Source organism: Cantharellus anzutake, assembly GCF_015039405.1.
Source record: "Cantharellus anzutake strain C23 chromosome Unknown EI90scaffold_26, whole genome shotgun sequence".
Classification (NCBI taxonomy): Eukaryota; Fungi; Basidiomycota; class Agaricomycetes; order Cantharellales; family Hydnaceae; genus Cantharellus; species Cantharellus anzutake.
Window position 1 is genome coordinate 308,031 of NW_024066976.1, and position 69,749 is coordinate 377,779.

At 48.0% G+C, this 69,749-nt stretch overlaps 12 protein-coding genes across 12 annotated transcripts; 8 read left to right on the forward strand and 4 right to left on the reverse strand.

Annotated features, from left to right (window-relative positions):
• Positions 1-21,197: 21,197 nt before the first annotated feature.
• Positions 21,198-22,405, forward strand: EI90DRAFT_3124211 (uncharacterized protein; the record flags this gene model as incomplete). The annotated part of the gene is made up of 3 exons (XM_039063691.1): positions 21,198-21,368; positions 21,429-21,476; positions 22,124-22,405. The coding sequence occupies 3 exons, from the start codon at positions 21,198-21,200 to the stop codon at positions 22,403-22,405; spliced, it is 501 nt and encodes a 166-aa protein (XP_038915554.1).
• Positions 22,406-26,191: 3,786 nt separating this feature from the next.
• EI90DRAFT_3016726 (uncharacterized protein) lies at positions 26,192-27,537 on the reverse strand (the record flags this gene model as incomplete). The annotated part of the gene is made up of 5 exons (XM_039057029.1): positions 26,192-26,249; positions 26,302-26,510; positions 26,545-26,706; positions 26,758-26,943; positions 26,998-27,537. The coding sequence occupies 5 exons, from the start codon at positions 27,535-27,537 to the stop codon at positions 26,192-26,194; spliced, it is 1,155 nt and encodes a 384-aa protein (XP_038915555.1).
• Positions 27,538-28,781: 1,244 nt separating this feature from the next.
• EI90DRAFT_3124213 (uncharacterized protein) lies at positions 28,782-29,473 on the reverse strand (the record flags this gene model as incomplete). Its single annotated transcript, XM_039063692.1, has 5 exons — positions 28,782-28,877; positions 28,949-28,968; positions 29,019-29,025; positions 29,081-29,181; positions 29,242-29,473. 5 exons carry the CDS (start codon positions 29,471-29,473, stop codon positions 28,782-28,784), a joined length of 456 nt encoding a protein of 151 aa, XP_038915556.1.
• A 538-nt stretch (positions 29,474-30,011) lies between these two features.
• EI90DRAFT_2855390 (uncharacterized protein) lies at positions 30,012-30,410 on the forward strand (the record flags this gene model as incomplete). The annotated part of the gene is made up of 2 exons (XM_039053766.1): positions 30,012-30,131; positions 30,186-30,410. Coding segments are annotated over 2 exons (345 nt in total), but the record flags the coding sequence as incomplete, so codon positions are not given.
• Positions 30,411-32,618: 2,208 nt separating this feature from the next.
• EI90DRAFT_3202415 (uncharacterized protein) lies at positions 32,619-33,892 on the reverse strand (the record flags this gene model as incomplete). The annotated part of the gene is made up of 4 exons (XM_039066427.1): positions 33,694-33,892; positions 33,470-33,643; positions 33,085-33,409; positions 32,619-32,949 (listed from the first exon to the last, which is right to left on the reverse strand). Exons 1-4 carry the CDS (start codon positions 33,878-33,880, stop codon positions 32,619-32,621), a joined length of 1,017 nt encoding a protein of 338 aa, XP_038915558.1. The 5' UTR covers positions 33,881-33,892.
• Positions 33,893-34,034: 142 nt separating this feature from the next.
• Positions 34,035-34,469, forward strand: EI90DRAFT_2855647 (uncharacterized protein; the record flags this gene model as incomplete). The annotated part of the gene is made up of 1 exon (XM_039053768.1): positions 34,035-34,469. A coding segment is annotated over one exon (435 nt), but the record flags the coding sequence as incomplete, so codon positions are not given.
• A 147-nt stretch (positions 34,470-34,616) lies between these two features.
• EI90DRAFT_2848256 (uncharacterized protein) lies at positions 34,617-35,285 on the forward strand (the record flags this gene model as incomplete). Its single annotated transcript, XM_039053731.1, has 1 exon — positions 34,617-35,285. A coding segment is annotated over one exon (669 nt), but the record flags the coding sequence as incomplete, so codon positions are not given.
• Positions 35,286-42,971: 7,686 nt separating this feature from the next.
• On the forward strand, positions 42,972-44,006 carry EI90DRAFT_2921703 (kinase-like domain-containing protein; the record flags this gene model as incomplete). The annotated part of the gene is given in 6 exon segments (XM_039054780.1): positions 42,972-43,343; positions 43,391-43,536; positions 43,584-43,726; positions 43,745-43,752; positions 43,791-43,874; positions 43,929-44,006. The coding sequence occupies 6 exon segments, from the start codon at positions 42,972-42,974 to the stop codon at positions 44,004-44,006; spliced, it is 831 nt and encodes a 276-aa protein (XP_038915561.1).
• Positions 44,007-56,142: 12,136 nt separating this feature from the next.
• EI90DRAFT_3124220 (uncharacterized protein) lies at positions 56,143-58,101 on the forward strand (the record flags this gene model as incomplete). The annotated part of the gene is made up of 2 exons (XM_039063693.1): positions 56,143-56,668; positions 56,804-58,101. The coding sequence occupies 2 exons, from the start codon at positions 56,143-56,145 to the stop codon at positions 58,099-58,101; spliced, it is 1,824 nt and encodes a 607-aa protein (XP_038915562.1).
• Positions 58,102-58,980: 879 nt separating this feature from the next.
• EI90DRAFT_3059973 (uncharacterized protein) lies at positions 58,981-59,727 on the forward strand. Its single transcript, XM_039060462.1, has one exon. It carries the CDS (start codon positions 59,427-59,429, stop codon positions 59,613-59,615), a length of 189 nt encoding a protein of 62 aa, XP_038915563.1. The 5' UTR covers positions 58,981-59,426; the 3' UTR covers positions 59,616-59,727.
• A 2,367-nt stretch (positions 59,728-62,094) lies between these two features.
• On the reverse strand, positions 62,095-63,123 carry EI90DRAFT_3059983 (uncharacterized protein). The gene is made up of 4 exons (XM_039060463.1): positions 62,969-63,123; positions 62,468-62,916; positions 62,279-62,413; positions 62,095-62,196 (listed from the first exon to the last, which is right to left on the reverse strand). Exons 2-4 carry the CDS (start codon positions 62,765-62,767, stop codon positions 62,113-62,115), a joined length of 519 nt encoding a protein of 172 aa, XP_038915564.1. The 5' UTR covers positions 62,768-62,916; positions 62,969-63,123; the 3' UTR covers positions 62,095-62,112.
• A 404-nt stretch (positions 63,124-63,527) lies between these two features.
• EI90DRAFT_2921735 (uncharacterized protein) lies at positions 63,528-64,073 on the forward strand (the record flags this gene model as incomplete). Its single annotated transcript, XM_039054781.1, has 2 exons — positions 63,528-63,651; positions 63,709-64,073. 2 exons carry the CDS (start codon positions 63,528-63,530, stop codon positions 64,071-64,073), a joined length of 489 nt encoding a protein of 162 aa, XP_038915565.1.
• Positions 64,074-69,749: the final 5,676 nt, after the last annotated feature.

The window sequence follows — 69,749 nt, forward strand, 5'->3', positions numbered from 1 at the left end:
GTAGCCTTCTTCTCACATTTCCACTTCAGACTAAGTGGTCGGGGATGCTCACCCCATGATGGGATCGCCACTACGCATAGCCGCTATCCATCCCCCCAAGTCCCACACCCTGGGACCTCGCCGCTTTCGGAGCTGTCCCTGACAGTTTCTTTGGTTTCAGGCGAATTTGCCTGAAGTTGTATTTGTATTCTCTCATTGTTTTGAGAGGGTGTGAATGAGTTACCTCTCTGTTCGAGAGGTCCATCTGGATGTTTGGCCGAACCTTTGGTATGTGCCAATTCTCCTTCTAATCTCTGAACGATGCCTTCTTTCGGCATCGTCTTCTCCTATCCTTGGGAGAAGGATCTCCTTAGCGTCTCTGTCGAGTCGCTGATGATATTCCAGTGTGCTTTCACTGGTGGTTCTTTTCGTGAATTTTTCACGAGTTCTATTTATGTCCTGGACCGTGGTCCAGGGGTGTCTATTTGTTTCCTCACTTTTTTGTGAGAAGTTTATTTCCTTCAGCAAATCTGTTTGTTCACTGATTTTTTCAGTCAACACGTCGATTGCGTTGGCCATTCTTTCTAGAGTTATCTCTAGACAAGCCGTGCTATTATGGTTTGTTTCCTCGATCTTTTTTTGGATCGAGTTTATCGCGTTTATTATGCGCGATTCCTGGTTTTCCAGGAGGAAGTTTGGTTGGGCGAGCAATGACTCTCCCCAATTGACATTTCCGCTTCTGGGGGTTCCAGAATGGGTTCTTGGAGTGAACACTCCACGCTCGCTTTGTTTAGGCAAGGCCGTTGCGGAGGGTGCTTCCCTTTCATAGAGGAGTCTGTTTGCTGGTTTCTCCTTACTTTTATGTAAGGCTTCCTCAGCGAACTCCCTCATTTCAGTTCGCCTCCTCTTCATTATCTCGGAGACCTCCTCCGAAGTTGGCGACCTTGCCTTGTCTGGCATGGTGTGTGGGAGTGTAAACAGCGGAAGTTCTTTTGGAGCTTCTGCGCTCTGGGAGATCCTGCTCTCAGGGCGTATTTTTGCGCCTTCTCAGGCTTTCAGCCTGAGAAGAAGTTGATCTTCACTTTCCGTCCTCCATTCAGACGGAACCTGGAACAAGTCCAGTAGTTTTTCGGATAGCCGTCGCGGGGGCTCTTCCCTTTGTTTCCCTTTGTCTGCCTTTGGGGCTTGACTTGGGGACATGAGGGGGGACTCCAGGGGATAGTGGGGCCCTGGAGTTTCCTGCGACTCTATCTGATCAGCTTTTTGGGCTGATCGTTCGGCGCTTACACGTTTTTCGTGCAAGTCGATCACCTCATGAGGAGGTGATGGATCTTCCCCAGCTTGGGTTAGATCGGTATGTTGTGGAGTTCTGGGGGTATTTCGCCCTGCACTTACTCCACGTAAGTTTCTAAAGCCTTCAGGGACCAGCCCTGAGGTGGTTGCTATTGCCGGATCATGTTGATCCTCGTCATCGTCTGACAACGGCTTTTGGTTTGAATCTCCCTTGATGGGAGATTGCGGTTTCTTTATAAACCACTTGTTTCTTTTTAGTGTCGCTGCAGATGCGACCTTGCCCTTGCAGGCGTGTTTAGGCACCATAGGCGCTTCCGAGTCAGATGTTAAGATTGTGTAGTTGTGGGTTGTGTTGTAAAACACACCTCATGCACTTAAAAAAGTGTGAGGTCTTAGGGTGGCTCAGCACACAAGGCCGTAAGTGATACAAGATAGTGTATTTTACGGTGGTGTGTAAGCGGTTACCCGGAGGTTCCTGCTTGCCCACGTGACTATGTGTATCTAATTTACATGTGACTCGGGGTTCGGGGCTATTGCCCTGACACCTATAAAGTGTCAAACACGACCAGTAGGGACCCAGAGACCATGGCAGCACCCATGGCATCTCCACAGAAGACATGGGCCAACGTGGCAAAAACCCCCCAAACCAACACAGAGTTGAGCAACCAGTCAACCAGACAAAGGAATCAAAACCCAACACCCAGACATGCCTGGCGAAATGGACCACAGCTCCACAGCAAACCCCCACAGCCTGATCATCCATGTCAACCCCCCGGTTCTGCATGACCAACAACCAAACAGCATCGAAACCCGGAAGAAGATCAACAACATGCTGGAACGGAAGAACCTTCTGCATTACCTCAGGGTGATGGTGTTAGGATATTCCATGGCTGGCAACATTAAAATCACCACAGCACCAACCTGCAAAGCCTCTGACTTGATGGAATATGGCCAGGAGATAGTGGCCCTGATCACATCAAATGAAGTCCTATCTGTACTCCCCAACATGGAGCACTATCGCATCAAAATTAACAAAATCCCCACCCACTGTAGGAACAATGAACCAACGATGCTAAGCATGATCCAGAGTGAATTATGCATGTACATCTCCACATACAATGACATGAGAGTATGGTGCTCCCCAAAATGGGTGGGATCAGAAGATACTATATGCGCTAAGAACTTTGCTTCTATTGTCATCGACCTTGCTAACAAAGCAGACAGAGAGGCTATGCTTAGCCTGAAATCAGTATATTTGTTTAACTACAGATGCACAATCACACCATATGAGGACCGGCCCCAAATCTACACATGCAGTAAATGCAGAATGTTGTCACACCACACAGAAACCTGTCACCAACCCAGATGCCTCAAATGCGGTGCGAAAGACCACACCACAAATGACCATCCAGAGAACACATGTCTGAAATGCGTGAACTGCAAAGAGCAACATGCAAGCTCATTCAAGGAATGCAAGGCCAGACATAGCTGCATGGGCCTACCTGCAGCAACACCGACTCTCCAGCATCGCAATGCAGCAAACTCAGCCCCTGACAACCTGGAACAGACCAGGAACAAAAAGAAGCCAAGGAACAAATGGAACATGGCTCTGCCAACCCCTGAACCATCAGGCCCCCTAGAGCACATAGGCCTCTCGGCAAGTGACATATTGAACATCCTCGACAAGGAGAATCCAGAGGACCAGAGAACCACAACAGCAAGACTTATCCAGGAAAAAACCAGGATGAATGTTATAAAAATGGGGCCTAATTGGCCCATTTCTATAGCATCCGGGTGCAGGAGGGAGCCATGACATTGAGAAGATGTTACAATTAATGTAACAGATGTTGTAACAGTGGGGTTTACAATAACATGGACATCGGGTGTTTTGGGTGATATAATAGTTGGTTAGGTTGTTACTATTTACATGTCACGTGATATTATAGTACACGGGCCCATAAGAGGCTAGAAATGGGAAATTCCCATTTCCATAACAATGAAACCACTGCACCGCACCCCCACAATGCCAACTCAGGAACAAGCGCCTCTCACACTGTTCACTTCAGCATCCCAGATGGACATAGAGATGGGCCAACATCATTCCATTCCCAATGCCTAGACAACAAAACTAATGTCAACCCTATTGATCTGCAGCATCAACGTTAATAGATCCAATTCCACCACACAAGCAGCAATGCAGGTGGTGACCAGCAGACAGAATCCAGTGTTTGACATACTACTAATCCAGGAACCGTGGTGGGAGAAACCGAACAACTCCTTCATCTCAGTTGCCCTAAAGGGGTGGCAAGCTGTACTCCCCATGCTCCCGGTCCCCAAAGGCAATAGACCTAGGGTGATGGCATACTACCGCCTCAATGCCCAGATAGAACTCACCCTCAGAAATGACCTGGCAAAGGATCTGGATTTCATGATAATGGACGTCCGAAGGACAGGCTCCAGCCAACTGCCAACCAAACTGATTAATATATACAACCAGAAAGTACTAGGTGAGCCACAAAACAGGGAGTTCACCGTTGACAGACTCATGAACACCCACCTGGATGCTGACACCCCAACAGTCATAACTGGTGACTGGAACATACACCATCCGAATTGGGATGATCATGTCACTTCCCCATGCACTCGCACAGTAGAAACCCTACAATGGCTGGAAGGGAACACCTTCTCCCTAGTCAACGAACCCTTTATTGCCACAAGGGAAGACCATGTGGGCCACACATCAGTCATAGACCTAACCTTCACCAACGCAGCAGCTGAAGGCACAAGCATAGTGACAAATCACCTCATCGACACAAACATAGGTTGTCTATTGGACCACCATGCCCAAACCTTCCAACTCAGCCCCCCTCGGGAAACAGTTGAAAACCTGTGTGACACCAGACTCAACTGGAAACATGCAGATGCAGATAATTTTAAAGGTGCCTTAAGGGCTGGAATACAAGCCTCATGCACAGAAATAACTTCCCTAACCTGCGACACCTTGAATAGCATGATCCTAACAGCGACGCCTGGAGAATTAAACCACTGGGCAACCAATCTCATACAAGGCCTCCTGGAAAGAGCAGCCACCAAGTCGGTACCCACATGTAAGCCAAGTAAGGCCTCCAAACCATGGTGGAATGAGGACCTCTCCAAGGCTTGCCACGATCTACGCTCAACCTGTGAGACCCTGAGAGACTGGATGCGCAACTTCCACCGGACATCCATCTTCCTAGCAGATTGCATTAAAGAGATCAGTAAAGAGATGTGAGGTCTCAGTGGGTAGCTCAGCACACAGAGCCATAAGTGATACAAAGATGTGTATTTTACAGTGTGTGTAAGCAGTTCACCGGAGGTTACCGCTTACCCACATGACTATATGTATCTTGTAATTACATATGGCTCGGGGTTCAGGGCTATTGCCCTGACATTCTCCCCCCTTGCATTGCATTTGCAATGCATACAAGGTTAATGATGAAGAGAATAAAATTTAAAAAAATGAGTTACATTGAGTTTGAGATTATCAATGAGTGTTTTATTGTCACCACTTTAAAGTGGGTGATTTGTACATGTTGGTGAAAAAAATTGAGGGGATAAATGAGTGTGGGGCCATCACTTTGAAGTGAACAGCGATACATGGGTATCGCAGAGAGGAAAGTAATGAAGAGAAGGAGTTTTTCGAAAATGAATTTCGACCCAAAGATTGTATGTCTTTGGTGTTCCTCCTCACTTGTTCCATGAGGATTCGTGTGTAAATGGTGTTTACACATGAGCGGTGGTGCATGTGGGTTTTTTTTTGACGAAGTAGAGATTTCCGCAATTGTTACTTGCAGTTCCTCGCATACAATATTGTGTGCAGGGCCTTGAGTTGGGGGAAGGTGTTTTCACAGGCGCCTCAATGGTGTATTACCATGTCACTTTCCCTTTCCTCAAGGGTAGAGTTATTGCCCTGGAGGAGGGTTTTCCTCCAGGTTGTCATCTGGACATCCAATTGCTGCATCGGATGTGATGACATAGCCTGGGCTACATTGTCAAGCTGTGGGCTTGATGAAGTGGGCACTCCCTGGGTGGGAGCGGGTTGTTGCATTCTTGAGCTACTTGGCTCAGGTGTAGAGTACGGTAGGTATACTGTTCTTCCCATGGGGAAGGGTGGTCACTGGCCTGGTTGTCCAGCACAGAGACTTGCGTCTCTTTCCCGGTATTTGGAAGCTTTCGCTTCCCACTCCGCAGTTCTTGCAGCGCATTCCTCAGGAGTCCTGAGTGGTTTGAACTGGGACTTTATATAGGCAGCTTTGCCTAGACTTTTCCAGGAGATTTTTCCCTTGTTCTCTGGGGAATTGTACTCCTCTGTGAGTCTTGCAATACTCAGGAGTCCCAAGAAGTATTTCTCGGTTTCCTTCACTTTTTCGTGAAGGACTCTATATACCTTGCCATTTTTGAAGGTGGCTTTGGCCTGTTCGTACCAGTGTACGAATTCTTTTCCACTCATGCTTGTCCACCAAGTGTATGCAGCGTCATGTGCCGCTTCTGACCCCACTATTCTCCTCATGGGGAAGTTGGGGTTGATTGTTATGTCGACTGGAGCTTCGACTTTGCTGAACTCGTTGAGTTCGGCGGTCTCGTATAGCATGTGGACACTTCCCTGCAGGGTGGCTTGCCCATAGGGTGCTGAGGTACTCAGTGGCCCGCCGCCTCTGGCAGTGGTCCCCGTTTTAGGGTCTGCCGTCGGTTGCCTACCACTCTCCCTCTTCCCCTTGACATGGGTTTGCCCCTCTGAGGGCGGGCCTTTATGCAACCCGGACAGGGTCGCCTGCCCATGGGGTGGCAGGATAGTCGGTGCCCCACCCCTTGATGCGCTAGTCCCCATTTGGGGTCGCGTCTCATGAGGCCCGGAACCGTATCCCCTCCCCCTGACCTGGGAGGCCCCCGTCATGATGGGTTTGGCAGTGAGGTCTGCCAGTGCGCGTGCCTCTCTGAGCTCGCGTTTCAGTAATTCGATCTCCCTTTTTTGGAGATCGACTTCTCTCTCTGCATCTTTCAGAGAGTCAAAGATTGTTACGGGGATGGGGGAAATTCCCCATTCCTCGATCCGTTCTTATAGTGGGGTGACGAGGGTCATGTATAGTTTGTACCATAACTGGAAGTGTAATCGATGAGTCTTGCCCGGGAGTGGACGATCGAATTCCCATCGATCGTGATGGGTGATGTAGTGAGCTATTAAGGGGTTGATGATATGTAGTCGGAGATACCAGGACAGATGGGCCAGCCACGGGTACTTGGCGCTCCTCAATGGAGCGTACCGTGTGCGAGGTTACGACTTGCGGGATGGACGAGAACCTCGTGTAGTTGCCATCGGGTACTTGGCGTTCGCAGTGCGAACGTACCGGTGGCGGGTTGATATCATAGACATGCAATGAGGACTGACCATTAGGGCCTTCGGTGACTTGGCGTTCCCAAGGGGAACGTACCGTTGGCGGGGACACATGTTGACTGGCAAAGGAAGTAACAGACGGCGGATGGGCGGCTACTTGGCGTTCGCGTAGCGAACGTGCCGGCATCGCGGGTGAGGGGGCCTCATAGAGTTCGCGATCACTATGATCGTGATGGGATGTCGTATGTTGAGTACTGGGGGAAGAGCGTAGTGATGAAGAACCATAGGGTACAGATTCAATAGGACGATACACATGTCGAGAGTCTTCGACTCTCGACCTCGAGTTCTCGCGGCGAGGGCCGTTAGAGGACTCGATATACCCAGACTTATAAGACATATTGAGAGTTGTACAGTCACACGAGTTCAGTTGAGTCACAGGGAGGGTTGTTACAGAAGACGGTACACGAAGCAGTTGTAAAGCAGTTGTTAGTTAGCGGGAACTGCCTTCGGCGGTTTCCGTACATGACGCGTGACTATCTACAAATGGTAAGGTCGCGGGAAATCCCGCGAAACACAAATAACCTCGGCCAGCACCAAAACCCCAGTTGGGGAAAGCTTTGCACGAGGGGGGGGGAAAGGGGTAGAACGGGTAAGGAGGATAGAGTATCGGGATAGAGGATGAAAGGGAGAAAGAAAGGAGGAACGATAGTGAGGAGGGGTCTTTGACCATGTGACGGATATGGTCGTTGGAGACTCCGTATCCGTAACAAAGATGCCCTCAGCATCTCTTCGTGCTCTATTGTATTCGCGCCTCCAGTGGGCGCAATGGTCGCAGGCGTCTTCTGACGCCCTCGAGTTATTAGACCGTGCCCACTTGGACGGTCTGGACGAGGAGCCGCTGTCGCTCCCTCGTCTCCCTCCTACGAGGGACTTCATTTCTTTCAGCTCCTCACGGAGTTGACCTGTCTGAGCAGCTACCGCTGACGCGATGGCTGATTCCCAGCCTGCATTTGGCTGGGGCGTTGTTGGACCTGGGCCGAATTGGCTAAACCAGGGGTTGATCTGGCCAGGGAAGTTCCCTGGGGAGTATGCCTGGGGCTGCAGCAGCAAATGCTGCCCCTGGAATGGCGCTTGTTGCGCCATCGGTGCAGTTTGCACCGCGTATGGTTGGAAGCCTCTTTGGGGAGGCTGGGGGTGTGCGATGCCTGTTGGCAATGCGGATGGTTGATGGTTCGCAGCACTCATTTGTGCTGCGTGCGTCGTGTAATCCATGGCGCTTATCTGCGCCTGGTGTTGTTGTTGTTCCGGGGAGCCTTGCTCCCCGGGTTGTCGTATTTCGATATCCGGCGGTTTGTTTGGATCGAACCGAGGGTTGCCTCCCCCAGAGAACGACATCTCGTCGTTATGTTACTCGTGGCGGTGGGAGGGGTCTTCGTTCTTGTGTGCGTGGGATTCGCCGCGGTTGTGTGTTCTTTTGCACGTGAGCCTGTGGTTCATGTGGTCTAGGCGAGTTGCTTGCCTAGCCCATGTGATTTCTTGTACATGGTGTGGCTGTCCGGGCGAGTTACTCGCCCAGAACTTTCCCACGCTCTTGGCTGTGGGCCATCGTCCCTCGGCTTTACTTCTTCTGCCTACGTTTTTGGGGGCGTAATAATGCCGAGAGTTCCCTGTCTTCTTTGATAGGGAGTTTTTCTGGTTCCCTTACATTTTGTAAGGTGAGGTACTCGTCCAGGTGGACGAGGTCGTCGCAATTTCCTAGGGGTTCCCATGTGGTGTCCCCTAGTTCCCATTTAACCTTAAACCAGAGTTCGTTGTGAACCCACGCGTGGTTTAGGATTTCGCGAACTACTGCTTCGCGATCAGGGTCTTCCCCGAAATCGTAGAATATGTTTACTTCCCTATTTGGGAAGGTTTCCTGGTCATTCGGCTCGTGAGGTGCTAGCCGGGATACATGGAATCTTGGGTGGATTCCGCGTTGTTCAAGTTGTGGTGGCAACTTGAGGACGTAGTTGGACGTTTCTGGAAATGTTTCCAGGATTTCATAAGGCCCTATGTATAGGGGCTTTAGTTTTCCTGCCCTGCCTTTGGGTAGGTTCAGCTTATCTGTGGATAAGTATGCGAGCTCGCCTTTTTTCAAAGGCGGGTCCGGGCGTCTTTTCTTATTCGCCTGGATTGTTTGAGCAGCGCGATTATGTATTATCGCGTCGTGTGCTGCCATGAGGTTTTCCTTCGCTTTTTTGAGCAAAGTCGTTTATTCCCGGGTAGTCCGAGAGTGGTGCTGTTAGGCACATTTTTGGCATATGGCCGTAGATTAATTCGAACGGGGCAAATCCTGTCGATGTGTTCGAGCTCGCATTGATCGCGAATTCCGCCATCGACAGTTTCGCTGCCCAGTCGCGTTGGTCTGGTCTAACCATCGCGCGTAGTATTTGTACTACTTTTTGTATCATTCTTTCCGCTTGGCCGTCGCCTTGCGGGTGGAATGCAGTTGTGAATTTCAACTGTACACCGAGTATTCAGTGTAGTTCGCGCCAAAATTTTGACGTGAATTTCGAGTCTCGATCTGATATGATCAAGTGTGGTAGACCGTGGAGTCTTACAACTTCACGAAGAAATACGAATGCTAGTTCTAGTGCGTTCGTTGTTGTTTTTATTGGAATTAGGTGGACGTTGGACGTCAACCTACAGATGATTACCCAGAGGTAATCATATCCCAGGCTTGTTGGGAATGGACCTGTGAAGTCCATGGCTATTGATGACCATGGTGCCTCGGGGGTCGGGAGTGGGTGAAGCATTCCGGGATTTCTCCTGGTGCTTTTCTTGGTTGTTTGGCAAGTTCCGCAAGACCTGCAGAACTTGTGGGTGTCTTTTCTCATCGACTTCCACCAGAAGTGTCGACGGAGGGTTTCCACTGTTTTCTTGGATCCTAGATGTCCAAGTGTTTCGTGGATGCTCTCGAGGATTATTCCCCGAATGGACTTCCTTTCGTAGTTTCCTTTCGGGACTACTATCTGGGTCGTTCCTCCTTCTCCAAGTCGGATTATCAGTCCGTCTTTTACGGAGAAGTTTTTGAAATTCCCCGGGTTCTCTAGGATTTCCCGGTGGATCTGGCTTTTCAAGTATCCAGATTTTATTGCCTCAATGAGGTCTTTTTCTTCGAATTGTTTTCGAAGGTTCTTTTCTGGAGTTATGATTTCTTCCAGATTTTGGGCGCTCCCCCCTAGAGTTTCCTCTAGGTTATCGCTCCCCCCTAGAGCTTCCTCTAGGGTGTTTTTCGCGCGTATCGCTGCGAGTCTCTTTTTCTCTGAGTTTTTACTCAGGGTACTGCTTAGTAGCAGTTCTTCGTATTCCTCGATTCTGTTGGGAATGATATCTTCTGCATTTTTGTCCAGGTGGATGTCCGCCGACACATAATCGTCGAAATGCAGATCCTCGTCCGTTGACGAGTCGTAGTATCTTGAGAGTGCATCTGCCACTTTGTTTTTGTGGCCTTCCACGTATTTTATTTCGCAATTGAAGCTTGCGAAAAAGGCTTGCCATCTCAGGTGTCTTCCTGAGTTGTGGTTTTTCGCTTTGAAATATTCCAAAGCTTTGTGGTCCGTGATTACTGTGAATTCACGGCCTCCCATGAGGTCGTCTTGCCATCTCATGAGCGCTTCGAGGACACCCAGTGCCTCGAGCTCGTAGGCGAAGTACCTACGTTGTGTGTTGGTGAACTTTTTGGACATGAATGCGGCCGGGCGGCAAGTCTGCCACCTTTCGCCTTGTCCAATTAATGCACCCATGCCCGCTGGGCATGCGTCTGTTATGACCCAGACGTGGAGTTTGGTCCTCTCTTCTTCTGAGAGGCTTTCCGGTGGGTTCCACTGGACGGGCTTCAGGATCGGAGCCCTACATGCTAGACGTTTGATTTCGTCGAAGCATTTCTGGTGGAGTGGTGTCCACCTGAATGTCTGCTTGTTTGAGCAGATTGTTTGCAGTGGTCCTGTGTAACCGCTGACGTTTGGCATGAATATCGATAGACTACCATTCCCAGGAATCTTAGGACTCCTGTGTGGTCTGCTGGCTCTCGCCAGTTGCGGATTTTTTCCATTTTATCCGCTTGAGCGTGGATGCCCTGTTTGTCCACTCGGCTTCCTAGAACGTCTAGGATTGGGGCAAATGGCTGGAATTTTTTCCGGCTTATGTAGAATTTCGCCCCTTTTAGGCAAGTGAATAACCACAATAGTGCTTTATTGTGGTTTTCCACCGAGCTTGTGCTGGTGAATATGTCGTCGAACCAGACGTGTAGGCGTCTGCCTACTTCTCCTCGTAGTTCCCAGGTCAGTGCGTGCTGGAAGGTGCAGGGAGCGTTGCAGTCTCCTTGCTGCATCGTGTTCGAGTTGTACGTCCCGTGGGGTGTGGAGAATGTCGTCCTATGGACGTCATCTGGATCCACGCGTATTTGTTCGTACACGTCCGACATATCGATCTTTGATCGGTATGTTGCTCTGGCAACTGATTCCTGGATCAGTCGCATGTCTGGCATTGGTGTGACGTCGAGGATCGTGTTTGAGTTACGGTTCCTCGCGTCTATTACCGTGCGCAAAGATCCATCTGCTTTGCGGATGCACAGTAGCGGGCATGCTCGCTCGCTGTTCACAGGATACCACCATCCTGCTTTTACATAGCGATCTATTTTGGTCGCTAGTGCTTCCTGCAGTGCTGCGGGACATCTCGGGGTGTTTTCCCGAAATTTCTTGTTCGGATCCTTCAACGGGATTCGATGGTTCACTTCCCTCAGGGGAGGCATTTCTAATGGCGCTGGCACCATTACGGTTTCAAATTTTTCTCTCCACCACTCCCTGAGTATTTCGAACTCGGGGTTGTTCATGGAGAGACCTTCCAGGTGTGGTACGTCTGGAAGTTCTAGTCCTTCCGGACTAGGATTGGGCCAACCTTCAGGGTATTTTCTTGTGATTACCCTGAGGTGTGTTTCAGTCCCGCCTCCCTGTCAGGGGGGCTTCTTTTTTGGTTGTTCTCGGGCTCTTGCTCGAGTTTTCCCTCCGTGTGATCTCGTCACACGGTCTTCGCTTATTCCAAGGGTGTCTATGTTGCCCTTGTTCGCCGTTCTCACTTTGTGGGACCGGAAGTCTAAGCTTACCTGGTTTTTGTTTAACCAGGGGGCGCCGAAGATGGCGTCGTACCTGTCGATGTTAATTACATCGAAGTAGTGTTTTTCTACGTGGCCGTTGATCTCAACGTCCACGTTAGTTCCGAACAGGATCTGTGATCTTGTTCCTTTCGTCCCCATTTGGAGGACGACTGGGTTCTCCAGTTGAAGGATTGGGATGTGGACCGCACGGACAAAGTCCGGCAATAAAGCGTCCGTTTCGGCTCCACTATCGAATAGCGCATAGGCTTTTATGCCTGCTATTTTTATGTGAGCCGTTAGCGTTCTCTTTGTTGAGAGCGGTCTGTTTACGGGGTATTTTCCCGCGTCTTTTGAGATGCAGAATTTCGCATCAAATAAAGGGGACTGGGTTTCGATGGACTTTTGGTCCTTCTTCCCTTTGTCCTTGTTTTCCTTGGGTACTTTGGTGTATTTCCCCAAGGCATCTTTTCTTGGTGCTTCCACCAAGGCTTCGGCGACTTTTTCGTCTGCCGTGTTTTCTAACTGGTGTGCTACAGCCAGTTTGATTTTATAATTTATGTCATCGTGGTCGACGACTGACATTGGGCCCATTCTTATGGTCCCAACGTTGACTTCCTCACCCTCTGAGTCAGGTGAGTATTGAGGTCCTTCGTATGGGTCCTCCACTTCGAAGCTTGATGCTTCGGAGTTACCAGAGTTGTTCTCTGGTTTCTCATCTGATGAGCTTTTTGACTCTTCGTCTGTTGAGTTCGCGATTTCCATGGCAGCTATACGCCTTGGTTTTTCATCGCTCGTTATATTGTGTCTTGGGCAATCTTTCGTTTGCCCTATTTTGCCGCATTTGCCGCAAATTGGAACTGACTTTTGGTCAGTTTTCCTCGAGTTTTTCGAGGATGTATCCTCTTTCCATCTGGGTTTCAGCTCTTCCGCTTTCTTTCCTGACGGGAGGGCTTTGCTGCGGCTCGTTGTTGCCGTGGTGGTTGTTCGGGTATAGTACCCTGATTTGTAGGCTGAAGACATCTTCAGCCCGTCAATTATCTCGTCTACACGAGATATTGCTTTTAACATCTCCTCGTTTGAGGAGAAGTCTGCTCTGATTCTATCATGAGCAATCATTTCCCTCTTCCATTCGAGGGGAATGTAGTTTAAGAACCTGGCGTTAAAGGACGCCTGGTCTGGCGGCGTCACCATTTGGGACGCTGCTTTTGACAGTTCTAAGTAGAACTGTTTTAGGCCTTTTTCCGCTTCGTATTTGACGTTGCGGTATTTCTTTGTCGCGTTCAACGCGGCGGAGGCTTTGATGAAGGTTCTCATCAATATGTTGAGAACCTCGAGGAACATGCCCTCGTCTCCTCTGAGGAGAGTTTCGTCTCGGAGTCTAATTCCGAGGTCAAATGCGGGTCCCCCTAATCCGTGAATCAAGCAGTCCAGATTGACTTCGTCAAATTGGGGACCTTTGCATCCTCATGAGGTGAGGAATCCCAGTAGTTCTGTGAACCACTGCCAGAACGATTCCATGTCGTTCTCCCCTGACCATTTCTTGTCAGGGAAAGCTGGCCCATTTTTTAGAGCTTCAGGCTTCACTCCCTCTGGGTAGGGAGTGAGTATTCTCACTTCAGCCATTCTTATGGCCTTTTCGTACCATTTCTCCAGGTACTCCTCTTGCTCCCCTGCCTTCATGGGGTCACTATCCAATGGAGATCTCTCCTTTGGGGGGGTTTTCGCTGGGGGGAATTTTCCTTGCAGCATTTCTTTGGTTTCTGGCAAACTCACCTGAAGTTGTATTGGATTCTCTCATTGTTTTGAGAGAGTGTGGTTGTGTTACCCCTCTGTTCGAGAGGTTCATCGAAGGTGGATGTTTGGCCAAAGCTTTGGTACGTGCCGATTCTCCTCCTAATTTCTGAACAGTGCCTTCTTTCGGCATCATCTTCTCCTATCCTTGGGAGAAGGATCTCCTTAGCGTCTCTGTCAAGTCGCTGATGGTACTCCAGTGTACTTTCACTGGTTGTTCTTTCGTGAATTTTTCACGAGTTTCGGTCCCATCCCGGCCCATGGCCCAGGGGTATTTTTTTGTTTCCTCACTATTTTGTGAGAAGTTTATTTCCTTCAGCAAGTCTGTCTGCTCGCTGATTTTGTCAGTCAACATGTCGATTGTGTTGGCCATTCTTTCTAGAGTTATCTCTAGACGAGCTGTGCTATTGTGGCTCATTTCCTCGATCTTTTTTTGGATCGAGTTTGTTGTGTTTATTATGCATGATTCCTGGTTTTCCAGGAGGAAGTTTGGTTGGGCAAGCAGTGACTCTCCCCAGTTGACATTGCCGCTTCTGGGGGTTCCAGAAGGGGTTCTTGGAGTAAAAACTCCATGCTCACTTTGTTTAGGTGAGGCTGTTGTGGAGGGTGCTTCCCTTTCATAGAGGGGTCTGTTCGCTGGTTTTTCCTTACTTTTCCATAAGGCTCCCTCAGCGAACTCCCTCATTTTGGTTTGCCTCCTCTTCATTATCTTGGAGACCTCCTCCGAGGTTGGCAACCTTGCCTTGTCTGGCATGGCGTGGGGTAGTGTAAACAGCAGAAGTTCTTTTGGAGCTTCTGCACTCTGGGAGATCCTGCTCTCAGGGCATTTTTTTGCGCCTTCTCAGGCTGGAAGCCTGAGAAGAAGTTGGTCTTCTTTTTCTGTCATCCATTCAGATGGAACCTGGAACAAGTTTCAGATAGCCGACATGGAGGTTCTTCCCTCTGTTTCCCTTTGTCTGCCTTTGGGGCTTGACTTGGGGACATTGTCAGAGACCAGGTTGAGACAAAGGAGTGTCTCTGTGATGGAGGGCTTCAGCCTCAGTGACTTGTGCCAGGAGCGCTGTGCCAAGTAACACGTCCATGCCCTAACTTACTAAACTGGCAACCAGAACTGAAAGGGGTAAACTCTAGTCGATTTTATTACTGAGGTGTAACCTATGTACAAGTGGAGTATATATATGGTTACAATGAGAGCAGGCCCACAAATGGCGGAGCCAAGCGGAGCGGAGCTAACGGGGTTAGACATTAGCCGATTGAATATTACCAATGAGTCGGGTTATGGGGTTAGCGGAATGGTAGGCGGATAACCCAGAAATGGAAAGGAGGGATAGGCCCGAAGGTAGGCTTGCAGGGCAAGTGAGTGTATTGCCCAGCGGAGGCGGGAGTGCGCTAGCGGATGTCGGAGCTGTCCAGAAGCCTTCGGGGCTCCATACTTAGGGAGGCATAGGTAATAAATTGAAAAGAGGGGGTGGTGACCATCGAGAGGTACCGAGGTGATTTACGGAATACAGGAGCTCCGAGGTTAGTGAAGAAGGAGTGGAGGTAGACCGGAGGGATTGGAGGGAGTGGAGGTCAATGGCTGGGGATGGATATGACAGACATGGGGGAGGACTCCAGGGGATAGTGGGGCCCTGGAGTTTCCTGCAACTCTATCCGATCAGCTTTTCAGGCTGATTGTTTGGCACTTACACATTTGCCGTGCAAGTCGATCACCTCCTGAGGAGGTGAGAGATCTTCCCCAGCTTGGGTTAGATCAATGTGATGTGGAGTTCTAGGGGTATTGGGCCCCACACTTACTCCACATAGGTTTCTAAAACCTTCAGGGACCAGCCCTGAGGAGGTTGCTTTTTCTGGATCATGTTGATCCTCATCATCATCTGACAATGGCTGTTGATTCGAATCTCCCATGATGGGAGATTGCAGTTTCTTAATAAACTGCTCATTTTTTTTTATCATCGCTGCAGATGCGACCTTGCCCTTGTGGGTGTGTTTAGGCGCCATTGGCACTACCGAGTCAAATTGTTAAGATGTGATAAGTTTTGTGGGTTGTGTTGTAAAACACACCTCATGCACTTAAAAAAGTGTGAGGTCTCAGTGGGTAGCTCAGCACACAGAGCCATAAGTGATACAAAGAAGTGTATTTTACGGTGTGTGTAAGCAGTTAACCAGAGGTTACCGCTTACCCACATGACTATATGTATCTTGTAATTACATATGGCTTGGGGTTCAGGTGTTATGGAAATGGGAAATTCCCATTTTTAGCCTCTTATGGCCTCTGTACAGTATATTATCACGTGACATGTATATAATAACAACTGAACCAACTATTATCACCTAAAACACCTGATGTCCATGTTATTGTAAACACCACTGTTACAACATCTGTTACATTAATTGTAACATCTTCTCAATGTCACGGCCCCCTCCTGCACCCGAATGCTATAGAAATGGGCCAATTAGGCCCCATTTTTATAACATCGGGGCTATTGCCCTGACATCATGAGACCTAAAAGTTTGGACATTCTGGGAATTGAACCACAGAACTTGTCAGGGCCCAGCCTCGGACTCAGAGGCTCCCTGGCCTCAACCCCCATCTAACCTGTCTGTCAGAGGACAGGCAGAAGACAGACAGGTTTCTGTCTGAGTCAAGGCCGGAGGTGTTGGCAGAGGTCTGTTGGAGCATGCACATGTGGATGTGCGGGCAGAAATTAGTGGCGCATCTGGAAGTGCTGTTCAAGGTTAGCAGAGTGGGATCATGGCCTCAGCAACTCAAGTGGAGCGCTGTGCCCTGAGCTTGACATCTGGGGGAGATCCCGTATTTGCAGATTGGCACTTACAGTGGACTTCAAACAAGACTTGCAGGTGGAGCAGAACTGTAGGGGGAGTGTGGACTCTGCGAGCATGGACTCAGAGGGGGGGAAGCCCCCTTTGCAGAAGGAGGGACTCAGACCAGAACATGGTGGGTACTCTAGTTGATTTCAGACTGAAGTCCCCAAAAGTATTTACAGGATATAGATAGGCACGAGGAAAAACATAGAAGGGCCGGTGTAGGGGTGGTGGTCACAGACACCCAGAAAAGGCAATATATCGGGTCTCACATGCAGGATAAAATGTTAGAAAATCCTACAGTGGAAGGTTGGCTAGGAATTAGGTGACGAGATTATAGTATGAATGGTAGAGGATATCGAGGCGATTCCAACGCACGTTACGCGAGGAGAATCGGTGAGATATTGACAGAGATATGCAGATTTCAGTTGTGTATCGCAATGCATGTCACATGTTCATTGCGCACACGTGGGAAATGGGGTGCACAGATGGTCCCTGGCATCCCTCAGGCTTCATAAAAATGGGGATAAATATCCATTGTTCATGATATGACTGGTCGGGAGGATGTGCCAATTTTGGGACCATGGTGACATGTGGTTGGAAAGTTAGGAAAATGTGCCGGATATTCCCCACCTCAATGCTATCTCACTCAATTCTCCATCAAATTGGATGCGGTTTGTTGCGTTGGATAGCTGTAGTCTATGCGAGTTGGTTGACATAGAGGGAGAGCAGTTCTGTCGAGTGGTTTGGACTGGAGATGCAGGTTAGGTTTTCCATGGCCACTTTCTATTGTTTTATATTTTGTTGCTTGTGATATTGTGTATCCTATTCTATTTTCTCTTGCGACGTGACCAGACGAGTCATATGGAACATGCTGGAAGCTTGCAGATGCGTTTGCAGGGTCGTTTGTATATAATATTGGTTAGTTACATTTTGATACAGAGATTCCCCTCCACTATGTTTAGATCTGGTCATGAAGTGAAGTGTGCTGGAGGCGTGGTCGAGTGCAGTAGTCTTGAGGGAGGCAAGGAAGCCTCACAGTGTCCTCAGGGAGATCCACACTGAGTTATAGGACGCCGAGTCCCAGTTGAGTTTTGAGTTTAGTCTTGATTCTGTCCAAGGAAGCTGCTTGCTGGCCCCCTTTTTCGTTTCTCATCCTGCTGGGTGGGAGTAGGTGTGGTGCGAAGTAGTTGAGGTAGTGGTGATCATGGTGGTAGGTTGGTGTGCCGCTGTGCTGTGCATCCATTTCCTATCCAGTCCCCGATCCCCCTTGTGTGCTCCGCTACCCCGCTTGCAGAGCGAAATGCAAGCGGGGAGAATAACTAGACCACAGTCAAGGGTCGTGTTGCCACTCTTCCAGCTGCTCCCTCACCAAAGGGAAAGAAGAAGGGGGGGTGGAAAGGGCACCTAGGGTTTCGGACTCACTGTGACCCTGGTGCCAACTAACTCAGCCTAAAAATCTCAACACACTAGGTGGACCTCCCTGGAAGACAAGCTAGCAGTACTGCCTGCAAAGCACTGTCCCCAAGACTACAAGCACTCAGACACCACCCCAGGCACATGGACCTAGTACTTAGTGGAGCAGAGGGGAGAATCTCTGTATCATACTAGATACATCTTGTATATAAACCCAAGTTATACTGGGCTAATGTCCGAGCAATCCGATGGTGTTAGGGATGGATAGAAACGGACAGAACAACATAGAACAAAGGAAACAACAGAAAACATAAAAACATATAGGAACAGCCACACAATCGATAAACTCCGATGATCTCCACAACGGCTGCACCAAATCTCCCGATAGTGGACCTGTTCGACTCGTCTTGACAGTAGCTTTCCAACGATACCTAATGCGTCTGGATCGGAGAAGAGCTGGGGGAGTTATGGTGAAAATACTGTGAAAGGAGCCTGGTAACATGTCCAGGTGGGCCGTAACCTGGTCTGAAAAATTATCAAAAAATACAACGATGATAGGGGAGGTTCAATAGGCTTTGGGGGAGGTGGGGGATCGTGTGTCGGGTCCTAGGTATCGTCTGTAGGCCATGATATAGCAGTGTCTGGGTACTACCGGCTTTTCCCTCCTTCACCAGTCAGTCCAGCACGGAAATAAGTGGGGATTGTCAAACTGAATGAACGACAAGAGCCTGGGAAATGGGAGGCAAGAAATGAACTAAAGCAAAGCAGATCAAGTGCCAATATTGACAGGTTAAGTGAATGAATAAGAAGTGCATCAGCACACAGATCAAGTGCCAATATTGGCAAGTTAAACAAATGAATAGTGTCACAATGTCAGGGACGCGTCCGGGGTCGAGAGGGCCCGGGGGTAATGTCCGGCACTGAAGCCGTCGCGGGGTGTGGAGCGGGCGTGTGTACTGGCAGGCCCGATCCAGGACAGCGGTCCCTGGCCACTTAGTCTGAAGTGGAGAATGTGTTATTATTATTAAAGGGGGAAACTATACTACTTACCTGAAGTGGAGAATGTGAGAAGAAGGTTACTTCTTCAGTTCCCACTTCAGGTACATTTATGTACATGCGGCTTGAGTCACATGACAAGTGCCACGTCATCCTCAGAGGTAGCCGCAGGCATCCGGGTGTCCCTGTGGGGGATCCCGAGAGCGTCCACTGCATGCGCGTGTGCTGGGCACAGCAGGAAGCTGTCCGGGGTGTGTGGGCCGGATGGGTCAATAGTACATCGATACAAAGGAAGGTGGTCCATGTAGATAGAAAGAAATAAAGAAAGGGGAAGGAGAGGGAGGAAGGAGGGGGAGGGGGATAGACAGCGGGGAGCGGGTGTGGTGTGGCCGGGTGGGTCCGGGTGGACCCGGGTCAGGCGGGTGTGCCCTGACACACGACTGACAAATCCCAGGGCTCTGTCAGCGGCAAATCAATGCCGACAGGCGATTCAGCTGACCCGAACCCATCCTTACCAGCCCCAACCCGATGTCTGTTCTATCGACCATGCACCGCTTCCGCACCTTCCGTAACCTCTGTCCATTTCTGGTTGTCCTTGACACCTCTGGTCAGGTCAACACTCCCCTCCGTATCTTGCTGGCCATCATGCTGTCCTTTTGTGACAGCACTGACAGACCACCCTCTGTTGCGGACTCATCAGCACCATGCTGATTCCCGCATCCCTTTGCAGACTTGTGTCGGCATTGCACCGACCCTGCATCCTGATTTGTGGACTTGTATCGGTGCCACGCACTGACCTCCACTTTTCCTCTGGCCATTTGTCACTTGGCAGCTTATCATCCATTCCTTGCCAAGTGCCATTTATTGTTTGCTTCCCTGCCAATATCGGCATTTGATCCCCTCTTTATTGGCACTAGGTTATTGATCTCATTCAGTTATTCATCAATAACCCTTGCCACTTATTGTTTATTGATCTGTTCCTCGTTTCCAGTTCCTGGGCTCTTGTCCTTATTTAGTTGACAATCCCCGCTTATCTCCGTGCCGGACTGACCGGCCTTTCTATATTCCCTCTTGCCTATTTATATACCTTGTAAATACTTTTGGGGACCCCAGTCTGAAATCAACTAGAGTACCCCCCCTGTCTGGTCTGAGTCTCTCCTTCTGCAAAGGGGGCTTCCCCCCCCTCTGAGTCCATGCTTGCGGAGTCCATGCTCCTCCTATAGGTCCACTCCGCCTGCAAGTCTTGTTTGAAGTCCTGTCAGAGACCAGATTTAAGACGAAGGAATGTCTCCGTAACGGAGGGCTTTGGCCTCAGCGACTTCTGCCAGGAGCGCTGTGCCTAGTGACACGTCCGTGCCCTAACTTACTGACTGGCGCTTAGAACCTAGTGGGGGTAACTCTAGTTGATTTATCTGCTGGGGCGTAACCTATGTACAAGTAGTGTATATATATGGTTACAGCGGAGACGGTTCCGCAATTGGCGGAGCCGGACGGAGTGGAGCTAACGGGGTTAAGACAATAGCCGACTGAATATTACCGACGAGTCGGTTCGCGGGGTTAGCGGAAAGGCAGGCGTTAACCCAGAAACGGAAAGGAGGGATAAGCCCGAAGGTGGACTCTGCAGGGCAGGCGAGTGTATTGCCCAGCGGAGGCGGGAGTGCGCTAGCGGACGTCGGAGCTGTCCGGAAGTCTTCGGGGCTCCATACTTAGGGAGGCGTAGGTAATAAATTGAAATGAGGGGGTGGTGACCATCGAGGGGTACCGGGAGGTTTGCGGAATACGGGGGCTCCGAGGTTGGTGAGGGGGGAGCGGAGTTAGAACGGAGGGGTCGGAGAGCCCGGAAGTCGATGGCCGGGAATGGATATGACAAGTCCGCTGTGAGTGTCAATCCGTAAATACGGGATCTCCCCCAAACGTCAAGCTCAGGGCACAGCGCTCCACCTGAGTCGCTGAGGCCGCGATCCCACTCTGCTAACCTTGAACAGCACTTCCGGATGCGCTGCATATTTCCGCCTGCATATCCGCACACACGCTCCAACAGACCTCTGCATCAACTCCGACCTCAACTCAGACAGAACCCAATCCGTCTTCTATCCATCTTCTGACAGTCTGCCAGACTCTAACAATATTCCCAGTCTCTGACAGCATTCCAGATCTCTGACAGTATTCCGACTCCGACAATAATCCAGACTCTGACAAATAGATGAACAATATAGGCACTTGGCAAGGAATGAATGGTATGCTGCCGAGTGGCAAAAATGGCCAGAGGACAAAAGTGGAGGTCAGCATGCAGTGCTGATACAAGTCCGCAAATAAGTGGGGTTGGTGCAGTGCTGACATGAGTCCGCAAAGCAGAGGTGGATCCATCAGTACTGTCACAAGGACAGCATGATGACCAGCAGAGGTCCTGAGGGGAGTGGGAGTGTTGACCTGACCACAGGGTGTGGGGGGCAACCAGAAGCATCAGAGGTGCAGGGGTGGGTGGAGGTACAGATGTGGGCAGAAGTCCAGATGCAGGCAGAGGTCTGGATGCCAGGAGCACCAAGGGCTCGGGAACTGGAGGTAAGGTCAGAATGCTGGCAAGGTCCAGGGTTGGATTGTTGACCAAGTCTCATTCAATAGGACAGGGGGGCCAGACATCGGGTTGGGGGCTGTTTAGGAGGGTTTCAGGTCAGTGGATTCACCTGTCAGTGTTGGAGAACCATGTGCTATGGGAGCAGAGCAAGCATTCTGTACAGCCACATTCCCACAGCTGCTCATGATTCAGATTCTCCCAGATCCTACAGTCTGACCTACTCAGTTGGACCATGTGACTACTCAGTCACAAGACTTCCTTTTCTACTATTTCGGACTCATCTGTGCCAGGCCACTGATACATTCATTCATTGAATTATTTCCTTTTTCCTCAGTTCTTGCACATATAGCTTGAGACTGAGGTCAGTAATACTTCCTTTCATTTCTCATCCCTTTTACTCTGTAACTTAATATGTATATTGCCTTTAGCTAGCGCTTATAGGTAATACAATTTTAGTTCTCATGCATATAGCTTGAGACTGAGCTAGTGCTTATAGATCAATTACTGTGCATTTCCTCAGTCAGCACTGGTTCGCTGCTGACTGTCAGGGCACAGCCCCTGACCCCACACACCCTCAGGTGCCCTTCCCCCATTTTCTCCTATTTTTCCCTTCACTGTTCCACATTCCAGCATGCATGCAGACCCATGGGAACGTTCTGGGCGAGTCACTCGCCCATAAACCATCACAGCCACAACCATGGGAACTTTCTGGGTGAGCAGCTCACCCAGAATCTTCCCACAGGGGGGTGCCAATTATGGAAAGTCGGCAAAGAGCCGAAAACTGTATAGTTCCCAACTCCCATTTGTAGCGGCTTCACAGGAGGTTGAGAAGGTTACCCTTCTTCTCAACTCATTTCCTGTGAAGGCTGGGGCTAGCCCCCTCAGTGAGTTTGAGGATCTTGGACTGGGACTAGACACCCCAGCAACTAGGAGGATCTCCCTGGCCCTGTCATGGAACGAGGGCCAGACCCTGACACTGACAGAGCCCCAGGATTTGTTGGTCATGACACTGTCCTCACACTAGGCAGGGCATGAGATGAGAAGAAGGGTAAAGGTCTCATCTCCCCACATGGTTGCTATATAAAGGGATGGGTCACATGCCCACAACTATACAGCTCCTAGAGTTGTGTAGTGTGACCTGGAGGGAACATCCAGGTGGCAGTGCCCAGTAAGTGTGGGAACATTCTGGGTGAGTTGCTTGCCCAGAAGTGTGGCTGTGACCCGTGGGAACATTCTGGGCAAGCTGCTTGCTCAGAAAGTTCCCACACTATCCTGTGTGTGCATGTACACAACACACAAAGGCAACAATCAAAGAATAAAGGGAGTAGAGTAGGTGGGGAGTCTGGGGCACCCTAAGGCAGGGTGCTGAACCCTGACAGAACTCCACATTGGTCCAAGCTGGTGTGTTGCCATTACACCAAATGCCCCTTATAGGCCAAGGTGGTTTCCAACAGTAAGTACTGGCTTGCCACATCAGCAAAAAATTGTTATGCTCCTGAGTGTGCTCCAGAGTATGGAGAGCACTGGGAGAATCAGGAGGAGATTGGCCAGTCCAGGAACAGCTCATTTCCTCTGGAGTTGGCCAGGCACTCCAGGGCACTCCCAGGAGGGCATGGAGCATTGCTTTGTGCACAAACATATCCAGTAAATACAATTTAAATGCTTCAAAGTGTATAGGGGTGAGAAGCTTCTGGGAGCTCCTGGAGCATTTGAAAATGAAAATGAAAAAAAGAGGGAAGATCCCCCATGAATACCTCCTCCTACCACAAGACTAACACAACAAGACACTGCTTAACATTTAGATCAAACACTATACTATGTATCAAGGACACTGAGACTCACCAATATACAATCAAAATTTATGGCCTGATATACATATGATTAATCTGGCAACTTAATCACTTTCAGGCTTGCAGATATGGAGGAGAAATGGGGTAGAATGAGGGGGGAATGAGGGGAGAATGAGGGGGAGAATGAGGGGGAGAATGAGGGGGAGAATGAGGGGAGAATGAGGGGGAGAATGAGGGGGGATATAGAGGGAAATGAGGAAATTTTGAAAAATAGGGACTTCTAAAATGTTGAAAAAAATAATTAGGGAAAAATCAAAAACAATTCAGGAACTGTAGTGCCTTTGAAGTACTTTCAGGATATATAATTATTTGCAAAATTGAGGAAGAAATGATGGAGAAAAATGGAAAATACTTTCGGAGACCCAAGAAATAATGAGAACTGAATTGATGGGAAAGTCTGAAAATTGAATAGGAAAGTGAGGGGAACCCTTGTAGCATTGTTATTTTCTGCTGTTCTGATTTTTCCCAATTCTTCTTGGTCTCATTCCCAGCTGCTCCTCAATACTCCTGGAAGCTCCTGAAAGCTCCTGGGAGGGTCCAGGAGCAGCTGGGAGTGAGACCAAGAACAATCAGGAAAAATCAGAACAGCAGAAAATAGCAATGCTACAAGGCTTCCCCTCACTTTCCTATTCAATTTTCAGACTTTCCCATCAATTCAGTTCTCATTATTTCTTGGGTATTTTCTGTTTTTCTCCATCATTTCCCCCTCAATTTTGCAAATAATTATATGTCCTGAAAGCACTTTAAAGGCACTATAGTTCCTGGATTTTTTCCCTAAATTTTTTTTCAACTTTTTAGAGACCCAAATTTTCCTCCCACCGCTCCTGCCACATTGCATACTCCTCACCACTCCCAGCTGCTCCTGAACCCCCTCCCAGGAGAACACTATTGGCTCCAGGAGTGCCCAATCTGCTGTTTTGTCTCCCACATGCTCCAGCCACTCTTGATGCTCTGGAGCATAACAGACTTTTGCTGATGCACTGCATTGACCATCCTCCTGGGGAAAAGGGATGGTTGTGGTCTCAACTGGAAATGGAAGGTCAAGTGCCTGTATATTCCACCCATGTACTGTACATTGAGGTCATACTAAACACTGATATCAAAATTCAGGAAACCCCCAAGGCTGATTGAAGTGGTTGAGAGCAATTCAATCACTCAATCTGCCCAATCTGCCCAATTGACTACTCTCAATCATCCCAATAACCACAACCACACATGGATACATCCATGTGTGTGAGTCCATCATTTGCATCCAGGTGCTGTACAGTTTCAAATGAATGGGTTTGCAACTTAGAAGTTTTTTCTTTGCTCCAACTCATGCACTCCACTACTCCACCACACTCTCTCTTCACATGCAACACCAAATTAACAACTCACAATACCCAAACAAACTGAGCTGTGGGAACTGCATGAACAAACATGATGATGCATGTCTCTTTTTTCTTTTTTTTCCAGTTGCATTCACAAGGCGATGTTTTTTACTCCACCCCAGATGTTCCTTACTTGAAAAAGAAAGAATAGGGTGGGTTTGCCACCCAAAACTACCCTGTGTTGTATGTTGAGTCATAAGTATGGCAGTTCACTGTGTTTGTTGCTAAACTGACCACCTAACCACCCTCTTGTGCTTGTTTACATAAGCCACCACCATTCCATGATTGCCTGACCCTTCCCCAATACCCTCTGATACATCCCCTCCCTTCCCATGATTTTTGTATGTTTTTTTCCATGTCATTTCCAACCTCCAACCAAAGTTCTCACATGCGACACTATCCCCAACTTCTTACTACATGTACTCAACAACCACTCATCCATTTCCGATCTTAGGCTTGTTCAATAGAAGATAACTAGCTCTACCTTTATGCCGGGTTTGGTGCCAAACGGTTCAGCAGTTGAGGCACATGTCTGCTTTCTTTGATTACATTGTATTTTCACCCACTTTCCTCTTCTGTTTCATTTTTCATTACATTGTGTTTGGGTACTACTGTAATAATTTGTATCTGGGTTCTTTTCCCAAGTATGTATGCAACATAATGTTCAAATATAATAACTTTATTGATAAACTTCGATGTGGGAGAGAATGTGATAGTGTGCCGATACAACCAACCATACAATCACTGAATCAGCTCAATCACCCCTGTAATTGGTGTGATTACAATCAGGGGACCCAGTTGAAGGGATTGTAAATCATGTGAGGTTGAAATGATCTCAACCACTTCAATCGGCCTCGGGGGTTTCCTGATGTATCTGATCCTTTGTCAGGGCACACCCGCTTGACCCGCCTCCACCCGGGCCCACCTCACCCGGATTCCCTTCTCCCACCCTGCACCCCTCCTTCATACCCCTTCCCCCTCTATCCCTCTCCCACTTCTATTTCTATTCCTATTTCTATTTCTACTTCACACGGACGACCTTTCCCTTATATCCGTGTATTATTGACCTGCCTGCGACACGCACATGACATGCCTAGCCCCGGACGACCCCAGATGGCTCTAGGGCGCAACCTAGTGCGCATGCATGCAGCATACACCCTCAGGATCCCCCACGGGGACACCCAGGTGACTGCGGCTGTATGCGGGGTGACGTGGCAGACCTCATGTGACCCAAGCCGCATGTATATAAACACACCTGCATCAGGAAACCTCTGAGGCTGATTGAATCGATTGAGATCATTGGGATGTCAATCCCTGTCCAATCACGCCAATCAGGTCCCCAGATTCAGATTGACAAAATCAATGGTCTTCTTCTCAAATTTTTAGTTGATTGGGATGATTAGGATGGGTTCACTGATTTACGTGGTTTAACTCATTTCAATCACCTCAACTAGTCCCCCGATTAGTGGTATTGGGGATAGCTCAGATGATCCAATCAATTGGTTCTCTCATTCTGTTCAGGCATCTTTGTGTGTGATGTGCGATGGACAATTTATATAATTGCGGATGCTATGTACAATTTATGATTGTTCACTCAGTGTCCAACAGGTATTCCATTTTGTGTGAAGCACCCAGGCCAAGTTTCGAGCTACAATCAAACCATTCGGAATCCATTTCCAGAAACAAGTCGAAAAACTCACAGTATGACATTGCCAAGCTTCATCGAGATCCTGTTCCATTGTTCAGCCCGATCTTCCTTAGCACTCCAATGACCCCACATGGAGCATAAACGTTTCCAGTCTTCATAGTAGTTGGAATGAGAGAATTCTTGAAGAGCTGGCACCACACGGCCCCTTTGGTGTTGATTCAATGCATATTTGATCTCGAGATAATTGTTTGAGCCGCATGTCTTGAGTGATATGTACTAACAACTATCCACTTACAATAGTCAATGCAAATACAACCGTCTCAATGCTGGGCTTGGATAGCCTTATCTTGAGATCCTGGCACTTGGTGTCAGTTGCCGGTTGCAGTTCTTTGAGCCCAAATGTGTATTCCAACACAGCAGCAATGGCAGGGTGTTCCAGCGGCCCGAAACGTGGTGACTGATATTTGAAACATGAGCTTGAGCAGTTAAAAAAAGGTAAGTTTGTCACCTCATCTGTGGTGCCTGTCGCGGCTTCATAGGTTTGGAATGCATAGTTACCACCGTCAATTGCCAACTCGACAGCGTGTGCAGCAGCGCCCACTTCCACACCCCCTCCAGCACCATACAATGCCGGGATTTCACCAAGGAGATGTGACTTGAGCTTGTTCCTCCATGTCCTGATGTCTCGTGCAAACTAAGGATTTAAAGATAACAGAGGGTCAAGTCTGAGTGAAGGAGGTACATGCACCATATCAAAAAGACCGTCAGACAGGTCGATGGTGATAGAAGAGGGATTTTGCGAGTGCTGGATTGCATTTGTTGCCAATCCTCGGATAATCTCCTTGAAATCGGCACCTCTTTCTATGAACAACTGTTCTGTAACTACCAACAAGTAAAGGTCTGCAGAGATCTCTTCGACAATTAAGTTGTTATGGGGATTCCCCTTAAAACTGCTCTTAAGAACCATTGCTCGGCACTTAGTTTGACTTGCATCCTTCTCAGATTTCACTTCCATGTCGAGGCTGCCTGGTGTCCTTGTAGGCATGGCGACACTACTTCCCGAAGCGGGAGAAGCACTCAAGAACAAAAGCAATTTGAGGCCAATAGTAGGCTTGTGGGTGGGGGTGCCAACACCTTGGCTAAAAATATCAGGAGAGGGCATGCTGGCGTTGACAGAATTGGGAGTGGGTGGGTTAGGCTGAGCTTGGCTCAATTCTCTGTTCAAGCTCTGTACATTGGATGAAAGGTCCATTACCAGCTGCTGCAGTTGCGGCCGGTAGCCAGACATGTGGATCCCACCCTGAGATTCCTTTTTTTAATAAAAAAAAATTTACATCCTGGAAATCGAGTTGATCAATTAGGCGGACATACCACCTGAGTTTCCTCCCCTGAAGCAGTCAAGCCATGCACTACTGAGCACATTGCAATTTGTGAAACCAAAATTAGTGATCAACCAATTGACCTACATCCGTGTTCATTCGACTGAGACTGAATGCTCAGGCTTGGCGATTCCGAGGGAAAGCGTGAATGCAGTTGAGAGTCCATGGGCATCCCACCACCCTGGTTCAAATCACTGAGAACCAGCTTTTGAAAAGAGAAATTAGTTTTAATATTGTGTTGAATGATCAGGCACATGCACGAAGTCATTCACTGGTGCACAGTGAAGCAGATGACAATTATTGCATAATACCGAAAAATAACGGACAATATATTTGCCTACTTTCAGGTCTATTCAGGGAGTCCGGAGTTTGAGGAACAAAGGGCAATTGCGGCTGGGAGCGTTGTAACGGGTCTATCGCCTAGACTCGAGACAGAGAGAAGGGGGAGGGTGGTAGTGTGCGCGGATGTGGTTCGTGAGGCCGGGTCTTGGTCCGTGGGCGCTACTGAGTCTGCAAAAACCTCAAACAAACACTCACCTACGTCTCTCTTGGACGTCAAGGCTGAGTATTATGATGTGAGGGGTCTTAGACGTGAGCAACTAGCTCAGAGGGGGCGTTAGGGTCGTGGATGGCGTCTTTGCCACTTGGATGCAACTTCTGCTTGTCCCTTCACGGGTCTATTCAATACTAACTTGTTATGTACAAGCTGTTATCTAGTTTATATATGTTGGAAATGAAATGAATGGACTGGGGGAATGTAAACGGGCCGTTAGGCAACCGTAAATGATGAATATCCAATTGGGAACAAAGAAACAATAAAAGAAATATGAGTGAATGGGGAAAATGTGACAACGGGTCCGAAATGGGAATTGTGAAGATTAACTCCGCAACAGTTCGCCACAGCACCCATCTATCCTCCCGTCAGCAACCTCCTCGTCTCCAGCTTTCCAACGAGCCCTTATTCATCCCATTTGGTGCAGTGGTTCTTGAGATGTGGAGAGGGGGTGAAATTGGCGGCGTGGTTGGGCGTGGGAATTTGGCTTGGGGCTGTCGGGAATGATGGGGAAAATAAGGAAAAATATGGAGTGAGTGTATGGAGTGTTGGATAGTGATAGAATGAGTATCGGGAGCGTCAGCGGATATGTACTGCGTGTTAGTGACCAAATTCCGCAGAATCCGACTTTTTGCGGTACACGGAGTTGTCCCCACAACAGCGTGGAATGGAGGTTTCATCAGGATTGTGGTGATACTGCAAAGCAATTAAGAAGAATGAGTATTCATGCTTGGTTCATAGGAAATAACCTGTTTGGATGACATTACCTCGGTTTCTTTCTCATTCACTTTGAACGACAATCAATAACAGAATCTATACATAATAAAATTGACCTACTCACTTCCTGTTGAAGTGCAATTGAGATAATATTCAGTGATATCAAGTGGGAATGAACTCACCGCAACGATGGAAGGCGGTTTCAAATGTTTATACCGGTCTTGGATTGTCTGTGGGGCCGCTGCTGCTCGTAGACAGGCAGACTGGACTACTGAATTACTTGCTAGACATCGGTGCCATGTAACCTCGCTAGTCCATACTTAGAAACAAGGGACTTCCCTACCTTCCGCCACAAGGCTATTCATAGAACCCACTTTCTGCGTTTCTTGTAAACCTGATTGGGTAGAAGCGAGCTGTGTGGCAGCCGCCTTTGCACGTCGAACCTCCCAGGCCTTGCTTGCTGCAGTGCTCCTGTTTGACTTGGACACTTCTGATATGGGAGGGGGTATAGCAGGCTCCGCGACATTTTTTGGGTCTTTCTTTCGGGTTGATGCTGCGCGTGTGTGCTTGGACATGTTGAATCAGACGATAGGAAAAAAATTGATGGGGCGGACTCAGATTTGAAATTGATTGAAGCCAATCCGTTAACTCCGTTGATTCTGCTCATCTAATCTATGGGCAGTTCAAAAAGCGCAGCAGCCATGGCCTCCCAATCAATCGAAGCTATTGATCCCATCGATTATGTCTCGGTTTCTCCCGGTTCAAAACACCTCAATACACTGTCCATGGTGCTTGAAAAAGTGCCGTATGCAGGGTGGTGGCCTTACAAATCACATCCATAAGAGCTCCCCATGTTACATGAAGGCTGAGGAGGCCCGCAGAGCCGCAGAGGCAAGAAGGGCTCAGCGTAATTCCAATGGTCCTCCCAATCAATCTCCCTGCAATCGATTGCCTCTTAACGATGATAACAATCACAGCGATGGAACCCCAGATACCAGCACTAGCAGCGATCAAGGGCCCTCCCACTCAAGAAGGGTCATTGTGGATTCCAGTGCTGGCAGACCTCTTGAGGGGTACATAGTAGAGACTCTTTGGGACCAGCTGTCTAAGCTGGAGGAGCACGGTCGACCCTATGCGCCCTTTGAAAGTAAGGAGGATTGGGAACTATGTTATTGGTTGAGCATGGAGGGTATTTCACAAAAAGGGATTGATCGCTTCCGAAATCTTACATGGGTGCGTGAGCATAACATTCCAGACAATTGATCGACCACGTTATCCGGAGATTAGGTGATGAACCATCCTCGGCCACCAAGTTGGAAAGATGCAGTTTCAATGTACGAACGGGTAAAGACGATGCCAGGCCCACCTTCATGGAAATCCGATACAGTAACCCTCGAGGAAGCACCCAATGAGCCACAAACACTCTACTGGCATGATCCTGTGGAATGCACACACTTCCTATTCCAGAATCCTGACTTTGATGGGGATATGGCATATGCGCTGAAGGAGGAGAACAGAAATCCTATAAAAGGCTGTTCTTTCTTCTGATACTTATATGTTAGTATTGGTACTTTAACTCAACCACTGTAGCGTTTTGGTTGCTTTGTGTATTGATATTTGTATGTGTTACTGATTATTTGTGTGTGTATGAAATTCTCAGGGTTCAATTCACTTGTCTACCTGATTGTTCCACACGAAAATTGCGCTATAGACCTACTATTTTCAGTCGTTTCACCTCTGTCTTGTCACTTTTAACTCGGAGCGACTCCAACCAACTTGACTCAACGTCACTATTTCTTAACTTCTTCTTAACTTTTTACTGAGGGTTGATCACTTTTACTCAGATGTGATCTGAACTGCACACTTATACTAATAAAACTTAATTTTTATTAGGACGCCTTATGACCTATGAGCCAGAGCACGTAGGGGAGAGGAGTAAAGAAGGAAGAGGGGTCAGACCAGAAAATGCGGTCTTTTATACCTTTCCTAAGGGCTCTGTTTTCACATGTCACTTTACTATTTACATTGCTGAGTAATCTTATATTGAGCTTAGCAATCCTCTTATGTAAGCGATCAGCATCCCATTCTGCTTCTAGAACTTTCTGGAAGTTTTGGTGTGGGAATTAGCCAATTGCATTGCCTAACACCCATCATGACCTTGTTTACCCTTGTTTACTCACTTTATTCTAGGTCACATGTCATGGGGTTATTTGTTAGCTTAAGAGTGTAGCTTTCCGTCGGTATAAACAACAGTAAACTACGAGGATTATTTATGAAGATATGAATTTTTCAAGATTTAATTTTGAGGTTCTCCAGATTGCTTTGGCATTAGCTCATCCATTTTCCTACGATTAATTCTGGATAAATTATGCCTTGTTCCTGGACTCAAACTCTTTAGTTTCGCATTTCTAGCTCATCCGTTTTTACCACAAACTCAGGATGTTTGAGCCAGTCTTCTCTGCAAGTGTGTTTTAATCTTGTTAAATCCGTTTCTCCCTCAATTCTTCAGATTTTAACATGAAATCTTTTCGAACACAGACCTATACTTCAACTCTTTAAGACCGACAAATATTCATATTTTTTTCTATTTTCCTCGTATAAATATTTCCAATTCTTTCATCTTTTCCTCATACCCGACCATTTTTCATTATTTGAATGCCTTGATTTTCTTCCGATTTCTCTTTGTCATTCGTTTCGTACGTTCGTAAAACTATTTTCCCACGTTACCACGAATTTCTAATATTTTATTTGATACAGGAAACCTTGTTTTTGTTTTCATGTGAGTTTATTTGCTGTTTTTCTTCATTTTCTGAGCCATCTTTTAATCCCTAGACTTGAAAGTTCGCGTAGATACTCAATTTATCGACTCTGTTCTTCAGTATTTTTCCGATATTCTATTTCAATTCATTTTGTTGAGTTATGATTTTATTCCTATTTTTATTTCTGGTCCGCGGAGGTTGTATGATTTTTATCCAATTTTCTGTGATGGTTTCTGGTTGTTTTAGTGTTGCAACTTTTATATTCCTACATATAGGCACAGCTGAGCAATTGCAGTCCCTTGCAATTTACTCTAATACCTAGGTCTAGGTTTGTTTCATGCAATTATGGCTTTAGGTTGCACTGGGATATTGCACTTCGGACGTTCCCTTGTTGTTGTAACGTGATCTGTTTGCTCTTGCGCATTTCGCACGCCTTCAGCTTATTCCGTGCTCGGTTCCGCTGGTTCCCGTGCCCTTTTGGCCTCAGTTCCCACGCACACACACTCCGCTATTTATCCTAAATGGGCCATTATTGTCTTTTCACTTCCCTTATGGTGTCTAACCTTTTGCTTTAACTCTACTTAGTTCCTTTTACTTTGTTTATCTTTGCGACTTAAGAATCTCTTCTATAATGGTCTGTTTTCCTATGAATTTTATCTGACGCGAGCCTGTTATCCTCAGCTGAATCTTTAAGATAGCGCGTTCAAATGAATAAATAAATAAATAATAAGTTTGTGGTCCATTCTGTGATCTTCTATAGTTATTTAGGATGCTCATTGGCTTTCTCCTCAGCGATCTTGGGAATTCTTATCCGCTTTTAAATCAAACCAATAAATAAAAGAAACCAGAGTCGTGATTAGTCGTGATTTGAGGATTTCAGTCAGTACAGACAAATTTCACAGAAGTACAAGTACAAGCATTCTTTAGCGATTCCGAGCACATTTCCAAACACGAAATTTCCCTATTTAGTCAAATGGTCGGACCACCATTTCTCTTCGCGCTCGTTCGCCCAAGTTTCTCCCGGAAAATAAATCGCATAATGATCGCGGTAATTCTCCAAGCCGAGCTGAAGTTCTTCGAGAGTTTCAAGACTAAAGCGCTTGAGTTTCAAATAAATTCTTTCTTGATAAATGCGGTAGTTCCACAGATTGATGGGGTTGTCGTGAGGCTTGCGGACTTTTTGTTCGGCCTTTCCCAACCATTCCATAAGCAGTCCTTGTGCATGACGAAGTTCGAGTTCCATCTCGTGTACTTCATCCATAGTGTTGCCTAAGGCAGCTTCGAGGAGTATTCTACCAATTAGGAAATCGGATGCTTCTTCGATATTTCAAATAGATTCACGTTTACTGTGTTGGGGTCGGAATAAATTTCCGAGGCGTCGGGGATTTCGGCGCATCTGTTTCTCGTCTTGAATAATGTCCATGCACATTTCCGCGGTCTGCCAAGCACGGTCCAAATCCTTTTCCAACTGAACTAGATGGTTGGTCAAGAAGTCGCTGACGGTCTTAACTCCTTTAGGAAAACCCTGATCATGGTCAGCGCGCATCGTCTTAATTAGGTATTCGGAAAAAGTGGGAGAGAATTTATATTCCGGATTATATTCGGATGGCGGTGTTGGAACCATCCATTCGGAATATTCGGGAGAATGTAAAGTGGGATGATTGATTTGAGTTCCCCAAGCGGTAAAATCAGGTTCCTGCCATCCACGATGTTCGGAATCAATAACCATCGGGTCTGAACTCTCGCTTATGTCTTGTATGATTTAAGGTAAATAAAATCATTGTTTCTCAGGTCATTCCCACATGTGCTCACCAGCAGGAATTTCCGTCTTCGGATTCAAATACTTCTCACAATCCGCATGAATCTTGCGAGTTAATTCCGTAAGAATTTGGCTGAGCTCTTTATCGGAACAATCTTCAAATGGCAATTCATCGGCCCCCTTGGACGAAGCTCTCTTCCTCTTCTTAGGATTCTCAAGATGTTTGACTAATTATTTATTTAGTCAATAATTTTCTTCCGGGTCATGTGGCACATACGGGTAATTTCCGTGTCGAACGTTCTGCTCTTCTTCTTCTCTTCAACCGAGTCGTAGCAAGCAAGGAAAGGTTGGAAGGACATTTTAATGAGTCGAGTAGTCACGATGGAACAGATAGGGTAGCAGAGGTGAGTAGCCAGATCAGTCCAGTTTCTTGCTCCCCTCTTCACCGCTAACTTTTCGCCCATTTTTATAGACGTATGCGCCCTCATGGGTGTTTAGTTCGGATGGGGCCCGGGTTTATTCAGAGATGACGATGGGAAATGAGTGGCACTTTCAGCAAGTAGGTCCAAACCGCATAATGCCCCTACTGAAATAAAATTCATCAACTCATAGTCGCTGCTTGACGAAGGATCCACTATTCTTGGGATAATCCTTGCGTCTGATCGGACCCACTTAACGAGCTTTACTGGGGACAAGAAGATGCATGCCGTTTACATCTCACTTGGGAACATCAGTAAAAATGTCCATCGGAAGCATAACACGTGCGCCTGGCTCTTGCTTGCCAAGGTCCCAATCTGTAAATTTCCCAAAACTCCTTTCCCTGGAAATAAAACCGAACGAAAGGCTATTCCAGGAATACTTGGCCAGCGACTATTTCACAACTGTATGAGACGTGTTCTTGAGCCTTTGAGGACCGATTGCAGGGGATACTTCCATGTGCCCTCTCCAGATGGGCACGTTCGCTCCTGTATCGCCATTTTGATGGCTTGGATTGCTGACCTTGAGGAGCAGCTCCTCGTCGTTGGTGCTCGAAGCTTCAGCTGTCCGGTCTGTTCAGCCACTTTCAGCCACTTGGGGCAACACGAGTGTTTTGAGGTCCGGATGGGAGAAACGATTCTTTCTGCACTCAGAGAAGTCCGCAGCAAGCATCCCACAGCCTCAGTTTATGAATTTTCTCAAGAAGTGAAAAAACTCCTGCTGGGTCTGTCTGGTGCATTCGAGGATCCTTGCTGGGAGGGACTTGGGGCCGAGCCCTGCATTTTCATCAAGCAAGACATTCTCCATGGTATCCACAAATTCTTTTGGGATCACCCAACTGATTGGCTCAAAAACTTACTTGGGGTTGAGGAAATCGATCATCATTTCATTGCGCAACCACCAATCTCCACTAACCGTTTTGCAGGGGGTATCTCGATAATCTCCCAAGTGACCAGGCGGGAACATCGTGCTTTCCAACAGGCAATCCTCTCTATAATTATTGGCCACGATCATGTAGATAACAAGGTCATCAATGCAATATCGTCTCTATTGGACTTCAGTTACCTGGCTCAGTATCCATCACTCTCGGCATCCAAAATACACAAGATGGAGGAAGCGCTAACTACATTCCATGGAAACAAGCAGGTGTTTGTCGATAATGGCTTGCAAGACCCACCCCATTTTCGAATACCAAAATTACACGGACTTCAGCATTTCATCAGCGATATTACAATGGGTGGGACACCAAACAATTCTTCCACTGAAACCCTGGAGTCATTGCATATCGAGATGTGCAAAGAACCTTACCTCGCATCGAACCACTGTGGATATGACAAGCAAATACTGAACTATCTTGATGTGCAAGATCGCCTGGCTATGCGTTATGCATATGAGTCACACAAGGAGAGTGAGAAGTCTCATGTAAGTAGATTAGAACATAACAAATTATCGGTTCATGGCACTGAATCTGCGATTAGGAACCCCTAGAGGGTGGCATTGCCCTTCACAATCCGGAGTTGCAAGACTTTGAGAATTTGACTCTTGGGTTCAACATTGCTCAAGATCCCCATTACCGGGCCTGCGCCATTGAGAGACTTATTCAATTGCATGATGTTCCGGATCTTATCTCATCGATATGCCGGGCATTCGCTCTCAGCAGCTATGATGGCTCTTCATCGCGCCCTCAATGGGACTATGCTATTGGCCAGCTTAATGAGCGGTTCCATTATTTGGACATATGGGATCACTTTCGGCTTGTGATTCCACCCTGTAACAAGTTTCCTGAAGAAGAGACCCTAACGATAACCTGCAAGGCACGATATGGGACCAACCCTGCACGGCTCACACCTGTTCTCGTTGATATGCACACTCAATCCATAGGGATTCACAGTAAGTTGATTCATATTATTACAATCTCATCCTCTAACTGTCAGGGCACACACCCTGACTAGCCCAGACCCGGACCCGCATCCGGACCCGCTTCCACCCACCGCGCTTCCTGCATGTGTGCACGCTCCGTGCACCGCATGCTCCGGACCCGGTTCCTACCCCTTCATGTGACTTCCGGGTATCCCCGGAAGTTTTGCTGATATTGTGGCCACTGTGGGAAGATGAGAAGTTAGCTTCCTTCTCATCTCCTTACCCACAGTAGGATTGTGCCCTGGATAGGGCTGGTCAGACCAGAGGCTGTGGACCATAGGGGAGGGTCATGGGGACCTGGGAGTCATCCCCTGACACTAACTCCATGTCCAGGATACCATGTAGCCGAACTAAGACTGGTGTTTCGGCCCTGCCTGAATGAATGACGACCAGATCGAGATGCCAAGCTCTATGCACATGTCCTATGGTATTCTCCCATCCCGGCTCGGCCATCTCGCGCAAATATGTATCAGGTCACTCAGGAGTTTGACATGCATGGACGTCGAAGATCAGGCATCATTGATATTTCCCGTATAAGGGGTCTCTGCCCACTGGCGCCATCGTTTGGTGAAAAGTGTGACCCAACTATAACATCGGATAATTGTTTCGAACAGATCAAAACATATCACATCAATCACTATGCAAGCCATTCTTTCTTTCGACGCTTTCGGTGGTCGTAGGAAGACTACTACAGCGTGCCCACCCAATCCATCACACACATTGCCAATCCACTTAAGCTTCTTTTCCCCTCCTGTCCTCCCAAACTCCTGAGGCGATTCCATTCATCTCCAATTCCCCATGGGCAATCAGCTCTGAGTGTCATATCCATCCCCAGCCATCGACTTCCGGTCCCTCCGTTCCCTCCGGTCTAACTCCGCTCCTTCTTCACTAACCTCGGAGCTCCCGTATTCCGCAATCCTCTTGGTACCCCTCAATGGTCACCACCCCCTCATTTCAATTTATTACCTACGCCTCCCTAAGTACAGAGCCCCGAAGACTTCCGGACAGCTCCGACGTCCACTAGCGCACTCCCGCCTCCGCTGGGCAATACAATCGCCCGCCCTGCAGAGCCCACCTTCAGGCCTATCCCTCCTTTCCGTTTCTGGGTTATCGCCTGCCTTTCCACTAACCCCGCAACCCAACTCGTCGGTAATATTCAGTTTAACCCCATTAGCTCCGCTCCATTCGGCTCCGCCAATTGCGGACCCATCTTCGCTGTAACCATATATATATCCCACTTGTACATAGGTTACACTCCAGTAATAAAATCAACTAGAGTTACCCCCCTTAGTGTCAGGGCACAGCCCCTGACCCCACACACCCTCAGGTACCCTTCCCCCATTTTCTCCTATTTTTCCCTTCACTGTTCCACAATCCCGCATGCATGCAGACCGTGGGAACGTTCTGGGCGAGTTACTCGCCCAGAAACCATCACAGCCACAACCATGGGAACTTTCTGGGCGAGCTGCTTGCCCAGAATCTTCCCACGGGGGGGTGCCAATTATGGAAAGTCGGCAAAGAGCCGAAAACTGTATAGTTCCCGGCTCCCATTTGTAGCGGCTTCACAGGAGGTTGAGAAGGTTACCCTTCTTCTCAACTCATTTCCTGTGAAGGCTGGGGCTAGCCCCCTCAGTGAGTTTGAAGACCTCGGACTGGGACTAGATACCCCAGCGACTCGGAGGATCCCCTTGGGCCCATCACGGAACGAGGGCCGGACCCTGACACTTAGGTTCTGATTGCCATTCAGTAAGTTAGGGCACGGATGTGTCACTAGGCACAGCGCTCTTGGCAGAAGTTGCTGAGGCCAAAGCCCTCCACTACGGAGACACTCCTTCGTCTCGAATCCGGTCTCTGACACTGAGCCCTACTCCTGTTCTCGTACGTTGTCTTCGTTCACCCATGTTCACAAAAATATGTTGCAACCCCACTGCATAGTCCAATTCCGACTGTCCCTTCACCTGTTCCTCCTGTTCTGCCTGCATTGCTGAGTCCTGCACCGACTAGCCCCGCTAGACCTCCTAGTGAAATCCTCACGATTCCTGGTGAGGATCGTGTTCCGCTTATTGGGTCTGTCATCACCATACACTCACCAATGGTTCTGGGTTTGCTCTCTATTTCTGAACTAGTACTGTCACGCTTCCAACCCAACCCGATCTCTTCTCGGCTCACTGTGCATCCGGTGTCGGAGCTGTATGAGATGACTGCACCATCTTCGCCATTGTCTGTCTCATCTCCTTCGCCATTCTCCAGCATCATTGAGCAAGTATTTCCAGTCCAAGTGTTGTGTCTGTCATATCCATTCCCGGCCATCAACTTCCGGTCCCTCCGTTCCCTCCGGTCTAACCCCGCTCCTCCTTCACTAACCTCGGAGCTCCCATATTCCGCAATCCTCTCGGCACCCCTCAATGGTCACCACCCCCTCATTTCAATTTATTACCTACGCCTCCCTAAGTATACTTCCGGACAGCTCCGACGTCCGCTAGCGCACCCCCGCCTCCGCTGGGCAATACAATCGCCTGCCCTGCAGAGCCTACCTTCGGGCTTATCCCTCCTTCCCATTTCTGGGTTAACGCCTGCCTCTCCGCTAACCCCACGACCCGACTCGTCGGTAATATTCAGTCGGCTAATGATTAAACCCGTTAGCTCCACTCCGTCCGGCTCCGCCAATTGCGGACCCATCTTCGCTGTAACCATATATATATATCCCGTTTGTACATAGGTTACACCCCAGTAGTAAAATCAACTAGAGTTACCCCCCTAGGTTCTAATTGCCAGTCAGTAAGTTAGGGCACGGACGTGTCACTAGGCACAGCGCTCTTGGCAGAAGTCGCTGAGGCCGAAGCCCTCCGCTACGGAGACATTCCTTCGTCTCGAATCTGGTCTCTGACAGTGTCTTGCATCTCCTCTGACTCGCTAAACTTTGTGGAGTATCCACCTGTCGCAAGATTTGTCTGGACCTTTATCACCGACTGTCAAGTTTTCACCTATCAGTTCGGCCTCTCGGGTCATCTGCGACTGCTGAGTCCCCACTTCCAACTACAGAGCCGTTGGTCCCTTGTCAGGGGACGACTCCCGCGTCCCCATGACCCTCCCCTATGGTCCACAGCCTCTGGTCTGGCCAGCCCTATCCAGGGCACAATCTACTGTGGGTAAGGAGATGAGAAGGAAGCTAACTTCTCATCTTCCCACAGTGGCCACAATATCAGCAAAACTTCCGGGGATACCCGGAAGTCACATGAAGGGGTAGGAACCGGGTCCGGAGCATGCGGTGCACGGAGCGTGCGCACGTGCGGGAAGCACGGCGGGTGGAAGCGGGTCCGGATGCGGGTCCGGGTCTGGGCTAGTCAGGGTGTGTGCCCTGACATCCCTTCAATCGCACCTGTTACGACAACATTGGAACCCTCAGAAGAGCCAACTTCCGAACTTCAATGGAGTAGTTATCGCCAATTGTCACTTCTGAGCCCTCGGAGGAGCGGATTCCAGTGACTGTCACCATGGAGCCTAGCGAGGAGCAAATCTCAAAGACCATGACGTCGGAACCTAGTGGGGAGCGAATTTCAGAGACTATCATTTCCAAACCTTCTGAGGAATGGATATTAGATATCACCTCGTAGCTTTCCTCAGAACCAATATCGGAAATCATCATCTCTGAGCCTTCTGAAGAACCCATATCAGTCATTATTACTTTGGAGCTCTCGATTCCAACTATCTCAAGCATTGCCATTCTCACTTCGCCTCCATCTAGCGAAGGCATATCAAGTCCGAGGATAACCGTGGTTTCCGAAATACCTACTCTCATGACCCCTCCTCCACCGACAGCTAAGTCACCGTCGCTAGCCAAAACCGATGGTTCATATGAGTCCAGCATCTTACGTCCATCCCCATCACTGCATTCGGCTGCCCTTCCGGAGCTGGACCTGTCTCTCGAGACATCTTTCCTGCAGCCTTCCGAATCCTTTGTGCCTCTTCCACGAGGTCCTCAATGGACTGTTGAGTGTTTGCCATTGTCGCCCACGTCTCTCCGTGATAAGTGCTATGATTGTTCCTCCAATTGTGGTTTCATGGCCGCTTTCTCCGACAACCCCCAGTAGCTCGATAACACCTGTGAGTGAATGACTAACATTGATGTTAATGAGTAGCAGGTGACACTACTTTCGTGTAGCCTGTAATTCTTGCAGAAATCCCAACAGTTCCATCGTCTGTCCAGGTCCAAGCTCTGCTATCAGCAAGCAATTTACCTTCTATCCGGTCACAGCTTGAAACCATTGAGGCGGCAACCATTGAGGAAGAAGGTCCCCCCTTTGGCAGTAGACATTAACTGCATCTTCAATAGGCTGCAAGAACTCTCCAATCAGACGGACCGTCAAGGCAGGCGGGTTGATGAACATCTCCGGAAGATAGAGGATGACATAATGGAGCTTGCCGATCTGCTTCGAAGGAAAGAAGAGCCTCGTCCCAGGAAGGGTGTGTCGGTGCAGTGATCTCCATCAGTACGGGAGGTCCGAGAAGTCGTGCCAGTTCCACCTCCACCCCCAGAACCCGTGGTGGAACCTGTGTAAGAAGTAGCCTATCCCTCACCTCAACCTTTTCGCACAGGGTCTCCCTTGTCCTTTGTTTCAAGTATTTCATTTTTATCTTCCCACTACTTGGATGTCAGTCTGCTCGATCCCCCAGCTCTCCCTCATTGGCAAGTACTCCTGTTTCGTCTCCCCCTAGTTCTGAAACATCAGAATCTACCATACCATCCTCTCCTACCTCCACTGCCACCACCGCTACTGCTTGTCCTCAAGTCGATCTTACTGCACTTCGGGACATGTTATCTACATTACAGCAGCAAAGCGCTAATCTCCTTGAGGACCAGCTGGAAACAAGGGTGCTTCTTCAAGAACTGTATGACCGGCCACCGCCAACACAGCTGGAGATTAGACTGCCTTCAGTTCGTAATGAGGCACAGGAGGCTGCGTCACGGAAAGGGATTACAGACTTGCTTCATCGGATTCTTAATGCCCGTGGTATCATTTCTGATATGCAGGACCGAGAAGTTGCGCCCCTGCAGCTCCACCTGCCCAACCTCCCTTGGAGGAGAGTAGCAACGAGTGGGCTGATAGTATGGTGAAGAAAAATGGAGTCAGCTGAATCGCAGTCCCATCGTTACAGTACGGCATCTCGTGCACCTATAGATCTCTTGCTGAAGCTGAGCCAGAGGGGCGAGGCTGCTGTTGAGCCTCCAACTATTACCATACCCACCCCAGTAACAGTAGTGGAGGGTTCCTCCTTTGTCCCAGAGGGCATGCAATGCAAGTCCATGAGCACTGTAGAGCAGATGCCGACAGGAGAGGACGTTTCCAGTGTCACAGATCGCCTGCCCTTCCTCCAGGGCCCAAGGATTGGCCTGTTCAAGAAGGCTCTCCATGCTGAAAATTCGAGTATCGTGAGCCCAGAGAGCTAGAGACTTTGGAGTCCAGCATACAGCTCCCTCCACCGGGGAGGCCTCAGAGGCTGTTGACCCTGCATTGGACTTGAAGATAGTTTGTGATCATAGAAAGGCTCGGAGAGGTGGAGGCGGGACGTTCATTCCGTCACCAGGAGTTCCAATGGTGACAGCTATTTATTCGTCTCAAGCATTCTTTTTATAATATTGGCAGGAGCCCGAGCCCAAGCCTCCAATTGAACACCTCAGATGTCCACCCACGACTCCACCAGATTTAGTTCCGGCCCCGGATGCGGTACAACAAACCTCCGGAAAAGCCTTTGCCAGCTGGGGCCCCACCTGTGAGTGGAATGCAACATGATGTGACGAATGAATACTGCTCACCCTTTGCTAGGCCCCACCTGTAACAAAACAGGAAAAAGAGGCACCCTGGCCTCCTACAGCCCCAATTGTCCTGAGTGTGGCTGTTCTGCCTCCAACAGCAGTACGCAAGATAGAAGATGATATAATGGAGCTCGCCGATCTGCTTCGACAGAAAGAAGAGTCAGTGCAACGATCTCCATCAGTATGGGAGGTCCGAGAAGTCGTACCAGTCCTGCCTCCATCCCCTGAACCCATGGTGGAGCCTATAGAAGAGGCTGTCTACCCCTCACCTCCCCCTCTTCACCCAGAGTCGTCTGACGCACTTATCAGGTCCTTGGGTGGACTGTGATGTCATTCATCGGACTCATGCATCGAATGCAATGTCTTAACTCACTCAGCCGCTTTGCTTGAGCGCCTCTGGACCCGTATCTTCACGTCTGCCTTTGCTGGACTCAATGGGGGACTCGGTGCTGCTCCAGGGACATCATGGGCCACCTCAGAATAGCACTCCTCATCAAGGTATGCGTATACATCCTTTCAAAGGCCAATTGGCAGAGGCCCTCATCCTTAAGGCATGCCTTAGTGTCAATGTCGAAAAATCCCTCATTTTCGGGGTATGAATCCAATTCAGAGTCGTCACAGTTGGCTTTACAAAAGTTCTCGTCATTACAATGCAAGTCTAAGTCAAGGACTGTTTTGCAGACGGCTGGCTCGGCCTCGGGTCACGAATCAAGCTGTCCCTCATCAGTGAGTCTGCCTGTCTCATTTCTCCCTAGCTCTGAAATAATTAATGCGATTGTACGTTTCTGTGCCGTGAGGATGCGGACAACCCCAATAACTGCAGAATGAAGGAAAAGTTATGGACTTTGTAGCAGTGGGGGATTTCTGTTGCAGACGAGGGCCAACAGGAGGAGCTTTTGAGCACGTTGGCTCCTGTTCTTTGAGCCGGGTTATGCTCGGCGAGACACAGACAACATGCTTGTCAACAGCAGCACAGACATGGTAAGTAACTTCATGGATATTCCTACCTACACTGATAGGGCATCTGGTGCAGACGAGAGCATGGAGAAGAAAGGAAAGAAGCAAGATGAGGCCGTTGAAATCCTGAAAGAGTACCCACTTGTCAAATTCTCGGACTACCCAACATTGCAAAATGTTAGCGCGGACCCTCTTTCGCATTGTTATGCTATTTTGGACTACTGATGGACTCCTGAAGATTGACCGTTCGTTCCAGGCTGAAGTTTTCAAGATGAGATTTCCGGGCATTTCCGCTTCCGGCCTTAAAACTCACATTTCCCTCCAGCTTGTCACTCGCTCGGCTCCGAAAATCGTTTCTCATCTTCACTCACCCCATAAGTCTGATGATGCCTCACGCACTCCTCAACGATGTTGATTTGCAACCCACCCGACGTTGGAATATGTCAATGTTTGGACTGGGTCATGAACTTGGGAGAGGAAAGTTTGCCAGAGTCCATGTCGCTCGTACCAAGTGCCCCTCAATGTCAACACTCGCCTTGAAAGTCCTGTGCAAGTCTGAACTGGACCAAAATGTCGAGGAACAAGTTCAATGTGAAATCAAAACCCACAAGAATCTCGTCCACCCAAACATCATCTGCCTCTACGGCTCTTTCGACGATAAGGTGCGAATATGTTTAGTGCTTGAGTTGGCTCCGAAAGGAACGTTGTTCGATCGCGTTTTGGAATGGCACCGTGTTCCGGAACAGATGAGCAGTCAAGTAGGTCCGTTCAAATACCAATGACTATGACCATTGATTGTTTTCAGTACATTGCTCAACTAACAGATGCGCTCGAATATTTGCATGGCAAGCACATCATTTACTGCAACATTGACTTGGAGAACATCCTTGTCGATGTTCATGGACGGGTTAAGTTAGCGGACTTCAGTTATAGCACTCAAACACGCAACCAGTAAGTCTTTCATGGTCACCTTGAACAGTACTAACATAACTTCTCAGCCAAACAACTATTTGCGGCACAACCGCTTATTTGGCTCCCGAAATGGTCGAAAATCAACCATACTTGGAGAAAGTAGATCACTGGGCACTTGGTGTCCTTACTTATCAATTACTCACTGGTAAATCTCCTTTCACGGGAAGGAGTAAACAAGGTATGTGAGACCCACCAGTACATTGTCCAGTCTGTTGAATGACATGGTGCGATAGATACATACATATCGATGGATTATGGAGGTTGATCTCTGGATACCCAATCATGTTTCATTGGACGCCTCCAACCTTATCCAACGTGTATGTTCAGACTTCAAGTTCTTTTCAGCCCTACTGCTACTAACCTCTCGCTAGTTGCTGTGCAAAAATCCAGAGGATAGACTCACTCTTAGTGAGGTCAAAAACCATCGGTGGATATCACGATACCAGTGAACTTTTATTCCGACGTTTGTACATACATAATATATACTAATGATATGTACAATAATTGGGCTGATTGGGCTGATTGGGCTGACTCGATCCATCGGTTGTCGTGATTGAGCACATTGGGTGCTCTCAACCATTTCAATCAAGCTCGGAAGTTTCCTGATGTGGGGTGGGAACCGAAGAAGTAACCTTCTTCTCAACATTCCCACTTCAGGTAAGCATTGGGCCTGCCAGTACGCACGCCCGATCCACCCCCCATGAGGTCCTTAGCACCGGACACTACACCCGGACCGCCTCGACCCCGGACGCGACCCTGACATCCTTCTTGTAATAGGAGGAAAACCAAGCACTGATCTATCAGAGCCTCCAACTTTATAGATGAAAGCATCTATGTATGATGTTCCTTGGACTAGCTCCCGCACCCAGAATTGATTATTTGCAGAAAACGGGAATCACATGTGCCAGAATGTTCCGCGTGCCGTTCAAACGCAGTGGAAGAAGCAAATCACCGCTTACTAACCATCCTGCCCAACGAAGAGAGTCATGGGAAGATCCTGCATGGTTGCTTTGGCTGTGCATGGAGATCCATGACCACTACGATAATATTGTTTATCCTGCAGCTTCTCAGCCGCCCTGGTTTCACAGCCTAGTCAGCCATCTAATGACGGCCTATAGAGGGGGGCCGTTTGGCCTTCAAATGGGCCTAAAAGGGGGTATTTACTAGTGGATGTCCTGGACGTCCTGGTGAAGACTGATCCATTCACCAGGACATCCCCAGGATGTCCTGGGATGATTCTATAATTCAATCAAATTCAATCAAATGCTTCTGTGATTCAATCAAATTTGTATTATTCAGGGTAGACATTCAAAACATAATGCCGCAATTGAATCTGATTTCCCATGACAATCCTCAGCTGCTCAACTGTCTGTGCACAATGCTGGCCACTGTCTGAAGGGGTGTCAACACTGTTTCCCACGTCCCCAACACACTTTACGCAGATGGATAGCCCCTTTGAATAGCTTCCAGAATATATATTTTGAGACTGAATTGACCAATAAATCATCGAGAAAAACGCAAAATACTTTTTTGGACGCGAGTCTTTTGGGTTAGTGTGGCTGTCCACCTCATGTCTGTGCACAGTGCTGGTCATTGTCCGGAGGGGTGTCCAGACTGTTTCCCACGGTGTCAACACACTTTGCGTAGTTGGATAGCCCCTTCAAATAGCTTCCAGAATATATAATTTGAGACTAAATTGACAAGCAAGTTATTGAGAAAAATGCAAAATACTTTTTTGAATGCAAGTCTTTGGGATAGTGCTTGGGCCACTAAATTTCACTGACAGTCATCGAAGTCATCGAAATTCCCGGGTCACTGATATCCCAAAGACTCGTGTCCAAAAAAGTATTTTGCATTTTTCTCAATAACTTGCTTGTCAATTTAGTCTCAAATTATATATTCTGGAAGCTATTTGAAGGGGCTATCCAACTACGCAAAGTGTGTTGACACCGTGGGAAACAGTCTGGACACCCCTCCGGACAATGACCAGCACTGTGCACAGACATGAGGTGGACAGCCACACTAACCCAAAAGACTCGCGTCCAAAAAAGTATTTTGCGTTTTTCTCGATGATTTATTGGTCAATTCAGTCTCAAAATATATATTCTGGAAGCTATTCAAAGGGGCTATTCAACTATGTAAAGTGTGTTCAGACCGTGGGAAACAGTGTTGACATCCCTCTAGACAGTGGTCAGCATGTGCACAGACCATGGGATGGACGAGTATGGCATTCCGGGACAATTTGCAACCATTGAATCAAACTGAATTAGGACATCTGAGGACGTTTGCAACAAATGAATGAAACTGAATGGCCAGGATGTCCTAGGACGTTTATAGTGAAAAAGGCCTTTTAGGCCCCATGCAAACGTCCTGAGGTCCCCCCTATAAAGGCCCACATAGTGGTTGTCCAAGGTGTCCCGTTTCACGCGGCGTGGCAAACAGGAACTAAAGACGCCCACTTGTTATACTACAGTAGCTTTAAAGCTTTTCAATTCTGTACAACGCCGGATGGTCCCCTGCACGCATGCATTAATATCCTGGGGCTTTAATCAATGAGTGATTGGGCACTCAGCGGTAGAAAACTACTCCTGATGACACGGTACATGACATAACTAACACTTTGATCGCTGCTATATACGACGCTCGCACCGCACCGTACGTACGAGTGCTCATCAGTTAACCATCATGTCGATTTCGCTATACGGTAGCTTGCCATCGGGGAAGTTTTTGCGCAGGTACACATTGTGGACTTTGTGTTCCGATCCGCCCTAAAGGCATGATACAGTAACGTTCCTCAGTTTCCAAAGCAATCAGAAAATCATATTCGACGATCGCCCACATGTGCCAAGCAGTACTGCTCCATTATGTCAGCTGACTGCCAACTGGTATCAGGACTCCCCAAGGCTGGAATTGGTCTGATAGGGAACGGTCAGGGCGGAAACTAGATAAGCTTGCTAACGCACGTTCGTCGCCTGGGCTGTTCATTGTACTGGTGTGGATAGGTACTCGTTGCGAATGCAATGTTGCCCAAATCCAAAAATCCAATGCGTAAATTCTAGGGGGGGACCAAGTCCTGATCCCCCCGGGCCGGACCCTTGCCGACGGGACGTAAAGTTGCACGAATCCTGACCTGCGAACAAGCGCCCATGATGGTTTGTGATGAAAACTGCTTTCTGGACCCTAAATTGCTCGGACTGATCGTGGCTTGTGCGGTTTTATAAGTACTATACTCGTTCGCACAACCCCTCCGTGCGTGTGTGCCTGCCACTACTCAACTGCTATTCAGGGCATGCTTTCCCAACAGTACTCCATATCATATTGGCGCCAGACCCAGACCCTGGAAGTGCCCTCTCCTGACTGAAATTTTGTAGCGCATAAACCGTGTTGCAAATTGTTGTACCCATATACAACGGCCAGTTCCTTCCGTTGATCTCCCTGACGCCCCTCCCCTCCCAGGGGACTCGAATTTGGGCATGTTACCCATCTCTTAGTTGCAATACATAAGCACAACCGCGGATTGCGCAATGGAATATGGGAAGTCATCTCCATTTGATGTGCGCAACTCACTCGCATTCGAGCGAATAATGGGGACATTGACGTTCTGATTCTGAACTGGGCTATGCGACCAAGCCTAGACTCTTTGGGAGGCTCTTTTTTTTCTGTCTTTGCTTTTTTTGCAACTTATTTTTTATTTATAAAAAAAAAATCCTCTCGCTGATGATGTGATAATATCAATGGCGCACAGGCCGAGTGATCGATGAGGGTTCACAAAAATTGCAAGTTCCGGGAACACCAACGAGTGGAAGTTTATATGAGATTGGGGACATCGAATATGGTAAGTACTTTGGCGAATCCCTTCGGAACATTGGGTCCTCCCTATCCGTGGCGTGTGTGGGTTGTGGGTGCCATGCGAACTTTTGCGAATACTATTGTGTACCGCCATTACGGATGAGTGTTGTTATGCTGTTACGATAAAGTTTTCCCATATCACTTATGGGGCTGTGGTAGATCCATCTTGCACCAATCCAACCGGATTGCGGGATATATATGCCTCAACCGACTGCGAAAAATTAATTTTATATCTGTTCATCAAGAAGAGAGTTATTGGGATAACCTCCAATCCCCGGCTCAACGACAAGGCAATAATATACGCTGCGGCACAGTCCGTACGTGTACCTATAAAATGCAAGATCTTGTAATGAAGAGACCGGAGGACAACGGTGTATTTTATGTTTGCCTTGAATTGTGGATCAAATCGCCGGTATATGAACGATTATCAGTGAAGATGAATAATTACATTATACATATCAAAGATAAGTACTTTGCCCTCGTGATTACGAGAATTCCGAGTCCGATATCGAAGCGGCGGCGTTCGGGGGATCGAATTACCACACCAGCCGAGTTCCGTTCTGGATCAACTCCGAGCAGCCCTATGCGGGTTGTTACGCATTAGGAAATCTTTATATATACAACGCGACGACCGAGCTTGTACTCACAGTCGTTACGGCGTAGAGTGGAAGAACGATCAGTGAGTACACAGACTTGCCACGTTGGAATGTGTTGCATTTTAATTTGCGCACAGTAAGGCCGAGTTACAAAACTCGTTCATGTATATCTATTACATGCAGTCATATCATTTCATTGTAGGTACCCAAATTGTCCCTTCGCATGGGTAGTAATATCGCCAGTACTAGTAATCGATCCGAAGCTATGTACAATATGGAGCTCGTATAATGCGCTTGTACATTCGATATGGTATGGTGATGTCGCTAAGTGCAAACCTGTTCTGGTAGTAACTCGATTTGGTGCATAAAACCAACGGGGCAGGGGGGCCAGTAACCGGTGTCCTCGACTCATAATAACCGGTACGCACGCGCTCTGACGTATGACTCGCCCACTACAACGCCAAACGTGCAAGTAGTTATATACGTGCGCGCAGCCACCGCGGCGCAGCGCGGCAGCTCGACCCGTGTTTGTTACATACACAGCTAGCCCGGCCACTGTAGCTAGCGCTAGACGCGCGGTTCTTTGGCTCAAAACTCTCGCCCCCCCCACAGCAACACTACATAAAGAAAGGAATATGGGCGCCCTATATTTGCATAGACCACAAGAATTTCAACTCTCCCCCCAAAGAACGATTACATACACATTAATTACAAATTGCCAAATGATGAGTCTTTTCGATTACTTAGTACGAAAAGGTGGTTGTGGTTGTGGGGGGGCAGTCGCGTCAGTCGGTGGAAAGCTTGTCCCTCCTCCTGCTGTGCGCATTGACAATAACAATAACATATCTCCGGAAAACATGCACCTTTGATGATTGGTCATAGTTCGAGGAAAATTTGTATATAGGATGTGATTTGGGGAATAGATGAATTGCACATTTGTAAACGCTAGCTAAGCGAGGTACACTTGCACAAGCGAGGGAGATCGGCCAGAGGTCATTTGCCCAGGAGCAAAAAAAAAATGCCAGGGTTGGGGCAACATCGGAATGACTAGAATTAGTCATGTCTCAGTAACTACATAACTGGGTGCACACACCCACACCCCGCATCAAAGTGCAATCATAACGTACCTTAGGGTTCGGAGTTTGCCTCCCTTTCGATCGTTGTTCCAAAATGGAAATCGAAGTTTGGAATGTTCTTGGGGATGAGGATGGGGGTGTTGTACTTGCGTTTCCTCGTTCCTTGATCGAGTTCCGACGCCGACTCCGGTTCGACCGCGGTGATCAGCGATAAGTTATATACACACAAACAGCTACATACTGCATACATAGAAGGCAATCTTGGCGGCCTTGCATTGAGATTCGAGGGCGAACAGTGATCAGTTTGTTGATGCACGAGTGAGTGAATAGTTTCCGTGCCTCCCAGAAATGGTTATAGTAAGGGACGGGGCTGAGGACATAGTGATCGTCAGGACACTGATCAGTGTGAAGGCCTTGTCGGTCATGTCAACATGTTCAACAGGGATTTATCGGGCAGGGCCCAGGCACGGAGACTTCCGTCTTTTGCTCGTAAAATGCATTCGGGTTGCGCCGACGCGGGCATGTTGTGCTTATCTGTTCCCCCAACCCTTCCAGTTTCTCTCTATGTACACGTTAGAGCCAGAAGCAACTCGACGCGGTGATTGTGTGGGATTTGAGTCCGCAGGTTGTGCAAGTGATCCAGTATCACAATCATATCAGTAAATCCCTAATTCTTTTATTTTAAAATTTACCGCTAGTTTTTTTCAATAACAATCACAGCGCGTCCATCTCCGTGTGACCTTTTCCCTTTCCAACCCCGCTAGAAAGGCCGTCCGTGCGTTTGACACGTTGTGCTGGGATGCTTTTTTTAATCTAATCTGACCTTTTTTTTCGCTGTCGGCAATGCCCGTTAAGTAAGCTCTTTCTTTTCTTCCCTTCTAGCTTCTACGCGCGTGGCGGATCGATCGCCTATCGATGTCATGGGGTCCTGGCTATAGCAGTACTAGTAACACATTGAGCACATGATGCATCGTCCATCCATCTTATCTCTCGGGCTCAGGTTGTGCCTGTGTTTGCCCGTGAGTGAATGCACATAAGTAGGAAGTTACTATATACTATTCTTACTGGAAGAGGCTAAAGCTAGTAAGTACTGGACTGGCTCGAACGTCAACGGGAGTCTGTTGACCGTAACCATATTACATGCACTTTGGCTTCGTATCACCATTTGCGCCTGAACCCGACTAGTGCAAACACCTTGCCATGCATGCACAAACCATGATGCATAATGCGTGATATACATAGGCAACGCTTGATCCATCATATATATATATATATATATATATCGTATCCATCTACCCCCAGTTTGGGCTAGTACGTGTCATACATACTCTCTCACGCCACGATGATCTCCTACTCCTAGCGCTGGTAGCCTGATTATAATCGTATCTGGCTTTGGCAAAGCTATCATCTCTTTGGTTCCTTCTTTGTCTCTGGCTCGGAGTGGTATAGCAGCACTGCGATAATATCGCGCTTCCACACCACAAAACCCGTTCTTGTTGTGCGCATGACTCCATAGCTATACTGCGGTAGTAGTAGGGTAGTAGCTACCACGCGTAACCCAAAAACGCAGGTGGCATGTCACACGCGAGATATATACTTGTTGTGTGTGTGTGTACATATATGATGGACGTGGCCATGCATGTTTTGCAATTCATGCCAGTTTTACGGGTACTGATACTTAGTCGATCACACGATCATATATACACATATAGAAGCTCGTTAATATTATTGTGTGCCATTGCTAGTCTGGCTGCCAGCTGGCTGGCTTGGTTAGTAGCTGCTAGAGTTGCAGTACTGATATCCGTACCCGTGGGGGGGGTCCGTGCAGAGTGAGGACTCACTCCGGATATTGAGGGGGGTCCTGATCATCTCCCTCCCTCGCTTTTGGTGTGGATTGATGAAATTACTTATTACCTCTTACAGTATGATCATATTCCCATCATCTAATCTAGTGAAGATTCGTGCTGTAGTGGGATTTTAGCCTCGGAGCTGCACCCTCGTTTTCCCTTCCTTCCTTCCTTCCCTCATTCGGAATGGGATGTTCTTGTGCCATTGTCGGAAATTGGAAGGTGTGGCCTTGCAGCATTGGGGCTTACATACTTGAATGGGAAAAGGTGTCACGGATGATCAACAGGGTGTTATACGAAATAGACGTTTTTTTTTTTTACATGGACATATATAAGTAAGGACAGGCACATCCGGGTTGCATGGGCACGCGAGCGCCCTACACATGTTCGTTGCGTAGTTTTGCTTCCTAGCTTGCATGCGTCAAATGCATGCGTGCGATGCATGGATCAGGTTGCCCGGGCTACATATGTACAAACAGAGTGGACACACGCATGCATGTTACTTGAAAATTGATTGCGTAGCCGTATGAGGGAGATACTAGTAGCAATAACTAGCTGCTAGGGCTCTCACGGAGCTTTACCATTACTAGCTCGTTAGGTCATCGCTAGTTATGATTCGGATTATTATTATTTTCTTTTTTTTTTCTGCATAGTGGTGGTTGGATCTATGTATATCGACTTCGCTCATAGATCAGGGAGGCTAGCCTCGCTTGCTTCGAACATCATTAATAAATTAGGCTGACAAACACACCTTCTCCATCATCAAGTTCATCAACATATTCTCAAACGAACTAATGATATTCTTCTCTTACTCCTCGGAGCTAAGCTAGTCCTAGCGTGTACATTGATGACTGTGTGCCCAGGCGGCGATCCCCACGCTTCTTGCTTTCGAGTGTAAGCAAGCAGCCGTGACCGACGCGATCCTTTGTTTGTACTTCGGATTCTTCGAAGTCAAGTTACGGACATACACACATATATTTATATACGCGCGGTGACACCGGATCAAACACGTCCAGGGGAATTGTAATCAGTTTATTTTGTTTTACTCAGCAGCCCCCCGCCTGGTCTCACCTTTGTTTAAATAACATTAATTCCGAAGTTTGTGGCGCCAGCCCGAAGCACCGGGGATCGGTATCATGACTCCGTACTAAGTAAGGGCTCGACAATTTGTATGTCGATATATCGATCCTCCGTTGAACAGAGATAAAACGTCCCTTTCCCGGCCCCGGTCCCGGTCCCGGCCTCCGTGTTATGTATGTACCATATGAAAGAGTTCTTCTAGCTTGAACTATGCACGAACACTAGCGGAAGAAAGAGAGAGAGAGGGGGGAGGGACGACGGACAAAGGTGAATAGGCGTAGATAAGAACGACTGAATAGTTTTTTTTTTCGAAGCTTGATCGGCGGGAGGGTTAGGGCGAAACCGCGTTGCATGTCAACTGACATTTTTTGCCTGACTGGTATGTAATACCTACCTCGTACTCGTGTGCATGCGTGCGTGCAATACTGGTTAACAGGTTGACTTGTTCCACCTTCTTTCCTTCTTCCCCCTTTTACCGGCTCCAGCTTTGGCCCCTCCCCTCCCAAAAAAAAAAAGAAATTTAAGAAAAACATGGGGGTTAATCAACAATCATAAGTGCATAATGTGTCACACAACGGACTCATCATGTACAACAAACGACAACGGACAAAACGTGTGACACTCCCCCCCCCCCTCGTTTTCGTTTCCCCTCCCCCCCCTTTTTGTTTTCATTACCTATTATTATTAACCCAAACTCTCCCAGCCCCATCGCATCAACCCCTCCCCCTCCCCTTCCCCTTCCCCTTCCCCCCCTTGCGGCGATTTTTCCTTTACGGGCTACGTCACCGACACCCCCCAAGAAGTTTGCTGACATCATGTTCTCATCTAATCATAATATCACATGCATCAAAAAAGGGTGGTACGTGGGTCACTGTAGCTGTAGTAACAGTTACACCATGTGCAAACGTGGCAGGGGGGGGGGGGGGGTGAAGGGTGTGAGGGAGATCCGGCGCGCGCTACCTAAAATAACGGCACTCTTTTTCTTTAGTTGGCAAGGATCTTCACCCTAGTTTCAAGCTCAGCCGCCGCCCAAGTAACAAAAAAAGCACACCCGTTTTTTTTTGATTGATACAGTTGTATACATGGGTTGCCAGCGCTTGTTTTTCACGCGCTTACGCGTAAACGTTTGTTTTGAGGGTGGTTGGTAACGTGTATATGTAATTGTTGTTTAAATAACACAGGTGTGCGCGTTGCGTGTTGGCGGGTTGCGCGTTTGCGGGTGCAAAGCGCAGCTAAATTGGCTCTCACTCTCACTCCCTCCTCCATAATTACATATAGTTTAATCAGTACCTGGAAAGGGATCTAGATCATCATCATCAACGGCTACATGCAACAACGTAGTACATACCTTTTTCAGAGAGATTGAAAACAAAAAAAGCGGTTCCGTGTTTCGGTCTGCGGTCATCCTCATCATGTGAAGAAAACGTCCCGCTTTCTGCGGAATTGTCCATAGAGTATATGTAAGTATTGTAATTGCTGCTTGGAGGGGCCGCCCATCAAAACGGACGAACGGGGAGGCGGGACCACGTTAATAGATATATATATATATATATATCTCTAACGGGGCCCGACAATGCCATCTTTCTGTCGTAAGACTACCGCGTCAACTTGCGGCACTTGCGGCGGTATATATAGCGAACCTTGTGACCCCACAAACAAGAGAAAAACCCATCGATCGGTCCGAACAAACGGTGGTAGGAAAAAGAAAAAGATACACAATGTATATCACACACCAAACCCGAATTATTGAAAGACGTGGAAGATCATCACCGGCTGCGCCAAGAAAAAAAAAAAAAAACAAACAAAGATCGAAACACACAAGAGTTTCCTTTTATATACATGACTGCGAAACCAGAAAACGACAAAAACAAGGACAACAAACCCCTTCAGGCGAACCAGGAATTTGGGGAGTTGGATGAGCGCTTATTTAATTATACAATCGATATATATATATTACGATTGCACGGATGGACGAGACGGCAAGAATAGTCCACAGGAGATGACCAACGGGAACTCCGACGCCAGATTAGAAGTGGAACCGGAGAGATGATTGATTATATATCATTGATCGGTCTTGCCATCGTTTACGTTACTCTCCCCCAACCCCCCCTCCAATAAAAAAAAAACCCTTAAATTTTCAATGTTGCCCTTGGCACCTCCCCTTCCCCACGCGCGCGCGGGATATTATATACGCGCGTACACTATTTCGCGTATATACGCGTCCGTTTCTATATTCCCATTCTGTCACATCCAATCGCTTGGGCCCCCTCCCCCCCTCCACTTCCACGTCTCTCCACGTTCTAGTTTCCCGATTCATACACGCTTGTGAGTCGTGGAAGGAAGGAAAGAAGGAAGGGTTACATACGCGCAGCATGAGTGGGCGGCTGCGCGTCTTCGCGTTCATTTCATATATCCAATACAGCCCAATATTACAATTTGCATTCTGGTCTTTCTTTGTCTGCGACGTGACGGGTACATTAGAATTTACCTTGAGGGTGTTTGTATGTATGTAGTTGCGATACGTGGTTACGGTTCACCCGCGTGGTTTTGGGGGGGTGGGGGTTTGTAACATACACGCGCATACATGCATACACAGCAACAGTAGACGCGGAAAAGCCCTTTTTATGTATGTAACTTGATTTTTTTTTTGCATATTTAACCCATTTATGGCGATGGAACAGCCAGTTTGCACTTGAAAGCACCGCCATTGATGTTCTGTCACTGACTTGCCATCAACCGGACACTCCCGTGATTCGAATTTGGGGGTCACCGTCGCTTGACCCGCTGGAGATTGCGCAACAGCACTCCCCGCTTAATTTATTTTCCCTCTTTCCGTTTTCCTTTCTGCGACGGAAAGAATCCAGTACCGGGTGGTAGCATTTGCCAACTGACACCCCTTGACATATATGTATTCCATAACACAGACCACACATACAAACACACACACAAGTAAGTACTCGAAAAGGGTTGAGTAGTAGGAGTTAGTGCTCCTACATATGTAATTGCCTTTCCGCGGAAAGAGGGAGTTGGGGGGGGGTTGGACAAGGGCTGTAATTCACCCTATATATGGAAATTGGGAAATTAAAAAAAAAGGACGAAGAGAAGGGTCCATACCCATTTTCGGATAGATTGAATGATGGTTACTGAAGTGTCCAATTCAAATAATCTTTAGTATGTATTTTCTTCCCTTTTTTGCCCTTTCTTCCCACACCGAGAGTTTATTTAAAGAAAATATGATAATAACGATTTATTCAATTTCCACATTTGTATTGTACATTTTGTAGTGACTCCGCCGGCGGAAGCGTGTGTTCAACCAACCAAAAAACATAAAGGCCAAGCGTTAAAACACACTTTCCTCTCCACAACCTCGACAAACTCACCGCAACCACCGCATCCCTCCCCTTCCCGCCAACGCATCAACGCATACGCATACGCATACGCAACGCAACGCAACGCATACACACACGCACAACAACACCCCCTACAGCGCCCCCACGTGTCCGTCTTGCTTCAGCTTCTATCGCTTGATAACCCCCAAACGAATTGGATCGGACGTCTATCTCCTCATTTTTTTTTTTCACTTCTCCTTCTCACACCTAACCTGCTCATATCCACTTCCGAGGAGAAGAATATTATATATATATTTTCCCCCCCCCAACCCAACCCAACTTGGGACCAACAAATCCATCCAAACCCGTACTTTCAACTCATTTCTTCAAGTCTCAACTCCCGACTCAATACATATAGAAACTCATTTATCACCACAACTAGCTAACCAAAGAGCTTCACAAGTCCACTAGTATAAAATCAGCCCCGGCCAGCTTAGCTTCCTCCTTCCATTTCCTTTAACCCTGCCTTGTAACTCTCTCCTTCCTCCTCGTTCGCGTCGATCCCAACTCTCTACTCATCGCCACTCTCACCACACAACACCTCAAAGCAACGTTGCAGTGCACGTAGAAACGAACCACCACCACCACCAACAGTAGCAGCAGCAGTGGCAACAACAACAATCCATCCTCTTGTAGCCCATCCAACGAACGAACGAACGAAAAGGAAAACGAATACCAATCCAATCATCATCTTCATCATACACCACCATACCAACGCCAACCCAGCTTAGAGTGTCTGGCGCTTACAATGTCTTGCTTCTATAACTACCGTTCCACCACTCCTACCACTTCTCCTTCATCTGTAGTCGCAAAAGTAGCACCAGCTGCTGCATCGCCAGTCGGAATGGACGAGAATAGCTATCATCAACAAGACGACCTGTTGTTCTACATGTCTCCCCCGACAAAGTCCACCAGCCTCCTCGTTGCCAATACCACCGCCACCACCGTCGCCACCGCCACCGCCACTGCCACCGCCACCACTACTACCACTACCACCACTACTTATCCTCATCCTCCACCACCCACTCGCGACAATGTGGGAATGGAAAAGGTGGAGGGGTTCATGTATAGCGTGCCTAAATTCGAACCTCATCCATTGTTGAACAAGTCGTCCGCTGCAATGGGTTTAGTCGTCGGTTGTGGTGTCACCACTACTACCAACGGCAACAGGTGGCGTGGATCCGCTGGAATGGAGGAGGTTGGGAGGAATGGTAGATTAAAGTTCGGTGGCCGAAAGGGAAGAAACATTAATAGTAAGGGATTTCATGGTATTGGTGAGTTTTTTTTTTTTTTTTTTTTTTTCGTCGTCGATGTTTCCCATCCCCCCTCTCTCTCTCTCTCCGCGCGCGCGCGCGCGCAATGAGGGAATTGATACGAGTAAAAACTGACTTCCTTTTTATTTACACTAGTACGACCGTCGTTCTTCGATCTCAAAGCAGCTCCTTCAACTTCCATATCTCCATCTCCATCAAGTCTTTCCCTCGCTCGTCTACCATCATCGAAGGACCAACAACAACAACAACGACAACAACAACAAGCGGAGGAGGACCATGACCACGACCACCTAAAATCAAACAGTAACACCAACGATATCAACGATATCAACAACAACAAAAATGAACGACCACCTTATGCATTCTCACCTTCCCTTTCTTCTGCGGTGCCTGGTGATGATAACAACAAGGTCCCGACAACAGCAGCAGCAGCAACAACAGGATTCGGGTTCGGATTTGGATTTGGATTCGGTGCTGGCCCAGCAGCACCTGGCGTGCCGCCGCCGCCGCCGATGAGGATGACGGCAGCTGGAATGCTTGGAGGTGTGTTACTTGGTCGTACAGCAGGTGTGGCATTGGCCGCCACTGCAGGAGGTGCAGCTCCTATTCGTATCCCACCTCGCATTTCATACGGTTCCCAACTCGACTTTGGCGACTCAGACTCAGACCCTTCCGAGTCCGAATCCGAGTCGAACGACGACGATGATGATGATTCTCCATCTTCTTTCTCCATCCCTTCATCGTTCTCCTTGTCACCTCCACCACCTAGCGCTTCCTTCTCCTCTACATCTTCGACGTCCTCATCTGACTCCTCGGATGATAGCACTGTCGCTTCGTCGGATGATGATGATCACGACGACGACGACGACATACTCGATTTCTTCTATGATGCTGATTTGGAGATGGATGGAATGTCGTACGTCGATGGCGTTGGAACTCGGTCCCAATCTTCTCAGTCTTGTGGCAGTAGTAGTTCGTCGTCGTCGTCGAGCCCTTCGTGTTCGTCCGAGTCGTTTTCGTGCCGTGGAGAGTACTCCTATCCTTGGTATAGCAATAACAACAACAACAGCAACGGCAACAACAACAACGCCCAGTCATCGTTGTCGTCTACCGTAGCAGCGGCGGGAGGACGTTATCTATCATTGGATACGTCTTTGAAGAGGGAAGTTCGAAGTGGTGTGGGAGTGGGAGCGGGAGCCGGAGATGCTGATGCTGCTGGTGTTGGGAGAGGGAGAATGTTCGAAAGGAGGAGTGGCGATAAGAAGAAGATGAAGAAGAAGCAGAAGCAGAAGCAGAAGCAGGAGATGGGGATGGGGATGGGGATGGGGATGATGACGATGATGGAGGTGAGAGGAGGACAAGGGCAAGAACGGGAGGTGGTGGTCGATGAGGATGATAAGATTTGGGAGGAACGTGGGAGGAAACGACGATGAAGGCGGCCGGGGGGGGGGGGTCGCTTGGGCCAGGGGGGGGGCCGTACCTCGCTCCCTCTAATGCCCTGAGTGATCATCGTCGTCGTCCTTTCTTCTTCATGCCCCAAACCTTCAATCGTTTTTCCATCGCGTCTGTCCAAAATCATTCCTCCCATTCTACCACTCCAACCTTACCTTTGCCTGTTGTATCATTATCACCCATTCCCGCCCCACCATTCCCCCGACTTACTTTTTTTTGCTCGCTCTCCGCTCTCCGCTCTGTCCTGTCTTGCCTTTTCTCTCTCCCTCCCCCTCTCTGACCCCTTCGTTCGCCCGGCGCGCGTCCATTACGTATCGTTCTTGTCGTTGCTCTTCTGCAAACTAAAAAAAAGAGACAAGGGGGAGGGGGAGGAGAGGGCGATTCACAGCTCGTGTCTTCCCCCTCCCTCTCTCTCTCTCAACTACTCCATTCTCACTCGCCAACCCTTTACCAAAACATAAACCTTTTTTTTTTCTTTCTGACGTACGTTACTTGAAGAAAAAATGAAAGATGGGTAATAAGAGTTTTAATTAGATACCCTTCCTCCTGTTTTCATTGATATTCCCATTCTCCCCATTTCCCCCCCCTCAGATATCATCATCATCCCATCCGCCCACTCGCCCAGCCAGCCCAGGGGTGTGTCGAAAAACGTAACGTACGACGGGAAAAAAAATCCAAACTCGGAATCTCGAAACTCGAAACTCGCCGATGATTCCACCAAAATCTCCTTTTTTCTTTTCATTCCATCCCATTCATCGATTTCGAAGCCCCCGCTCCCGTTCCTGCTCCCGTTCCTGCTCCCTTTTTCTCCCACTGGAGCCAAAAAAAAAATAGACATCTTTTTTTTTTTTTTTTTACACCCCCCCCTTTCCTTCCCAAATTCCCAATTCCCACCACACTACTAAACTATCATCAATACTATTAGGACGAAGTGCTAACGTATCATGACTTGCGTCTCTGTCTGTCTGTCTGTCTGTCTGTCTGTCTTTCTCTCTTTCTTTCTCTCGTTTCAAGCCCCACTCACTTCACTCAAACCCCAACACGTAAACAAGTTGTATCGAATTGATTTGTGATCGCTCTCTTTACTCTTTTACTCCTTTTCTCTTTCTCTCTTCCTTTCACGAACGCCAAACATTGCAACAATCCAACATACCATTCATTTTTCATTCCATTCCCAATTTTAATTCAACTTTTTCTTTTTGCTTCGCCTTTCGCCTTTCTCCTGTTTTTTTTTCTCTTACATATCATCATCATATCTGCATTCGCTTCACACTATCCTCCTCCACACCCCCCTCCACCCTCCATAATGCAAATACTTAACAATATCCTTGAACAGTTCTTTGTGCGTTATCATAATCGTTCAACCATTTGTTTCATTTTCGTCGTATCCTACATACATGTTTTTTTCGTTGCATTTCAGTTACATAACAGTCATTTTTTTCTTAGTTGTTTAGTTTACACCTGTGTAGAGCCAATCCACCCCGCTGCTGCCTAGCCAGCTTTTTCCTAGCCCCCACCCCCCCTCTTTTAACCTTGGTACCAAATGCACCCGTGCATGTGATCATGTCGAAAGTTAACTACATCCAAATTAAAAAATTTCCATATACCTTTTTTTTTGACATGCCGGCGCCTGATGAACATCACAATACATGGCCCCTGCAACGATGAGCAATGATTGATGAAGTTCATGAAACTTCGCAAAGTAATTGTCGATCCAGCTAGTCGGACGGTTTCAAAGAATATTCAACGACTGCCTGGGTAGTTTATTTGATTTTGGTTTTGTAAGGATTTATTTTATCCTGGGCGGCTTGCGGCGCCATTCATGAGTACACAATGGACGGTTGGGGTGGGGGCTAGTACGTAAGTACATGCATCCATACAGTTACCTCCTGTGAAACAAAGCGACAGAACGAGCGAACATTCCCATATACATACTAGAGGCGAGTGTATAATCATACTATCGCGTCCGTACCCAACCCATCTGGGTCTTTTCGATCTGAGACACATAGCTGTGTAAAACATATTGTACTACGTACGTTGCAGCCACGTCAGTTGACTTACGTTGTACTGATTCCGATTGATTACCGCATGCATTTGTTATTCTTTTTTTTGGGTATGCCGATCGATTTGGTGTTTAGGCGCGCGGGCGCGCGCAACGCACGCGAAGCCAATCGCTTGAGATTAATTATCCGAGAGTGTGGGGAGCAGTATAAGTAATGTATATGAAAAAAAAGCTGGAGTTCAGCTTTTTTCGAACAACCCCCACGTCGAATGCTAGCTGCGCTGGCGAACAGTATGATATATATATATAGGAATATGCCCTCCATCGTTGCTTCACCGCTTTTCAATTCTCGCCATGTAGGATTCGGCCACGCGCATGGGTTGGCAAGGAAGATGATGGCAGATCCTCTTCTTTATATCGCCGTCCCCTGTCGACGTGTCATGCTTTGTGAGATATGATGATGATGTTATTAGGCATCCTTGCGCGGCGCGGCGCGGGGGGCTAGGTTGTAGCTGACAAGTTCTCCCCTTTCTCGGAATGGCATGGGTACCAATGAACATATAGATGTCCCCCCCCTCCTCTGCGGATGCGAACAGCGAGCGATGATTGGGTCTTCGCTTATAGTCGCTGGTAATGGGCAAGCTGTGTTATCTTCAATATAAGAGGCGGGTCATGCGTGGATCCACAAGTGGCAACACTCACCCCGACATCTTTTGCACTTAAGCATTCTGGTATTCTTTCTATACCGGTTATCGTACGAAGAACCCCCTCCCGCGACTTTTGACTAAATCAAATATGATTTGCATGATGGGTTCTCTCGTCGAGAGTTATCTTTCTCACCACGTCGGATCATTTGTTTTGTGTGTGTGTGTGTGCTTGTGTCGTCTCTCCGAAATAGCACAATCATATGTTTGATGCGCGCATGGACACGTACGGCTCATGACGTGCTAGAAAAAAAGCAGGATCGACGTTAGTCATACATCCAGCTGCTGATGGCGTGATTGGCTTACTCACAATGGGAATTTGATGAAAAAGGGCCCTTGGCAGGTTTAATTGTGTCGGGGTGGTCTTCGCGACTTCCCGTGTACTCATACGTAGAGGGAACCGAGTAACTATCATACATATACCATTGCCAGTTGCCGAACAAAAGTAGGGGTACGATTGGGGATCATCAGGAACGCCGTTTGCAGTGGCAGTTTGACAGATTGGTGGCTCCCTTGCTCAGGGATGATGAAGTGGCGGACAGCGAGGACGGGGCCCGACAGAACTGGCCGGATGAAATGTTGGTTAATCACCACATGGGGACAGCAAACCCGTGCGATAGGAGTTTGGGACCCCACCCCCCTCCCCCGAAAAAAGTTGTTGCAGTATCAATACTATGAATACGATTGACTGTATACTGTTGCAGGGTGCTGCGAGGGATTTGATGAAGCTCTTATCGGAGCATTTATCCTGGTGCTGTTAGGTGCGGTTATTACGACAGTTTGAGTATGCGGATCAGACGAATGGGGAATGGGCGCCAATCTCTGGGTGACCGCACTTGGTTACTTGAGCGATTTTAGAAGGGGATATAACAAAGAACTTGATATCACCGCTCGAATGTGAACTCACGGGAGGGAGGGATGTAATTCCAAAGAAGACTGGGGAACATAAGCAGAGAAGCATCCCATACGATCATGGTCTTTATCGTAGGGCCCCTAACATGAGAACAGAAGCACCCGCCTGAGCAGCCTTAACGATACTCCAGAGTTGAAGTGGCGAAGGAAGGAAGGTGATTTACCTCAGGTTCGAAGTTCGGTTTGTGCCGGTTGCTGAATGTGTAACGGGGGATTACTAATGATGCGATGGGTTGAACGTGAGGTTTTCGGGCAGACCATTTGAGGCGTCGCTCAGTCCGCCGACATGCTTGAATTGAAAAGATCTGGCGGGTTTCGAATTCGGCAATCACCGCCTACCTTGGGGTGGAAGTGGTTGATGGGGTTGAGGTGTGTCACCTTCGCCACTCACAACCCTGAGATTTGATGTAATATCTATCTTGTTGAAGGGATGTCGGAGGAACTATGGCGAACCCGAAGTGAGTCTTGTGAGCAAAGTGGTGGAGAAAGTGCAGATCGTGCAGGGCGGAAACTACTTACTAAAGTATTCCTGGCATGTAGATATTCAGAGCAAGCTTTAAAAAGTGTTTGAGAATGAGGTGCATTTTTTTTTACGGGCGGTCCCGAAGGGTAATCGCTGTTGCACTTTTCTGAGCCGCATCGTTGACAAACGATCAAGGATATTGTTGTCCCCTCGTGAGTCGTCCGTATCCAAAAAAAAATGATATAGAACTTAGGAAGCCATCTTAGACCACGACAAGACCAAAAATGTAACCCCTGTGAGCAGAGTTCCAACCGTGGGCTGGCGTACATGCATGAGGAAAGCTTGAAAAATATATCCTCCGGAAAGGAAAGCGGGTTTTCAATGGCAGAGGCCCACATCCTATCGATAGCGATTTTTGAAAGCTGCGGCACCGGCCGAACCGAATGGCGTCTCGCGACCAACCCTGACCCCCTGACCAACCATGTCGCGACCTCAGAAACGTCCTCGCACCCAATCGACTTCTGTGGTCGAGTCAACCGCGCCGCGACCTCTGAAACGTCTAACATACTTCGTCATCTATCCCGTCAACCTCCCTATTGGACCTATCTCTCTAGATCTCGAGGGTGTTGAAGTTGTCGCGCAACTCCGTGTTGCGATTCATCGGGAGCACCAGGTGCTGCACAATTACGATCGCGGCGAACTTGTCTTGTACAGGGTAAGTAGGTGGGCCCTTTTGTCTGAAGAATGCTTGTGCTCATCCAAGGAAGCCTGATAATTTGACGAAACGCGGCGTTGGAGAGCTTATTGATAGAGCGAAGGCCAGCATAGCTACGAGGGATCCTCTTGATGATGATGATGAAATAGATGACGTTTTTGGACAAGACTCAAGTAAGGGCCGGGTCCATGTAGTAGTCAAAGTACAGCATTGTGAGTTGTATCGCTTCGTGAGTTCAACTCAGCTATTGGCACCCCCCGACTAATCTTTCCAATTTTTCTGTAGACCTTCTCAACCAGCCCGCCAATACAGGTACGCAGTGTATATACTTATTGAGCTCCTCTTTGTATTGACTTTCTTCGCGATACTCACCAACAGTTTCTCTTGTCACTGAAGCAAATTCACGCTATGGTAGTTTGGCTGTCATTCGCAACCGTCTCTGGAAAAATGAGGATTATTTGCCTCAACTCATCACTCACTCCTCAACCCACGTGCCCAACGTTTCCGAATTCCAAGAATCTGAGACAGAGGACGTCGCGACTACTGAGGCATTGTTTTACGACCTAATGAAGATCCCGGGGGTGCAGTGGGGTATATCCGAGGTGCTCGACATGAGGTTTTATGTGCGGGATGAATACTATAAACTCGATGAATTCGTGGAGGAGCAGAGACAATCAGACGTCACTGAGCGTTATCGCCGCAGACCAATTTTGCTTACTGGACAACCTGGAATAGGTATGCGGGTTCGTGATGGATCGCCGTTGCGCAATGCGACTGATTTCGCTCCTAAAGGCAAGACCGTCTACTTGACGTACTGTCTCGTGAATCGGCTCGCACAAGGAAAGCCCACCGTGTTTTCTAGGTCGCATTCGATACGTTTCGCCTTTCTCAGTTCTGGCGTTTACCTGATTCCAGACAATTCCTTCCATCTTTGGGATGATCCCGAGCTCTCCGCGGCTGAAGGACGAGATTTGGATGGCCTTGTTCTCTTCGATCTAAGTTCGAATGAAAAGGTCGACACTTCCTTTCAGCGATGGAGAGTCTTGGTAGCATCGTCGCCCAAGCCACAAGAGGTACGTGGATGGATAGAGGAAAATGACGTGAACGTGTTCTACATGAGAACATGGAGTTGGCAAGAAGTGTATGTCTGTCGGTGAGTCGTGACTCGTCGGTTGCATAGATAGGGAGGCCTAGTACTGATCTCTCCCAGCGATAATGCCAAGGGAAAGAGGGATGATGAAGCTTGGCATATTGCGTTCATGAAGTACGGGGGTTCGGCAAGGGCTTTACTTGATCGTACGCAGCGGCAGGTAGATCGCGACCTTGACTCAGCTATCCTAGGATGCTCTCTGACCGGTCTCTTCCAGCAAGCGGTGGTACATGAACCCGAGAAATACAGCCATTGTCTGGTAGAAATCAATCCGCTCCAGGACGAGCTTGGTGGTGTCTTGGACCGATCGGAATCACGCGCACGGATCATTTCCCCCTTTATTTTCGCAAAACTCATGAAAAAGAAGGGATGGGAATTGGTTGATAGTTCAGCCAAGGACTTCTACAGTTGCATGAAGGAGCCCTCTACAGCCTCCACAGCTGGTCTGATGTTCGAAGCCATTGCGCATGTCTATGTCGTCAAAAATACTGAAAATGCCCTTCGTGTGCGAGCACTTGAAGATGGCAGTGAACAACAATTGCATTTGGAACATACAGTTCTCCAAAAAACCGTTTCGATGTTTGGCACTTTTCACTTGATGGGCTTATAGTATTATGGAAACATGTTCTAAAATTCCCATAAAATCATGGAATATTACTTGCTATCTCATCTACAGATATACAAATTATCTAAGCAATATATTTATTTTTGGTAAAGTTATTCGATTTAAAAGGTGCCCATGTCATCGAAACGGTTTTTTGGAGTTGATTTTTGGGAGAAGAAAATAGCATTTATTAATATTTGGTATAGCCACCCTTTGCCTTAATCACTGCCTCAATTCTCCTAGGCATACTTTTAATCAAATTCTGACAAATCCTTGGCTCTATCTTGTCCCATTCCTCTTGAAACTGATCCCACAGCTCATGAACACTATTTGGGGGTTCTTCATACTCCCCAAGCTTCCTTTTCACATGATTCCATAAGTGTTCGATTGGATTGAGGTCTGGGGACTGGGAGGGCCACTCCATGACCCATATACCATGATTGTTGAACCAGTTATGGGCCCTTTTGCTGGTATGTTTGGGATCATTGTCCTGTTGGAAGAGGACATGGGCAGGGTTCTTGCCATAATATGATAGGGTTTGTTGGAGTTCATCATCCAGGATTTGGCAGTAAAGCTCCCCATCCTCCCATCAATCTTGCATGCCATCCCAACCCCATCCCACATCATACATCCCCACACCATGACTGATCCACCACCAAACTTTTTGGTCCCTTGCACCAGCCTGTCACTGAGAGGCTCACCCACCCTCTTCCACACCCATTTCCTCCCATCTGAGCCCAGGCGATTAACCTTGGTCTCATCTGACCACACCACTCTCTTCCAGTCCTCCAGAGTCCACTCCTTGTGGCTGATTGCAAAGTCCATTCTGTTTTTTCTATGCTTCCTGCTCAGCATAGGCCGCTTCTTCTTCACCACTGCTTTCCAACCAGCTTCCTTCAAGTGCAGGCGGACAGTCTCAGGTGAGAGGCTCTTGTTGGTAATTTTTTGGAGCATTTGGGTGACTTGGGAAGAGTTGTCAGCCTTGCCAGAGTTAATGAGGCGTTGGGCATGGCGAATGTCAGTCCCTGACAGCTTGCGTGGACGCCCACCACTGGGCTTAGGGACATCAGGACGGTGTTGAGACCAGAGCCGAGTGATAGTGGAAGCTCCATGGCCAGTAGTAAATGCAATCTGGCAAGCACTGTGACCAGAATCAATGAGGGAAAGGACTTGTGCAGTTTGTGAAGCAGATAAGGCTTGCATTTTAGATTTGGGGGCATTATAATGCAAAATCCTTTGGTATTTATGCTCCAGCGATGTCAGTCTGTTTACTAGTGTGTACAGTAAACAATGTCACATGACTTGACATGTGATATTTTGTTTTTTAGGTTGTGCCAGGTGCAGTCCAAAAAACCGTTTCGATGACATGGGTGCCTTGTAAATTAAATAACTTTACCAAAAATGGACGGATTGCTTAGATAATTTGCAGATCTGTAGATAAGATATTAGGTAATGTCCCTTGATTTTATAAGAATTTTAAAATGTGTTTCCATAATGTTATAAGCCCATCAAGTGAAAAGTGCCAAACATTGAAACGGTTTTTTGGAGAACTGTATCAACCGTGAGAACGTGGAAGTATTCTCTGGTGTTCCATTTGATAAGGTCCATTGTCCGGATGCAGCCAAGTACTACCGACCGGTTTTTGGCAACCTCACTGGCATCGACTTGTTCGCTTTTGAAAGGGATGAGAACCACACTATCACCAGTGTTGTCATGTTTCAGTATATAATCTCTCCACAACACTCAGTCAAGGGGAAATTCATCACTGACCTTTGGAATGTGCTGCAGGAACAACATGGGGGGGTGTGGCAATGGAAGCTTGTATATGTCATCCCAAAGGATAAGGACCAGAAAGCATTCCATCAACAGGCACCCACTAATACCTTGATGCTAGTGGTGTCTCAATTTGCACTGGAAATTGGACTGGAGGATATGTGGGGGACAATGTGTGGTTCAGGCTGGTAAATGAATGGTACTTGCAAAGTCACTTTCATCCACACATTTTGTCAGGATACTGAGCAGACTCGGTGCCAGTTGCTCACGTGAGTGAAGTATATCTGAATTTTTTGGTGCAGTGAAACTGTGTAAGTGACTGGTGCAATATGTTGTTATTGTTTGTTTAACTTGAGTGTTTTGTCCTCGATAATAACACAGATATTTGTGGATTGGCTACTGAATTGTGTTGGATTGAATTGCCTGAACTATGAGTTGTACATAAGTTGTGCAATGCAATTTCAGTGTGAGTGCATGTGGTCATCAACCCAACCCATGAGGGAGAGAGAGGGAAAACCCCCTGGCTGCTTCAAGGCAAAGCAGCTTAAGGAGGGGGTGATGTCAGGGCACACCTGCCCCACCCCCCTTCCCTTCTTCCTTTTCTTCACTATTTCTTCCTTTACTTCTCCTTTCTTTACTTTACTTTTGTTCTCTCTTTCTATCACATGGACAACTTTCCTTGTATCAATGTACTATTAACCTGCAGTGTGCACAACGCACCCAGTCCTGGGTGCACCAGACAACCCAGGTGTACACCCATTGCACACCTGCAGTGGATGCCCTTGGGATCTCTCATGGAGACACCCAGATGGCTGCAGCTGTGTGCAAGGGTGATGTTGCAAGCGGGAACGGACTCCTAGAGGGGAGAGAGGGGGAAGAAGGAAGGGAACACTCCAGCTCACTCCCTGACAACTCAGGGAAGAAGAGGGGGGGGGGCGGGTCAGGAGGTCCACTGTACTAGTGTCAGGGCATACACCCTGACCTAGCCCATACCGCATCCACACCCACACTCGCACCCGCACCCGTGACTGCACCCGGCTGTTGCACTCCCCACGCGCGCCCTGTGCCGGATGCTCAGTGCGGCCGGATGGCCCGGACCTCGGGTCTCGGGTCTCACGTGACTTCCGGATATCTCCGGAAGTTTTCGATGTATTGTGGCCACTGTGGGAAGATGAGAAGTTAACTTCCTTCTCATCTCTGACCCACAGTAGGCAAGTTGTATATACTTGCCTCTCTTTTATATACCATCTCTGACCCACAGTAGGTTGTGCCCTGGACAGGGCTGGTTACACCTGGGACTGTGGACCATAGGGGAGGGTCATGGGGACCCGGGAGTCGTCCCCTGACAACTAGGTTCGATGTTTTTAGCAAACAAAACCAACCACTCAACTAAACTGGTGGAATTGCCCTAAGGACCAAATTTTTCCTTAGCTTTAGTTACTAAGCCTCTTGTCGCACCCCAGAGTGCACTGACTCCAAGCTAGATGTGAAGAGGGGGGAATTCGCTTCTCTTTCCTAACTAAAGTACATACTTATATTGAATTGCTACATTGTGCCAAGGAATAGTTCTGAAACAAATGGTTTTGGCTAGAGTAAGCCTCCACCACCAACAGCAGTAAGGTTTGGGTGCTGTTGGCTTGAGTAAAATCCCAAAGAACAAAAGAAAAATGAAGTGAAAATCAAAAACTTTGTCATATCATGCCCATCACTGCATCAAAACTTCATCCCTTCATACCATCTGACTCTCCTCAACTGTAGCTTTCGAACAATACCAAATTTGTGGAATTTGGTGTAGAATTGGCTAAGAATGGGAATTCAGTGGCATGGGATCCACAATACAATTATCCGTGCACAGGGAAACTTGGACTAAATTATCTCCTAAAATTCCGAAAGTTCCTTGACAATATCCCTTGCATTGCTCGCATAGCTTGAATTCCTCTGGAATTTCGCTGAGGCTGACCCAAACATGACCATCCGATGTTCTCATGTAGTCCCATGACACGCGTCAAGTCCAGGAGTCAGATAATTCCCTTGGTTTCTCCACAACTACTCTTCCGTTCTGGATGAGATTCTGCACTGGGTCTATGGGTATTATTCCACAATTAATGACCCCCTAGATCATCCTCCACCGTCGACTTTTGACCTTTTTCCAATTGAGGTTTGGTCAAGTGCATGGTGTCATATCCATACCAACTCTGCCTAACCTCCATTCTACTCCACCACCGTTCCAGTCCACCTCCGGTCTGTCCTCCCCCCACACCTCTGCCATACCCTCCAGTATACCTCTGGTCCACCTCCGCCTCCGATCTCCGGTACCTTCTCCGGTACCTCTTATCCTCACCTTAAACATTTATTAATATTTCTACCTACCCAATATTGCTACGGACCTCCTAGGACCTCTGCCAACCCTGCAAAGGTTTTCCCACTTTCCAATAGCTGTCTGTCATATCCATCCCCGGCCATCAACTTCCGGTCCCTCCGATCCCTCCGTTCTAACTCCGCTCCTCCCTCACTAACCTCGGAGCCCCCGTATTCCGCAATCCTCTCGGCACCCCTTGATGGTCACCACCCCCTCATTTCAATTTATTACCTATGCCTCCCTAAGTACAGAGCCCCGAGGACTTCCGGACAGCTCCAACGTCCGCTAGCGCACCCCCGCCTCCGCTGGGCAATACACTCGCCTGCCCTGCAGAGCCCACCTTCGGGCCTATCCCTCCTTTCCGTTTCTGGGTTATCGCCTGCCTTTCCGCTAACCCCGCGAACCGACTCGTCGGTAATATTCAGTCGGCTAATGTTTAAACCCCGTTAGCTCCGCTCCGTTCGGCTCTGCCAATTGCGGACCCATTTCCGCTGTAACCATATATATATCCCACTTGTACATAGGTTACACCCCAGTAGTAAAATCAACTAGAGTTACCCCCCCTAGGTTCTAATTGCCAGTCAGTAAGTTAGGGCACAGACGTGTCACTAGGCACAGTGCTCTTGGCAGAAGTTGCTGAGGCCGAAGCCCTCCGCTACAGAGACATCCCTTCGTCTCGAATCTGGTCTCTGACACTGTCGCTAATTCCACCCTTCACCTACCCACTCCACAATGCCCAATAAGGTGATTCTCTCATGAGCTCGCCGACCCGGCAAGTGGGTAAGTCCCTCTTGGGTTTTCCCTTTGTTCCAATTTGTCTTGTATTATGTATTAAGTCATGTACTGTAGTTGATGGCACCTCAGTGCAAAATTGACAATAACGACCATTCCCCCGGAGTTCATGCCCCCCTTGTTCTGAAGTTAAGGACCAGACACAAAGCATTATC

Coding starts and splice junctions, on each gene's coding strand:
- EI90DRAFT_3059973 (XM_039060462.1), top strand. CDS start 59,427: ATGCAAATACTTAACAATATCCTTGAACAGTTCTTTGTGCGTTATCAT.
- EI90DRAFT_3059983 (XM_039060463.1), bottom strand. CDS start 62,767: ATGTTAGACGTTTCAGAGGTCGCGGCGCGGTTGACTCGACCACAGAAG. Junction 62,414..62,467: donor ATTTTTGGTCTTGTCGTGGT/CTAAGATGGCTT, acceptor CGGACGACTCAC/GAGGGGACAACAATATCCTT. Junction 62,197..62,278: donor TTAAAGCTTGCTCTGAATAT/CTACATGCCAGG, acceptor CACAAGACTCAC/TTCGGGTTCGCCATAGTTCC.